The 63,964-nt window shown below is 38.2% G+C and overlaps 5 protein-coding genes across 8 annotated transcripts; 2 read left to right on the top strand and 3 right to left on the bottom strand.

The window, feature by feature from the left end:
• Positions 1-6,618: 6,618 nt before the first annotated feature.
• jam2b (junctional adhesion molecule 2b) lies at positions 6,619-17,246 on the bottom strand. Its single transcript, XM_065962494.1, has 10 exons — positions 17,090-17,246; positions 13,365-13,430; positions 12,393-12,503; positions 12,078-12,227; positions 10,740-10,921; positions 10,522-10,630; positions 10,321-10,428; positions 8,716-8,734; positions 8,586-8,628; positions 6,619-8,426 (listed from the first exon to the last, which is right to left on the bottom strand). The coding sequence occupies exons 1-10, from the start codon at positions 17,139-17,141 to the stop codon at positions 8,388-8,390; spliced, it is 879 nt and encodes a 292-aa protein (XP_065818566.1). The 5' UTR covers positions 17,142-17,246; the 3' UTR covers positions 6,619-8,387.
• A 4,734-nt stretch (positions 17,247-21,980) lies between these two features.
• Positions 21,981-25,431, top strand: LOC109995144 (uncharacterized). Its single transcript, XM_020648768.3, has 2 exons — positions 21,981-22,141; positions 23,609-25,431. Exons 1-2 carry the CDS (start codon positions 22,105-22,107, stop codon positions 24,283-24,285), a joined length of 714 nt encoding a protein of 237 aa, XP_020504424.2. The 5' UTR covers positions 21,981-22,104; the 3' UTR covers positions 24,286-25,431.
• A 4,829-nt stretch (positions 25,432-30,260) lies between these two features.
• Positions 30,261-34,839, top strand: mettl21cb (methyltransferase 21C, AARS1 lysine b). 2 transcript variants are annotated; one of them, XM_065962015.1, is made up of 5 exons: positions 30,261-30,518; positions 31,602-31,736; positions 31,867-32,024; positions 32,132-32,249; positions 33,847-34,839. In XM_065962015.1, the coding sequence occupies exons 2-5, from the start codon at positions 31,616-31,618 to the stop codon at positions 34,242-34,244; spliced, it is 795 nt and encodes a 264-aa protein (XP_065818087.1). In that variant the 5' UTR covers positions 30,261-30,518; positions 31,602-31,615; the 3' UTR covers positions 34,245-34,839. The 2 variants fall into 2 exon arrangements, with proteins under 2 accessions (XP_065818087.1, XP_065818086.1); XM_065962014.1 differs by having other exon boundaries at positions 30,262-30,518; positions 31,858-32,024.
• Positions 34,840-35,090: 251 nt separating this feature from the next.
• LOC109995138 (rhodopsin kinase GRK1-like) lies at positions 35,091-44,733 on the bottom strand. The gene is made up of 7 exons (XM_065962007.1): positions 43,753-44,733; positions 41,889-42,016; positions 40,467-40,624; positions 39,047-39,130; positions 38,819-38,943; positions 37,044-37,245; positions 35,091-35,948 (listed from the first exon to the last, which is right to left on the bottom strand). The coding sequence occupies exons 1-7, from the start codon at positions 44,449-44,451 to the stop codon at positions 35,659-35,661; spliced, it is 1,686 nt and encodes a 561-aa protein (XP_065818079.1). The 5' UTR covers positions 44,452-44,733; the 3' UTR covers positions 35,091-35,658.
• Positions 44,734-47,116: 2,383 nt separating this feature from the next.
• Positions 47,117-63,463, bottom strand: LOC109995121 (transcription factor Dp-1). Of its 3 annotated transcripts, none has more exons than XM_065962008.1 (12): positions 63,313-63,463; positions 60,929-61,013; positions 60,742-60,808; positions 60,464-60,585; positions 58,858-58,979; positions 58,601-58,766; positions 58,314-58,460; positions 58,142-58,210; positions 56,514-56,665; positions 50,639-50,805; positions 49,875-49,953; positions 47,117-48,385 (listed from the first exon to the last, which is right to left on the bottom strand). In XM_065962008.1, the coding sequence occupies exons 2-12, from the start codon at positions 60,938-60,940 to the stop codon at positions 48,247-48,249; spliced, it is 1,242 nt and encodes a 413-aa protein (XP_065818080.1). In that variant the 5' UTR covers positions 60,941-61,013; positions 63,313-63,463; the 3' UTR covers positions 47,117-48,246. The 3 variants fall into 3 exon arrangements, with proteins under 3 accessions (XP_065818080.1, XP_065818081.1, XP_065818082.1); XM_065962009.1 differs by lacking the exon at positions 63,313-63,463 and adding an exon at positions 61,749-61,820; XM_065962010.1 differs by lacking the exon at positions 63,313-63,463 and adding an exon at positions 61,307-61,703.
• Positions 63,464-63,964: the final 501 nt, after the last annotated feature.

Below are 63,964 nucleotides of genomic sequence, written 5' to 3'. Positions count from 1 at the left end.
GACAGAGAGAGACAGAGAGAGAGAGAGAGACAGAGAGAGAGAGAGAGAGAGAGAGAGAGAGAGAGAGAGAGAGAGACCCTTTTCTTGGCTCGGTGCCACTTCAGCTCGTGCAGCACGGATAAGCTCCTCCTCTAGGGCGGGTCTACCTGCTGAAGGTGTTTTTAAACTGATGTCTTTGAGTCCAAGATGATTTAAATAAGTTGGTTGTGGTTCTGACTCTTGGGCAAAGAAGTGGCTGAGGATGTTTTTTCTCACTGCAGCGTTCATGACTACAATCACGCAGACGTACGAAGCAGACGTATGAGGAAGTTGGGTGTTATAAGCTGCTGCAACTTAACACATCTCAGATGTGTGAAAATAAATACTTCAAACAGATTCAGTTAGAAGCTTCATTAGCTAATAGGTAAACAAACAGAGCCTAAAACATTTAATATTTAAGCTCATAAAGGCTCATTTTAAAACAATAAATGGATTATCTTTCATCTCAGGTTTAGTTGCAGCTGAATCAGCATTTGAGACTAACCAGCCTCAGAATAACAAAACTAAAAACACTAAAATACTCTTTACAATGTTTATGATTGAGACAAAGACCCCGTTAGTATTTTCTTAAATAGTTTAAACATTTCCCTTCATAAGACAGCTGATTACTTGAACAGTAACTGAAGTAACAGTACTTTTACTTGAGTAGAATATATTAGTACTCTTTACACCTCTGTTGATTTGATTTGTTTGACATTTTTTTCATTATTTAGCGTTTCTTATTATTATTATTATTATTATTATTATTATTATTATTATTTTTATTTTTTCTAAATCTTAATTTAATTATCTTTTTTCTCTTCGTACATTTTCTTTGTATTTTTATTTATTTTTTATTTTATTTCATGTTGTATGTCTTATATGTTTAAAAAATTATATATAAAAATGTGCCAGGATGAACAAAATATTTGATGAAATATGACAACTTGTAATGTAGTAAAACAACCTGCAATAAAGTAATTTAAAAAACAAAATTAGCGTTTCTTGAATACATTTGCTATATGAACAGTCCTGTTTGGCATTCAGGACACAGAAAGCTCTTAATGCGTTCATATACAGTCTCTCACACCCTCACACTCACACAGACAAAACCTTTTTTTTGTATAACACTTTGCCTACACTGTTCCTATCTGAGTCTAAATAAGAAGCACAGTGCTGCTGTGGGAGTATAAGTCCTGACTGATTGCTTGTGCAGGTGGAAAGGATGCTTTGTGTGTGTGTTTGTGTGTGTTTGTTTTTGTGTCAGTTTGTGTTGTGGTAAAACCCATTTCCATCCTCCATCTCTGTTGTAATTACACACAACAGTTTTGTCAGTGAGCGATGCTTAAAAACAACACATTTCAGACTGAAGACAGAAAACAGAGCGCTCCCCACCTCAGCTTCCTGCACAAACACACACACATACACAAACACACACATATACACAAACAGCGAGAGCTCTAGCATTGTAAGAGAACCTCAGCATGAAGATTTAATGAAACCGCAAGGGATGTCGTCTGGTAGGGTTTAAATGTTTAAATATTGCTATTTCTTACACGGGGAAGAGAGAGGTTCCTGTGATAATCACGTGACAGTGGTCTTCTTCTTCTCCTTCCTGCTCCCTGCAACGTAATGATTTCCCCCCATGGCTAAAAAAAAACATAAATGTCTTTATGATGCAAGATTTGCATTACCCAAAAAGATGCTAATTGTGGCAGGCCTGGAGTTTCCTTTTGGGCCGTTTTCTGGAACAAAACGTGACCATATTTGGAGGAGAGGTTTGTGCTTGAGAGGAAGGAAGGGCTTAGCAAAGTGAAACAACACCTGTGGCTATTTTGTTAGCACAGGAATGAACTAGTCAACCTCGCAGAGTGATTTTATTTGTGGTATTCTTTGACAACATCTGTTTTAGTTATTGGACTAAAGAAGCTATGAGAGCTCATGGACCAGTGACTCTCTACTCCCTCCACCGAAACGTGTTGAGAGAGCAGAGAGCGGTTGTCAAAAACAACAAAAGAAAAAATGACTGGTTCTATGCAATGGCTGGAAAATATTCAATTCAATTCAATTCAATAAAAATAGATAAATATCTGACCAACACTGAACGGGCAAGAAAGCTAGGTATGGGGAGCACAGAATACCTGCTAGTTAAAGGCTTTATATGTGATTTTTTGATCCAGCAGATGTCGCCCTTGAGCACCAGCATGAAACCAAAACAACTCGCGCTGCATTGTTGTGTTAGCATGCTAATGCTAGCGATCTTTATTATGCTGGTATCTTCACACTGCATGTAAATTTACCTGAAATGAGCGTGATCTAGAAACACAGTTAAGCAGTGAGTACAGTATGTTATTCTTCTTTTCTCTAGTCCCTCAATTAAACAACTTTTATACACGAGGGGAGGAGTCAGCCGGCCGTCCTGGCGATGTAAACAAAGTGAAGATAGGACTCTGAAAACTCTGAAAACATCACAGACAGTGGGACTCGGGTGTTACACCCATTGTAGACAGTCATGACTCACAGAGTTATTTTCAGAGGATATACTTGATTTATATTATATTTAAGTGTGAAAAATCACATTTAAAGACTTATCATTTCAGGTAAATTTACATGCAGTGTGAAGATATGAGCATAATAAAGATCGCTAGCATTAGCATGCTAACACAACAATACACCGCGGGTTGTTTTGGTTTCATGCTGGTGCTCAAGGGCGACATCTGCTGGATCAAAAAAATCACATATAAAGCCTTTGAGGTATAGACTAAAGTTGTTTTTTGTACCAGGCTTTAACCAAGTTCAATTCTGCTGTAAGCACATTTCAATATGTGGCCTACTGGGAATTTTTTGTTTTACTTTTGGAGCCAGTTTCAACTCAAGGAATTGCAACTTTTTACATTTTCACCTTGTCTCATTCTCATTTTTTGTAGCTTGGTTTGTGCGTACAACCCCCCAAAGTTTGGCCACCACAGTCAAAAAAAATCTGGACATGCCCCTGGCAAAGGGAGCTATAAGTCTGCTACAAACAACGGTGCATGAAACAAAGAACAAAACAAAAATAAAAGTGAGTCATGAAAGAAAAAAAAAAAAAGCAAGTCAACCCTCAAGGTTGTTGTGCCATGTGCTGCGAGCATCGAGCCACCTGTTCAGAGACGAACGCAGCTCCTGGAGGTTTTCAGGGGAGCTCAACTCTCAGAGTGCATTCTGGGTAAGGCACCGGTGGAGCCAATTTGGTAGCAGCCTGCAGAGGAAGGAGACGTCTTGGAGGAAACCTGGCTTGAGGCTTAATTTAACATCTAAAGAAAACAGTGGTACTGACATAGATTTCATTTGACAGCCACCGCCCACTCACACTCAGCGGCTCCCGTTGCACGCACACCCTGTTTTTTTTTTCTTCCTCAAACTCTCTCTCTCCTCTGCCGCTATCTGACATATACACATTTTACAAAATGTGATGTAACAGCCCCCTTCAGCTGTAATCCAAGGTGGGCATCTGTAAAGAAGGCCCTTTAAGATGTTCAAAGGAAACCACAAAATCTGACTGGCAGAATGGCAGTCGAGCAGAGCCATTAACCAGCCACCAGATCTGTTACCGGATGTGTGTTTATCTGTAGATGCATGACTGGTTAACACTGATACTTTCAGTTGCAAGCGTCATTTCTTACATTGAGCTCTGTTTATCTTTATGCTCATAAATCAGGAACTCACGTGGGCTGATCTGTATGCGACAGTTCCTTGTTCAAATGCAGACATTCAAATACTGATCTACGTGCATGAGCTGAGGGAAATTCCTATGACATGTTTTATGATCTGTCAATATAATCCACAATTTTATTTGTTTTATTAGCAGCTAAAACAAATAAGAAAGGAGGGAAATACATTTTCAGAGTGCAGTACAGTCAATTTGTTGTTCCTGATTATTTCCAAGTTAAGCCACTTAACTTAAAAAAACATCAAATATATTAAAGGTGTATGACTTTATACATCTTATAAACTTATATAATCCAATGCATTATTATAAATCATAGGCCTGTCAAACCAGCACCGTTGTTTTCAGTTATGAAAGTCTGAATAAACCCACTCAGGTTGCACTTTTGCAAAACTTTGCTGGGCTGTATATGAGGTCATCAAACTCTGTGTGCTAATTAGACTTGTAAAATTGTAACCTGTCCAGCATTAAAAAAAATAATAAACTAACAGTGGAGAGATAGAGAGAGAGAGGTGTCCATCAAACTGAGTCTGTACTCCCCCACAGTCCTGTTAAAGACTCTCAGCAAATTATTAGAATAATAAATGTACATGTGGGTGGACCACGTTTATGCAGTTCAGTAAGATCATCCACAGTTTACAAAATATGAATTTCAATCGGCTCAGTCTTAATTACAGGTAGCTATACATTGAATTGATGCAGCTTTAATTTGAATACATCACCAATAAAAAAATAAAAAATCACACTGGATTGTTCTCTACAAGTCTACATACATCTAAAACTACTTAAAACTTTTGAATTGGTGCAGTGCTAATGTTAAAGGTCTATTTTCCTTGAAGGTAACATCTAATCAATAACATTATTACCATTGGTGGAGATGTACCTCCTTCACCTTAAACAGTCAGGACATCACTAGTGTGTCATTTAAACTTCAACATTTTAAGATTTTTGACTCTGAAAGGAGGGATGAAGTCATGTGACCTTCACCAGGTGATCCTCATCGTCTTTTAAGTTCATTTTGACGTCATGGTAACAATAATTAAACTTGATACATGAGTCTATTTGTTTAAGTAATACTACTTGGCAAAGTCAAAGAAAACAGCAGAGTTTCAACTTAAATGAATTAACTATTTCTGTGGCTGCAAAATAAGACAGAAAACATCTGCTAATAACTGCAGTTCCTCAAATTCAATTCAATTCAATTCAATTTATTTTGTATAGCGTCAACTCATGACAAGTGTTATCTTGAGACACTTTACAAAAAGCAGGTAAAAGACCTTACTCATTGTTATGTTACAAAAAGCAGGCAAAAGACCTTACTCATTGTTATGATACAAAAAGCAGGTAAAAGACCTTACTCATTGTTATGATACAAAAAGCAGGTAAAAGACCTTACTCATTGTTATGATACAAAAAGCAGGTAAAAGACCTTACTTATTGCTCAAACGGCCACTTGAGGCTGGCTTTAAGAGTGAGTCAATCCTTATAGAGCCCCATATATAAAATGTTCAAATTGAAATGATTACCGCCTAGTGCAATAAGGATTGTGGTTTCTAACACTTGTTTTCTTTTCATCACAACTGTACATGGAGGAATTTTGATTAGACTCACCTGTTAAGGCTTAAAAAGGTGCATAGTTTGAAGCATGTTTCATAAGGGTGACAGGTGTGTGGTGCTAGCTATCGGTTTAGTTTCACTTTACTACAAACCTCTGACGGTTATGCTTTGGCGGGGATGTTTTAATAAAACAGTTGGACATATAATTAGCTGTGTGATGAACAGAACAAACATGTGGTCTAATTATGAGACAGGTTTTTTTTAATTGTTTTTTGAGTGACATTTTAGTAATAAGTGTTATATGTCATTTCAAGTAGTATTTATATCAAGGTTCAAGGTTTCTTTATTAGTACCCAAAGGTGAATTTTTTGTTCAAATATATCTGTTGAGATGTTCATATAGCCTAAATTAAGACTTGTATAACTTAATTCCCTCTAAAAGAAAAAATGTAAACCCACAATTTTTGTGAAGCACTTACACATAAAAGTGTTTGACACACAACAAACAGGATGTTAATTAACCCAACGCAAAAGTACCAAACGAACACAGCAATTGTTTATTTGTGGTAAAATGTTTTCTTATTGCTATTGTTATTGTAAAATAATTATGCTTTTTAGCACAAACCTTTTTGTCTATTTTCATTTTGACAACTACAATTATTATGGCCTTCACAGTGATTATGCTAAAAAAACAAATGCATTTCCAATTGAGGGTAGAGACAGTGTCAGACTGTGGAGCAACATTTGCATATTTTAAAGCTCAGCTGATGTCCTTTCTTCACAGCCAAACAGAGTTTGGGCAGAAAGGTTAGATCTAACAAGCAGCTATTAGCAGATCAATATGAGCCACTTACTGTAGTGTCAGGGAAGGTTACGACCATGAGAGAGAATAGATCTTTGTTAATTATAGCAGTTAAAGATTATGCACGAGACAGATATAAAGATATCCAAAATTCTAATTAATTAGAACCATTATGACTCCAGATAATTAAGTCATGCACAGACAGTAACTCTTCTCTAAATTCACACTGAAGAGGAGCTGCAGGAAATCACTGTTTCAAGACTTTTAATTTATGGGGAGCACAATAAGGACAACACCGAGAACAAACGAAGAGAACAACAGTGTGACTGTTCATTGCCTAATAATGGATAAAAGCTGACATCGGGAAGCTGAAGGCTCCTTGTTTGTGCTGGTGTGAACAGATACAGTCTGTGCTGTGGCGCCATCTGGTGGTCAAAAAAAAGAAGCTGCACGCAGCCAAGTTGGAGAGGTGGACATTGTTTACATTTTTTTAAAAATCAGCATGATAGAAAATAAATTCTTCAATTCAAGATTGGTTAAGTCAGATTCTTTCTTTTTAATCTTTATTTAAAAAAATGTTTTCTTAACAATGCAGACATCTTCTCAAAGTATGATAATCAAAGAAATAAAAGAAATCAGATAAAAATGGGTCATAGTAAGTGATCCCCAAAAATGTAACTGTTATAAAGACCTTGCTGTACAAATGGTTTTATTCATTTCAGTGTTCATGTTCAGTAATAATAGATTTAATGGAGTGAAAATGGTGAGATTTGTTTCTCTTAATTAAGTGCAATTTAACATATTGAGCCAACAAGTTTACAATGAATTCAGACACAGCAGCCATTGACGCACACACACCACACATTCCAATCTGCACATTGCACTTTGACACCCTGGACACTTTACACACTGACACTTTACGCTGTTTACATTATTCTATATTCTATATTTTCCTTTTTTAAATTTTACATTATATTCTATTTTACTGTATTTATGTGTATTAGTAATTTGAGTGTTTATTGCATGGCCTTGTGGAACAGTCTTTACATTTCACTGCACATCTGTATGAGCATGTGACAAATAAAAATCTTGAATCTTGAATCATTGTTGGGAACTTTACAGTTGGACAACATGGAGAGAGAAAAAAAAAGATTACAGTGCAGATTCTGTCAAACCAACAGAAACATGAAGAATATATTCATATTCAGAACCTGTAACAAAAATAAGCAAGACTCGTACTGCGTCATCATTGTGTATTTTTTTAATACTCTGTTGCAAGACCTAATCAGCAATGCTTTCTGCTCGGTGAGGCTAAGGCACAGGTAGCATTCAATGCTAACACATGCCTGCTAACACGCTCACAACACTGATCTGATTAGTGCGACGGAGGATTAGGGCCACATTAAAAAAATGTTTTTAACGGGGCCCTAATCCTCCGTCGTAGATTAGAGATGTGTCCACTTTATTTTTTATATATACATTTAGTTAGCGGCATACAGAATGTACTTATTACATTTTATTATCATGGACATGAAATGTGTCATCAAGATTAAATACTTTATATACACAAAAATTGTAGATTCTTGATCTCGCAGTTCAAAAGTATAACTTAAGTCATTACTTTTTTCTTTTTTTTTTGCACTGATATTTAAGCCTTGCTTTTGGCTTGAATACCAGTCAACCAATTTCATTTAATATTAATCAAAAAAGAGAAATAGACTGAGAGCTAACCAGCACCGTTCAGTGTGTGCAGACACCTGTTCATTTTGCCATTCAATTCACATTATTTGAATTTATACAGCCAAATATTAAACAAAGACAAATCATAAGATCACCACGACCACACAATGTGATTTTTTAAAAAAGTACAAAGATAATATATCGTATAAAACAACACTTATGAATCTGTATAAAAAAAAATGAAACAAAAAAGAGGAAGTATACGTTCTGTACAAACTTGTGAAATCATCAGTGAGGGTGAGTTACACTGACGTGCCTGTAGGTGGCACAAGAGAGCTGTGGTGCTGGCTTTAAAAAAGAACAGTTTGGAGTGCTGTTCTTACCGTTGTCTTATATTTGACACTAATCCAGGATAAGCACCCAGGTGGTGAGATGATCAATAATAATCAATAATTGCTGAACATTGACCCTGAAGTCAGAGAGGAGTTGGAATACGATTTTCTGACATACCTTCTGACGCGTTCAAGAAAAACACCTGTGTGAAAGATACTGTCTGTTAAAGCATTTGAACTTTTCACATCTGATTGTCTGTGGTTAGAAGTCAAAGTCGGAGAGTTCTTCCTCCTCAGATCATGAAGGACTGCGTTTGTTTGTAGTGCTTGAGCTGCAGAGAGCAGAAAGACGAGCAATGAATCATTTCCTTTAATCGGCGTGGGCGCAGACAGAGTTATCAGCATCTTATCAACTTTAATTTAATGGCAGCCTAAATTCGAGGCAGCAAACAAAACAAGTCACTGACACGATAACAACTGCGATCACTCACGTTGCGGATGGGAGGAGGAGGTGGAGGGTTGTAGGACTTTGAGCTGAAAGACAAAGGGTGGCAGGTCAGTGTGCAGCTCATTACAGTTTAATAACACACACAGCTACAGCATGAAGAGTGAAACCCTCACCTTTTTGTTTTCTTGTTCCCTGTTCAAAGAAACAACAAAGAAACAAGAAGTAAAAAGATTAAAACAGCAGTAAATATTGTCATGATCACTTTCCTACCAAAGCAGTTAGATATGTGTTTCCTATTTTGCAAGACAATAATTAATTTATTACCTCAAGTATTTATTCAACATCCTGTTTCTGCTCGACCTTTACCTTTAATAAATACTTCATTTCAGTTCTGCTAAGCGGGATATATCTGACTCTAATCAGATATATGAGCCATTATGTCCAACAGATAGTATACAAAGCCCCTTTGTCACATGAGCTGCTGAACATTTTCTGGTTGTTTGTTGTTTTTGTTGTTTGTGAACAGCAGGGGGCACCTTGCCAAGCACATGGGTTGATTAGGAACCCTTTAAATGTTCCAGGTGTGTCACAGTTTGGTGATCCACCAGGAAGGGACACAGGTTTTTATTTTACCACATGTTAATGAGACAGGTCAATGGGATGCAGTTGGAAATGTTTGTATGTCTAAATTAAATGAAGAAACATGATATTCCTGACTGGACATTGAACTTATTGCGTGCAGAAGGCCTCACTGGAACGGTGCATCAGTGGCTGTTTGTTGAGGTTTGTTTATAATTTTAAATTAAGTTGTTTTTGGACAAATAGCCACAATACTGTGTAAGACCAAGTGGCAACCTCCAGTGTTGAAAAATTAAGCCAATGGTTAAGTGCAAAAACCTGCAGTTCCTTCAGTGTCCACTTGAGGTTGGCTGCAGAAGCGAACCACAAACCGTCTAAAACGCCCATTTTAAAAGAAGCAATGACCATTTTTACAGCCTGGTTATAAAAAACTGGTCTGGTTAGATCATTTTTTGTATCTGCACTCACTGTAAAGTGGGTAATCTATTTTAAATCTTTCTTTTTTATGTTATTTAGACTAAGAGTTATTCACAATAAGCGACATGGCTGATCTGACTGATGGTCTGTTTGTCAGGAGGGATAAGACCCGCCTCAGCTTCACATCTTTGCTTGTTATTTAGTTAACTGAAAGTTAGTGCGAGTAAGCGTTTACAATACGGCGACCGCCAGCGATGGGCTTCGGTAACCAATAGCTGATATCACTGAGACTACGTCCATTTTTTTATACAGTAAAATTCTTACAACCAAAAATAATTTGAGAATATAAAGCATTGAAACTCCGCTCAGCAAGTACATTATCAACCCGCCCATTCTTTTGAGGTAATTGTTTAAGGACTTTTTAAGAGGGAGCTCGCAGGAAAAAGTCAGCTGGAAGTTGGGGGGAATTGATTCAGCCATTTTTGTTCACACATGCACCCCTCTTGGAGAGAGTCAGATCATGTTCAGGAGTGCAGTGCGTGTGTGAAAGGTGTTTAACTGACAGTCTGCTGTTTGATTCTGAGCAAGCAGATTCCAATGTATGAGTGTTTAAGTGTGCGTACACAAAAAAACAACTGCCAGTTAGAGCTGGAAATGAAGCTGGTAGAACTAGAATGCAAACAGTAACGCAAACATCTTCAATCTAAGAAAAATGACTAACTGAGGAAACTCTCACACACACATCCAAACACAAAAAAAAAAATCCAAATCCCACTACTCACTCTTGCAGCAGCCTCGGCGTCGGCAGACACACACACAGATGCAGCAGAGGAGTGTGAGTGTCACAAAACCTGCAGCTCCTGCTATCAAAACTGTCATATTCAAAGGATCTAAAGAGAGAGAAGAAGAAAGTATTTTCCTCAGGGTTTGATGGATAGAGTGAGACGTGTAAACTCCAAACAGTTGTGACAAAAAGCACTTACATTCAATGACTTTCAGCTGCTGGGCCACACAGCTCTTTGGCGCCCCCACATTGTTGGAGGACTCGCAGCGGTACATCCCTGCATCCGCTTTGGACACACTGTTAAACTTCTGCTCCACACAAAGAAAAGGCGAGATTAAGTCGAAGGAAAAGAAAATACAGCTGTTTGTGTCTATGTATCTACTGGGTTTATATTTGAGTATTTCTGTGTGTGCTGACCAGAGTGCCTTTGTTTGTATCAATGCTGTATGGAGTATCAGCGTTGGCCACCAGAGCCTTGTTGTCTTTGAACCAGCGGTAGGTGGCAGGAGGGACGCTGAGTTTATCCTTACAGAGGAGGTCGAGGCCTCCACCCACAAACACCGAGTTCGGCACCTCACAGGACGGGACATGAGGTGGCACTGAAGAGGCAAAGAGAGAGAGAGAGAAACAAAGCTGAAGCTCCAGCAAAAAGTGCAAAAGACAAGGCGACATTTAAATGCAAAACTTCTTTTTTTTTAATTTATTTTTAACAAGACAGTGGGTTAGACGTGTCCGAGCCAAAGCTAGGAGTTAAACTGATGGCTGATGTGTGACAATGGTCATAAGTTAAACTCCTGTCAACACTGCATTGTGATGTGTTGCAGCCTCAATTTTCTATATTACTGCACATGGCTACTTTTTTTTATCAATGATGACAAGCAGTCAGATAAATACAAACTCCATTTTGAATTATTTAGACAGGGCTTTAGAAGTCAATTTGACAAATGTTTTTACGTTGTAAACCAAAATAAATAAACATGTGAAGGTCCGGCTGCAGCTGTGAAAATCTACAAGCAGCTTCAGTCTGCAGTAATCCATTATGTTCTGTCACTGAACTGATGCAGAATCTTCCACGTCCACATCACGATGCATCATAGTCACAATTTATTTCATGCCGCCAACTTAAAACTGATATTTCTTGATGCATTTAATTGTGTTGATTTGGATCTCTTAACTTAATGCTTAAAGTCTTTATATGTGATTTGTCACACTTAAATGTAGAAATCAAGTATCTCCTCTGAAAATAACTCTGTGAGTCATGACTGTCTACAATGGGTGTAACACCCGAGTCCCACTGTCTGTGATGTTTTCAGAGTTTTCAGAGTCCTATCTTCACTTTGTTTACATCGCCAGGACGGCTGGCTGACTCCTCCCCTCGTGTATAAAAGTTGTTTAATTGAGGGACTAGAGAAAAGAAGAATAACATACTGTACTCACTGCTTAACTGTGTTTCTAGATCACGCTCATTTCAGGTAAATTTGCATGCAGTGTGAAGATACCAGCATAATAAAGATCGCTAGCATTAGCATGCTAACACAACAATGCAGCACCAGTTGTTTTGGTTTCATGCTGGTGCTCAAGGGCGACATCTGCTGGATCAAAAAATCACATATAAAGCCTTTAAGTGCTATTTCAATGATTCTTTAGAGGGAGCATCTGATGTTAGTTTATTGTGTTTCTCCAGTAAATCTACATTTTTCCTGATATCTGGAACATATTCATTAAAAAAGAACAAATACAGGATTGCTGTCATACCGAGCACGTTCAGGGTTACAGTGGCCTCTCCCAGGTTGACGTGGTCCTCGCTCGCAGTGACCTCACAGCGGTACTCCCCGGAGTCTTTCTGACTGACAGAGTGTATCGTCATAGTCGCTCCTTCTATCTTTGCTCGTCCTGCATAAGATGCTGAAGAGGGAGGCGAGGGAGGATAAATCAAGTTTTTTTTTTGTTTTTTTTTCATTATGTGATGTAATAATGGAGGGTGAATGGAAAGCGAAGCTGCAAAAATACGAGTATTTTCAGTTTAGAGGACACAGAGAACTCAGGTAGTTTATGTCTATTGTCACTCACCAGTAAATTTCTGATTGAAGTACACAAATGTGACTCCCTTTCCTTTCCTTTTCCACTCGATTCGAGGGCTCTGATCTTTCTCGGTCCGGAACTCGCAGGAAAGCACGGCGTCTGCAAGAAAAGATTTTTAAAATACTGATTCAAACCAACATGGACACACTTCACTTTGTGCCTTGTTTTGAATTATCATGCATTTTTCAAATCATTTCTCCACAAATCTTTTTGCTTTTGTAGTCCCAACTCGTGCTTTCAGATCAGCATTAAATAATAAAGGCAATTTGATCAGGTTGTTAAAGAAAATCCAATCTATGTTTCTCTGGGTTTTTTTTTACTAATTTCCTGTAATCTTTCTGCAGCCACAGGACCCCCGCACATTTCAGCCATTAAATTTGTTTTGGATGTTTGCATTTGCTTTTGAATGTGCAACGTTTCTGAATATGCCTCGCGTTTTTCTAAATGTGCGTCATTACAGCTCATGCCAGGCCTCTGCACCTACAGGCCACCGTACTCAAGTAATGATTGAGCTGCATTCATTTTGTTTAAGTCTATATTATTTTTAATTTTTTTTGTGAAAAAGCAATTGATTCTATCTTTAAGAAAGATTATTTCAGGCCAAACATTTCAGTCTCTTGAGACAGTACTGTTTCTTAAAGTTGTTTAACTTTTAAAGAGAAAGAAATGCTGCTTTGTGTGTATCCTGCATGGTTTATGTATTTTCTCCTGTGGCTGCTCACCTGTCTGCTTAATTACTGTCATGATATTTCTATTTTTGTAGCTTTGAGCGATGTTTGAATTTTTTTTTTTTAGGGAGCCTTTTATAAAATCTGGCCCGGGACAACAGATGAAAATTAACCTTTTAGCTAACTCTTCAGCTTTACTGAAATGATTATCAATATGCAATGTCCCTGTAAAATAAAAAATAAATAAAATAAAAATAAATAAATATGAAATGAAGTTGTTAAACAGTCTCACCTGAGTGCTCGTGGACCTCTACTTTAGGTTTATTGCTGCTGACTGTCACTGACAGACACACAGGACCTGAAGGAGAAAAAAGAGCAATATATTATTAGAAAAAAGTATAAAACACTTTATATTTCACTACTTGCTACATTACAGTTTCTTTTTATGGTATTAGTTTCAAAATGTGGGTCAGAGAGAGCAGAGCAGAAGATAATCAACATCTAGTATAGAATAAAAAGCCCAGGAACTCATTCTGCTACATTTATTTCATAAAGAATGTAGAAAATGTGCATAATACACACTCTCTCTCTCTCTCTCTCACACACACACACACACACACACAGAAAAGTATGGAGTGTGAAGTTACATCCTGGTGGTGCCAGGAGCGGTGCTGTGGAGGAATGCAGGTGATGGACGACTCTCTGACAAGCAGCTTTATCCAGAGACTGATAACGTCCTCGAGTGATCTGTCCCTTCTACCAGCTACACACACACACACACACACACACACACACACACACACAGCTTTGGGTTAAATTGGGCTTTTATTCTACTTTTTTATACAGTTAAGTGGCTGAAGTCACTTTTACTTTTTTCACAGTGGTTACATAAAATCAGATTTACCAAAATACTTCAACTTCTCACTAAAAACTCAGACGATGATGGAGACAGTGCAGTCTTGTGGAGAGGTTTCTGTAGATGTAGTGCTGATTTTATGTTTTTATAACCTTTACCGCCTAACAATTGTACATTATAACATTCATTCAAGACAACAAGGAGCTGAAGAGAAAAGCAGGTCGAATCCTCAGAGGAGCTTTTTATTTGAGAAACCGTGACACACCTGTCTTGTTTGGAGTTATTAAGAAATTATTTCGGAGCAAAAACAAAAACCCTCAAGGGGAAAGATGACCGCAATGTGTTTGTTGGGTTGGGGGGGGGGGGGCGTATGTCACACATGCCTAGAAAGTGTGTTTTTCTTATGCAGACAAAGCAACTCTGTATGACAGTAACCTTATCCTTCTCAGCTGCGGCACCACACACACACACACACACACACACACACACACACACACACACACACACACACACACACACACACACACACCACCCTCAGATATCTGCATTACACACATGAGGATCTACACTGAACCCTTAAACCCCCCCTGTGCTTTACTTTGACCCCGTGCCATGGCTGAAACCTGAATCTGATTTTAACACGAGACTTGAATCCATGCCATGAACTTAAAAAACACGCAGAAGTTAATAATTCCATGTTTTAAAAAAAACACAACTTGATAACAGTTATGAAAGTATTTCATTGAATTCATCTGAAAGTAGAGCCCGACCGATTAATCGGCCAGCCTATAATATCGGCCGATATTATCATATCCAGTGACGATCGGTATCGGTTCACCAGTAAGATATCATTTCATTTGAGTATCACTGTATTCCACTGGCAGAGTTCTCTTTCTTTCCTTCACCGGCAGAGTGTCTTTTATGGATTACAACACGCATTAGCACTCTCCAGAGTGTCAAGCTGTGATGTTATATTATGTTTATCAAACCACTTTGTGCAATAACATGTTACACTTTATGTGCATGTCTGTCTGTGTTACACTGAATATTATGACTACATTTTTGTCAAAACTGCAGCTCTCAGCTGATCTATTTTATAAAATCTATATTGTGGTTTCTATCTATTACATTTTAAATTTTTCTTTTTTTATTTAAATTGTGTACTGTGTTCACTTTTTGTTTGCAATCTTTGCTCTTTGCTGTAGTAACACTGTAAATTTCCCAGTTGTAGGATAAATAAAGGATTATATTATCTTATTTTATCTTACATACATGCACAGTTATTTCTAGTTGAGAGACCATCTTCATTATATTTATTTTCCGAAAGCGTTTGATAACTGCACTTTTTGGGATCAATAAATGTGTATATCTATATATCTATATATATATATCTCTAAAGATCAAAGATTGGTCTAAGAAAAATATTGGCATTGGATTTTTTTCTCTCCCTAATATCGATATCGGCGGCAGCCCCAAAAATTCCGTATCGGTCAGGTCATGCTTTAAAGCTGTTTTAAATTTGTTCAAATCCAGTATTAACACTCATCCTGTGATATTTTTATTATTTATTTTATTTATTTTATTTATTTTATTTATTTTATTTTATTTTTTGGGGGGCGTTTTGTGCCTTTATATGAGCGATAGGACAGTGGATAGAGTTGGAAATCAGGGAGAGAGAGTGGGGAATGACATGCGGGAAAGGATCCACAGGTCGGATTCGAACCCCCGGCCGCCCGCTTGGAGGACTATAACCTCCACACATGGGACGCGCGCTCTTACCACTGCGCCACCAGTGATATTTTTATTATTATTTATTTTTAAAAATATTCCAAACATTTCCTTGTCAGCTCTCTCCTCACAGAAGATAAGGATTTCATCTGTGAGGACATTTAGTCCTCATGAGTAAATAGAGGAAGGATCAAACACACACATGTCCGAGCTTTAATTATCAACATGAAGCAGTTTGTTTGGACAGCAGCCTCTGCTTTTAAGAAATCCAACAGAAACTTCAAATGCATTTCTTTCTCCAGATAGCGACTGGTTGTTTTCATCTCTGTCCAATTAACAACAAGGTCAGCCTGGGGGTTATCTCCAAAGTGAGAGGGCGGGATATGAGACTCCTCTGTGTGATGTGTGGGATCGCCCGGGAATCTCGGGTTCAAACAGCATCAGAGCGGGTTCAATGTAAACATGAACACCAAACCACACCCACTGCATCTCTGCACAATCTCAGTCCCTGATCCATCACACCTCCTCCCACCCTCCCCCCCCCCCCCCCCCATCCCCCTCTGCATGTGGGGTTAACATGCACCAACACTATTACCCAAATGAAGGGTCAATAACTCATGAGGATCAAATCCCCTCATGTTGAAAACAAAAAAAAGGTAAAAACAGCTCACAATGTCACAAAACATGTGTTGAATAAGAAAACATCAAAATCGTGGTAAATTCTCTCTCATCTGTTCTGAATTCACTTTTGTTTAATAAAGTAGTCAATTATTCAAAATCACGAGGATCAGGATCCTTCTGTTTGTTGAAAGAGAAACAAGTCTTTCATCTTAAATCCTTAAGAAGAAGTTTTATCTGCAAAGTTGTGAGTAAAAAGTTGTGATGTGGAGGGTTAGGGTACCATATTAAATTAATCATGCATTTCCTCTTATTAATGGAGAATTGAGTTGTACTTAAATCAAGAGTTTTTTGTTGTTGTTTTAATTAATATTAAGTGGGTTTTGTAGTCTTTAGGGTAAGGTAAAAAAAAATGCTCAGAACACTTCTAATAATTCTTGGAAGTGTAACAAATGACAGAAAACCAAAACCAGTCATTTCCCCTAATTTGACATGCTCTCTTTATCTGTAATGCACAAAACAAAACAATTTCCTATTTTTTAATAAGACTAGATGTTACTTATTGTTCTCATACTGAGCAAATTTTAAGAGAAATAAACCATGTGAGAAACAGAGTTTCCTGTGGTACTGTAGAGGGATACTAACCACAGTGTTAATAAAGTCTTTTCTGAAACATTTGTCTTTCCACCTGACGAATTAGCCCGTTTAAACTCGGACTGAAACCCAGTTTTTTTCCTGAAACTTCGAGCAATATGTTTTATAATTATTTCCATAAAGTTTTTGAAAACAAGACAACATCAAAAAAAAAAACTCACTTTGCAGTAACGTGATGAGAAGAGGCAGCGCCAACATCTTCAGGACGTCCATGTGAAGCCTCGGTGAGTTCAGGTCTGTCCTTTGTCCAGATGATAATTAGTTTGACTCCAAACTTTCTGCACGCTTCTTCAAGTTTCTTCTGCAGCGCGCGCTCTCGCGTATCCATGGACAACTGACGGGGGAGCGCGCGCAGACGGGAGCTCGGTACCAAAGGGAAATCTGATCCTCCTTTTATTTTGAAAGGAAATATGATCCTCCTTTTATTTTGACAAGGCCTAATCTGTTATGTCAAGGGTGATTAAAAGTCTCAGATTTATTTTTCTTTCTTTTATTGAAGCATCTTATAAATCATCAGGATTTCAGCGTTACAACTTTGTTTACAAATATTGAGAATAACTCTAAAAGTCTACTTGAGATGTTTGCTGTGGTGGAGACATTTTGACAATTTGAATATGTAGCTGAAGTTGCTTGTCTCTATGGCTTAAGGGAGCTTAAATTGGTTTGAGATCATTTTATAGCTGTCAGATCTTGGATTACACTTGCTTTGTTTTGCTGTTCTGACCTTGTGCAATAATAATGTTATATTAATGTTATATTATGTTTTACCAATCCACTTTGTTTATGTGCACTGTGTACATGTCTGTGTTACATGGAATATTATGGATTACATTTTTGTCAAAACTGCAGCTCAGCTGATCTATTTTTTATTTTTTTTAATCTTTTCTACATTCTTAATTTTTATTTTTTTATTTAAATTGTACTGTGTTCACTTTTTGTTTGCAATCTTTGCTCTTTGCTGCTGTAACACTGTAAATTTTGCCGTTGTGGGGTAAATAAAGGATTATCTTATCTTCTTATTTAATGTTATCTTTTTAAAGAACAGTTGTGGTTAGCTGAAGACCACAGTCTAGTTTTGGTTTTAGCCCCTAACATGAAATTAAGCGAAATGACAGAATAATGGACTTGAACTATTCGGGTTGAGAGAAACATAAATCGAACTGAATGAAAGCACTGCTGTGTGTGTTTTGTGTTTACATTTTAAACCAGCCTACTTGTTATTTTACTACATCACTTTTCCTTGTCAAATTTCTTTATTCTCTCAATTTTCCTAAAACTTTTATCTTGGGCTACTTTTGAAAAAAAAAAAAGCAACAAAACATATTTTCAGTTTAACATTCAAAATATGGCTCATTGTTCTTGTAGATGCCTTTATCCAATAAATAGTAATAAGTCAATATGTATTTAAAAGAAGACAATCGCATGGTTGGAGCTGGACGTCTTCCACGTGGGTGTAATAAGAGGTGCAGAGACAAGACAGCTGCTGGCTGAGCTACTGCGTCCTTGGCTATAAGGTTTCTCACCAGCAGTGCCCACACAACAACGCATTGTCCCCCATCCTGGTTAATGTGCACACATGCTTACACTTGTGGCCACTTGCGTACACAAAGACACACACAGAGGCCATACGCGAGGACACGTGTGCACAGACACTCAAAGGGAGAGAGAGAGAGAAATACAAGCTCAGAAAATCTCTGCTGCAGCACCTGTTCACTATCGACGACCCCAGCTGCTGTGCTTTGAGCAGGACGCGCTGCTGACATGATACACACACACACACACACACACACACACACACACACACAAACTTACTTTTAACAGCACAGCTCATGCCTTTTGCTTAGTTTACAAAAATATGTTTTACATAAACAGTCTCTCCCACATAGTGACTCTTATGAACCAATCATAAGTGATGGAGTGATATTTAATAAATTAGTTTAAAGGCTTTCTATGTGATTTTTCACACTTAAATGTAGAAATCAAGTATATCCTCTGAAAATAACTCTGTGAGTCATGACTGTCTACAATGGGTGTAACACCCGAGTCCCACTGTCTGTGATGTTTTCAGAGTTTTCAGAGTCCTATCTTCAGTTTGTTTACATCGCCCGGACGGCCGGCTGACTCCTCCCCTCGTGTATAAAAGTAGTTTAATTGAGGGACTAGAGAAAAGAAGAATAACATACTGTACTCACTGCTTAACTGTGTTTCTAGATCACGCTCATTTCAGGTAAATTTACATGCAGTGTGAAGATACCAGCATAATAAAGATCGCTAGCATTAGCATGCTAACACAACAATGCAGCGCCAGTTGTTTTGGTTTCATGCTGGTGCTCAAGATCGACATCTGCTGGATCAAAAAATCACATATAAAGCCTTTAAATGCGTTGACTAAATCAGGGCTTAATTTAGTGATCTATTGCAAGAACAGTTTAAATTGGGTTTTAAATAAATGGGATCCAATTTTAGGTTAGCTAAGTTTGAAACATTTAAACACAATTTTTCTGTGTAAAATTAAACATGTACAGCTTCATATACAAGAAACTTTTTTAGATTTGAGATTTTGTAATCACAATTTATCATGGAGTGTAAAGAAGGATCCACAGTAGCAGCAATACTCAAAGCAAAAAAAATTGAGAAAACACCCTCCCTACAACCTCGTCTTACTGCACTGTTACTTAATGTCTCCTGTTTGTTGAGGGCTCACTCCAAGATTAAAAAAATAAAACAACAACTCTAATTTCTGGTAATTAATTCAAAATATAAACTTACTTATAAACTATGCAACATCTCTATCTATAACTCTACCCAATTCTTACACACTGGTCCCTTGGTTACTTTCACATATAAGCAAATAATGCTGTGACAAAATGTGTGTTATAACATCTGATTATAGTGTATTTACACATGAAGAGTAACACCCTTTAGTGACAACCTAGTGACACAAGCTAGCCCAGACACTGATCACAGTGGCCATACATCTGTTATAAACACTGCGTCTCAAGATCACAATCAGCAAGACATTCTGTCACACCAGCAGAGATGCAGACAGGTGTCATGCATTACATTGAAATTGGCTCTGTCCCTTTTATGTGATCCAAAAAGCTTTTAAGATGGAGCACATACAAGAGCTTGGAGGGCTTTAAAGTACTCGTGTATGGCCCTCATTATTACCTGAGCCTTTCCTGCCGGGTCAAAAGGTCACTATCAGATGTGGACAAAAAGTTGATGAGCTGAAAATGTAAAAATGTCTGGTTTTAAAATTGTTCTACTGCTCGCATTTCTCTGGGCAAGAACATCTTTATCCAGAGAGATCAGAGATTAAGAACACATATTATCAAATCACAGCTCAGAACTGTAACCAGACCGTCAGAGGGACAGAGGAAACTCACCGAGGTCAAAAGGTGTTCTAGCTGCGAGAACACTGAAAAGTGGAAATCTGAAGTGAAGAAACATCCATTCCATTCCATGCACTTTCTGTTGAGAAATACCAATGTGAGGAAATATTGTGAGTCACAGCTCCCATTAATCTTTATGCTCACTGTGTCAAAGTGGGAGGTTTTCTTGACCTTTGTCTGCCCCCTCTTAATTTCTTATTGAAAGCAGCATTTTGAGTCATCCAAGAGACAGACATACAGAATATTCCACCACATAAATATGTAAAAACAATTCTGTTTTCTATCAGTTCAGAGTCCAGATCTAGATCTTTGAGTAAGTGGGAGTTTGTCATGAGAAATAAAGACATTATTTCTTAGTTATTTGACGATACAGCATCAACGTTGGGAACTGGTTTGTTTGGTAAATGGTGGACTTCTAATCATTTAATTTTTTCCAGTTACATCCTCTGATGTGGGGTTGGTAATTTTGGAAATCTAGCAGGATTTTGAAAGTAGAATTCCCCCAGTGCTCCGTCTGCACCCCCTCCCCTCTGTGCTCCCTCAAAAGCCACGCCCCCTCACTTACATGCACGAGCGCCGATGCTCCAGAATGTCGTCTCATATCAGCGGTAAGTAAACACACTTTATCATAATACATATAAAAACAAAAAATTTGTACAATTTCACTACTCACAGGCAAAAGACAAACTCACAGTACAAACTCCGTCATCTGTGATGCGCTTTAAGTATGGGCTAGAGCACCCAAGAGGTAGAGAACGAGCAGGGAGACAGGGAGGCGTCTGATTGGTCCAGATTGGTACCTCGTGGCAGATATTTTTTCATTCTCACAGATTCTCTGTCATCTGTAGCAGATGTAACAGATGACTGTTCCTTTTTCAGAGCACATGAGTTATTCATTTCTGTCCGGATTTAAAGACAATTTCAACCAAAATCTTAAAAAGTGTACCTGAGAGAAAATTACCAACCCTACCTTTAAGCAGTCAGTTAAAGGTGCACTGTGTAGATTTGGTAGTGAAATTTGAAAGTTGTAGAAGTGAAGCAATTCTATGCTATATTTTTACACTAACTAACTGAATACACAAACTTCATTCAAAGTGAATAACGGATCCCTAAAACACTGTTTAGAGCTTAAGATCTACCAGGAGAGTTACGGTTTCACTGTTGTGGGCCCACCAACATGACTTCTCGTGTAGCATTTTATCTTCCAACAGTGTTACAGGGACCAGATTTTCCTCTGAGGACAGTTTATATATGGAGGTATGAACATTTACCACATACTCTGTACATTTCTCCAACTTTCACATTTCTCTACAAAACTCCATAGTCCACCTTTAAACTCTCCAACCAGCCTTACTTTTCGACTATATTCACAAATGAATAAACATAACCTGAACTTCCTGAATTTCTAAAGAAAGGAAAAAAGAAAAGATTTTACTGTTGCGACGTCTGGATAACAGGTATAATTAATTCTTCACTGTACTTCTTATTAAGAACCTTACAACATTACCTTAGAGCCGGATTTATTTTCTGAGTTTGTGCCAACAGGAAACAAAACAAAACATAAGCTGTGGCGAGATAAGGTTTTATACCTCACTTACAGAAAGTAGCAGGATAAAGGGCAGGACTGATGCTGCTCATAAAGATTAGAAGAGTCATAACCAAACACAGAAACACAGGTACATAGCAGAGCTGCACGAGGCACACAAAGGACAGGTCACAACACAGAGGTTATACGGTGTATACATTCTGAATACAGACTGAACAGGTTTTTACAGATCAAGATGAAGTCACTGGTTTTACTCTCACTGAGCCTGGCAGGTAAGAGATTTTAGTTTGACCTTTTTTAAGTGAATCCTGCAAAGACTAATTTCTACTTCTCTTTTCATAGTTTAAGCAATCTGTAACTTTTAAATTTAGGTACTTTTTTCTGAAAGTTTCAATCACTTATTTGTTATGACTGAAGTTGAACTTTTATGCCATGTTGTTGTTTATGAACTTAGTCTGGTGCACTATGAGTTTTCTTCTTCTCTCATCTTTTAAAGTGGCTTTCATTCTTTTTTCTTCTTCTTTGTATCCATGTATTCTGTTATTGAAATGCTCCATATGGCTCATTGACTTATTCAATTTAAAATGTCTTTGAAAAAAAAAATCTAAAACTAAGAATTTTTATTTTTTGGTCTTTTGGTTCAAGAGAACGAAATGGTCTAAATGTTATATTAATGCTGTTCATCACTTCACAACAGTACCATCATGATTCTCAGATTTCTGCTTGATGAGATTATTAACACAAGATTATAGAGATGACATGATAGTGGGTGAAGAGTCCCCATTTTAAAGAGACATCTGAGATTTGGCTAAAAAAGTCAGTCGAATGAGAAAAAAAAGAGATCGACAAAGGGACAATAAATTGATGCAAAACGAACCCATATGATGAAACTGACAGCAAAGTGGAAAAAATTACCAAAGATGACCATGAGAAAATTCGCTAAACAGCATGTTCTGTACTGTATGTTTAAAATAAACAGGAATACAAGACCATAATGTAAAATTAAACCTAAAAAAATAAGTTAGAATCATTTAAAAGCAAAAAAAAAACCTCAACTTCAAAATGATTCTCAAACAACCAAAATGATATAAAAAAAAAAACAACTTCAATAATTCTGATATGGCAACAAAAATATGCAAAAGATCCACAGAGAGATATCCAACAACTACAAGATGAAGAGAAAGAAAACGCAGTCTTAAAACTAATTTATTCAGTCTGGCTTTTATATAGTGTTTTATATAAAATTCAAATCTTAACATTATTGTATTGTCTTTTTTTATCCTACTACAATTTTAAATATCAATATGTTATTGCTTTTATGTCATATTTTATTTTTTCATTTTAAAAAATATTTTTTTATTCTTATTGGTGTGCATTAGTCTCTCAATGATTTTATAAACTACTTTTTTGTCAATAACTTTTCTGTACTCTTGTAAAGCACTTTGAACTGCAATTTAATTTGTCTGAGAGGTGCTATATAAATAAAGTTTGATTGATTGAAAACAAATACAAAGAGAAAACCAATGACCACAAAGCGATATAAAACAACTGCAGATACAATACGTCAACACATGGATTCAAAACAACTATAAACAACACAGGTGTCTTGAGTTTTTTCTGTCTTTGTACCCTACTCCTCCAATCAGAGGGGGGGGGGATCTGTTATCTGTTCCTGAATGTCTAACCCATTCAAGATCGCAGATAAATAATTTGTTTTTGTTTTTGTTTTGTCTTTACAGCGGCTCTTGGGATGCCACTCTTTGCCCCTGATGTAGCACAAAGTCCTGTTCTAACTAAAGGAGATAACAACCCTGTGCTGGGAGATGTACTTCCTGTGCAGGGTCATGTAGTGGTGGAGGATCCTCTGCCACAAGTCCGACTAGGAGACATGGAGGAGCAGGAGGACAATCTGAATAAAGAGGAAGGAGCTTCCATAGAGTCAGATCCAAACCTAAATCCAGATGTTATTTTTGAACCTGAGGCAGACGTGCAGTCAAAGGAGGAGAAGGAGCAGAAGTTTAAAGATGACTCAGTCTTGATGGTGGAGTCAGACGTTGAGGTGGAGCCCGAGGTGTCAGGGGTGCAAATGGACCTCTTGCCCGAGACTGAACCAGGTCCTGAGTTTGTCAACAAGAAGGGAATACATGAAATGTTGGACGAGCCGATCATGGAGCTGGAGCCGCTGGATGAAGACAACATGTCTGATCAGAAACAGAGCGACGCAAAGCTGACAGAAGAGGAACAATATGTGAGGTCAGCATTTCAGAATCAACCTGTGCAAGAGGAGGAGGAGGAGCCCGAGGTGTCGGGGGTGCAAATGGACCTCCTGCCCGAGACCAAAACTGAGTTTGTCAACAAGAAGGGAATACATGAAATGTTGGACGAGCCAATCATGGAGCTGGAGCCTGAGATGTGATAGGTGTCATTTATTTGAAATAACTGATAAGTTGTAAATAAATTCATGGAGAAATAAATATGATTTTAGTGACATAAAACAGCGAATTCTTGTAAAAAATTGTAGAAGTTCATTTAATGTTAATAATTTGTAAAAGATATCAGTGTTAAAACAGATTCAGTCTGAAGGATTTAAAACACTTTAAAAATGAGTTTTTTGTTTCAAACCTTTGAAATATACAGATATGTCTGCAAAGATTTATTAATCTGTTTTCTACCTGTAATGTCTATCAAGAGATAATACATGTCAGGGGTGGGCAACTGGCGGCCCGGGGGCCACATGCGGCCCCCATCAACCCTCAATGTGGCCCTCAGGTCAATTTTGACATTTGAGATCATGAAAAGCAGAAATATGTCCATGATAATATTTGATCACTGGTATATGTTCAGTTAAATTTGAGACATAATGATTTTAATCATTTTTGTATTCTACAATTTGGTCCCCTGGTAGTGTGTGTGTGTGGGGGGGGGGGGGGGCCTTTGAGACAGACTCCACATTTTTTCCAGAAATGAATTCTGAATGTTTTTTTATTTATTCAGACAATTTTAGTTTTCTTATTGCGGTTATAACTTAGAGAAAGAAGCGAAATAAGAAATACATTTTTATTTCAGGCCCATGAAGGGCCCCCCTCCCCACTGGGGCCCTGGGTAGTCAGTCCCACTTTTCCCCCCCACTACGACGCCCCTGTTTACATTTTATGAAAGTTCAGTGAGACACTAGTGTTGTATGTCGTCCACACATCACCACACGAGGTCAGTGTTGGCATGAGTGTGTGTGTATGTCTGGATGTGTGTGCATATTAACATTAATATTAAGAATCTGAGAGTCATGGTTGAGAATATTCATGTTTAATCATGTCAGTGAGCACGTATATATTTTTTTGTTAGGAAGAACTTGTTCAACAGAAGAATGAGAAATATGAAGTAAAGTGATAGACAGGATATTTTTGTTTGTATTTTCAGCACTGTTGATCATTTTATTTTGTTGTACTTACCTGTTATGTTTCATATTTGCCTGTGAAAAGAAATATTAAAAGAAAGCACCATTGTGACTATGTGGATCATTTTGAAAAGATAAATTAAATCATTCTGCATGACGCTAACAGAGGCTTGAGTTGAGTCCATTTATTCATTTTACCCTTTAGCAGGGCACAACAGAGACAGGGGATGAGCAGACTTCTTATCAACGAGTTGTGCCAGAAGCTGCCATCATGGAAGAAGTCCCTGAGTTGGACTTTATGGAGGAGCTGATGCCATCTTTGGAGGAGAATTTTCCTAATGAAGAGACGAGAACGTTGATGGAGCTGAGTAAACTGGAAAGCAATTTTGAAGCAGATGGATCAGAATATTTGATGAAGGAGGAACCAGGAAGTGAGTTTGTAAAGGACAGAGGATTATGACTCACACATGACAACACAGGTAAAGGTGTAGAGTGAATATAACACACCCTCAAACACACGCACAACTGTAATTGTTTCACAGCACACTCATCAATGACGGATCCTGACCTAATGCAAAAAGATCACAGATGTTAAAATGGCTGCAAAGCAGATAAAAAACAAGATAACCATTTAAAAACATGCGAGATCTAAATTACTTCAAAGTGACTACAAAAAATGGTATACATTTTTTTTAAACTGCATTAAACTGGTTCAGATCAACCAAAAACACTTACAAAACAACTACAACAAACCTGGTAGAAACACGAAGGTGCAAACGACCAGATACATAATGACTACAAAGGGACACAAAAGACCCCAAAAGATACAAAAAAAAAACGACTACTTAACGAACAAAAAAATGTAACACAAATGGCTTCAAAAAGTTGTTTATTATTACTACATAAATACACAAAATAACTTTAAAGGGATACTGAAGGACTACAAAGTAATCAACTCAATTCCAAACAAAGTATCCAAATTTTGTACATTTTGTGTTTTTTATCTTGATTTTTTATATTTTATATTCTTATTCTGTATTATTTAAGTTGTTGTTAGTTCTGCTTTATTTCCTTGTTAATTGTTTAGCACCAATACACAAAGTCAAATTCCTTGTATGTGTAAATGTTTTAAAAAAATAATTAGCTAAAGATTACTTATAAAATAAAGGTATTTTCAAGCCTAAAAACAACTGGATATTAATGATTATTTCAAACCTGTTTCAGTGTTGATAGGTTCAAAAACAATATGAACTTACTGCATCTTTAAAAAAGAAACAAGACTGAATGTGATGTAATTTCACCTTTTAGCCACCAGGTGGAGCTACTGGCCTGGTGTTCTGCTGGAGGAGAAATGTTGCATCAGCTCCCCACCCAGAAACATCATGTGTCAACCAAAACAAAACATCAGAAATACAGACAGAGGACAGAGGACCGGGTCTCTGCAGACACAGTCACCACCACATGTATGAAGCTCAATAAGTCATGATTGATCCCCACTTGGTGCCAAGTTAAATGAAAAGAAAATGTATTTCCTAACTTATCTGTTTTGACTATATAAGTAGTTTTCATAAGGGCTGGGAATCTTTGGATGTCTCACGTTTCGATTTAGATTCTTGGGGTAACGATTCAATTGAGACTGTGTCGTCTGTGAGACTGGCTAAATGTCTTGCTACTCTATTTGGCATTTTACTGAGTTAAAGAGCTAGCATTAGCACTTAGCAGGGAGTCACTAAATAAAAAATAAAACAATTGGAAATTATTCATCTATTTAAAATCTCAGAAGATAAGAATCTCAACTTTTACATATATCGACCTTTTTTTCCCACCTCTAGTTTTCACATATTTGCATAAATGGGGGCGTGGCTGAGTTGACTGACTGGTGGGCTTGTTGTAGCTGTTTGCCAGGAGGCTAATAGCCACAGCTCAACTCCACCTCCATGTCTGTTTTTGTTTTCTTTCTGGAAGACAGTTTTCCAATATGGCAATTACCATCATTTGGCTTCAAAATGCCCCCTTAGAAACAGTTGGGTCACTGAGACTACGTCCATATTTATATAGTATAAAGAGTTTGTTCCAATATACTTTATAGATCGATTTCTTTTTTACAATTTACTTATTTCTTACCCTATATGAGTGGGTTGGAGAGATCAGAACATATCATAAATCATAAAGAGAGATATGTTTTGATTTTAAACATTTTAGTGACTATTAAAGTTGTTTTCATTACCTCACCTACCCTTTAAAATGACAACAGCTTAGCGCCCATTAACCGACACATTCACACAGTCAGGCTGCACATGATGCCACTGGAAATCCGGCAGACACTCACATGTTGCTGTGTGTGTGTGTGACTGTGACTCATTTTCCATTGGCCTACACAACCTTTCCCCTGACCTCTGGACACCGAGGTGAGGATTACCAACACTAAGAAGATGACTGTAGCTCGTTATCAGTTTTATTTGAACTGCAGACCCTTAATATCCAACTTTACTTTGCACAAATGCATCCACCAATAAAAAGATTTAAATGATCTGATCCTGGGTGAGCTATTATTTGAGATAAACAGTCTTTGGCACATATGCGCCATGCAGATTTTCAATTGTTCTCCTACCAGGAAAACAGACTTTTACTGGATTTAAGGGCTCACCGTTGAGTTTGCATCTCCAATCTATTACCGGAGGATTGCCTCTGAATGCTTTGTGACCATTACAGAATCTTATTTTTAGACTCAGTTCACATTTAGATGTGTTTAGTCATCATTAGGTGGTTAAATATGCTGTAACAGATGAATATGACGTGATTACATCAGGAGTTATGTTTGGCCAAATCACAAAGTCTGTGCAGTAAATCTTTCATCAACAGTGATTGATCAGTGGAATATGAAACTGTGGATTCATGTTGTTGAGATCCTCGCGCTGTAGAAATCCCCTAAAACCATGACTGATTATCAGAGTGGCTGTTTACATGACGGTGGCTCGGTGCTGTTTGGTGCTGTCTGTCAATTCGAGTCATTTCCAGCTTCATGCAGCAAACAGTTGTCTGCAGGCGTGTCTGTGTCCGACTTTGAGCACTAAGGCTGTGAATCCTCTCCACTGAGCCCCACAGCCTGCATGGCTTACACACACACATTTGGATGTCAATGCATCAATGCTCACTCATACACTCTGCATTACAGGCTGGACTGTGCACAGAAACAGACTATGAATGACATGTTTGAATGCTTAGGACAAAAAAAAGATAAAATTGTTATCATTAAAAAAGTTCTTACACATGTTGAGAAACAATCAGTTAAGAGATCAGATGTATCACTTTTTTCATTTTCTATTTATTATTTTTGATAAGTTAATATGCTCTGCTGTTCTTTTGCTGTCTTTCTATTTTATTCTTTTATTTATATTTTTCCCTTCCTTTTTGCTCACTTTTCTTTTCTGTCGTAGAATGAGCTAACAGAAATATTTATCCATGCCTGTATAGATGATGCACTCATATGTAGATCTTCTATACAAACCATATATGCATGTATATATGCTCATTCTGACAGTTTATGTCGTTTTTCTTCAGAACTATCAAATAAAAAGTATTTTATAAAAGATGTATCACTTTGTTCACAGAGGGAAGCTAAATCAATGCAAACAGGAAGTCCCTCACAGGAGCTTTAAAAGAACACGTCAGAGTGTTCGAGTGCAAGTTTTACCTCTAATCCATGTGTATTTAAGACTATGTGCCTTATTCAAACTTGAGACAATACTATGATTGTAAATAAAAGGAACCCAAAACCTTTTGACTTTTGTTTGCCTTCCAACCTCTGTTTGTAACTGTTTTACATAAGTGTGTTTATTTATTGCAGTTTTGTACTTGCTTAATCATCTTAGTACATTTTAGACTTTTGTAGACTGATATTAGCAGTGTTGTATCTGTCTCCTGTTTTTCTTTCTGATTTAATGTCTGTTTTCTAATTATTTCTGTAATGACTCGATGTCATTGTAAATGAGGGTTGCCCCTCAATGATCTTTTGAGTATAAATAAAGGTTGAATGAATGTTTGTGTACACGTGTGCTCATACACATCAATCACACCTCGGTCTCAGCTCATCCTAAACACATTCCTCTGTATGCTTTTGAGCTTAAATTTAGTAGTGTTACTTCTGGTGACTCAATCTGTGGCTGCTGTTCCTTTTTATGGACGCAGGTGGTTTTTTTATTTTTCTATCTTGTTGCATTGAGGAATCTTGTTGAGAGTTAACGGGGGAAAGTGAAGAAGATTGTATTTTTTTATGGGTTAAATGGATGGTGTGTTTTTAGGGGGCAGCAGGTGAGGGTCTTTCATATTATACTTTAAGCATGTCGTAATGCTTTTATGTTCATATGTGATGTCTCTATGTCAGTGTTTTATTAATGTGCATTTGGGGTTTTGCACATTAGGATGTCTGTGGTTTGAACTTTAGCTGGCTCCTTCATTCCAGTCATCTCTGCATTAACCCTTTGTTATAAAGACATAAACTGATAATTAAACCATACACAATTAAAACAGAAAGAAGTGACATTTTGTAGCAAAGAATGAACATTTTAATGATCCTAGCTAGGACTAGTAGGAGTTATGTCTCCAAAATAGTTTCCAATGCACACATAGAGGACGCCATAGCAGCAACTCACCTCATTGATGATGTGTTTTTGTTGTTGATTTACTGACTTATATCCAGTGCACTTATGTATGTTCCACACACAGAATAGGACCTATACAGAAGGAGATAGACATATCAGGAAAACTGGTAGCATCACATCTTGCCAAAGGTATTAATGTGTTGGTGAACTTTACCTTCATTGTGTTAAGTTCTTGTTTGGTTTGAAGAATGCCCGATCGCAAACATCCATCTCACATATCAAATATCTGCTTCCCACCCTCCCAGGTTTAAACATTAATGTGCAGATATATCGGCACAGAGCACAGTATAAATACATGTTGTTTCATAATGTTTACATGTCCCTCTGTTATGAGACAGATGTGTGGTTCATTCAGGAAGGGAGGAAGAGAAGATCTTTAAAAAAAAAAGAAAAAAAGAAAAAGGCTTTGTTGTCTGTCAGACATTATAAATCTGTGTCTCTGCTTCTGTCTCCCAAACCTCACAGAGACCACGGACATCCCTGCCTCACCCAGGGGTGTGTCAAAGAGGATACTGCTCTTATAAACACAAGAACACAACAGAGAGACCTGCAGACAGAACGACATCAAGAGGAAAACACTGCAGCATCATACAGGTGAGTTATACACAATCTGCAGTGCAACACATTTAAAGGCTTTATGAGAAGAGAAAAAAATGTACATCACATTTAAATTCTTCAAATTCTAAAATTCTAATAGAATATTTATTTGTATTTTATTATATCAAACTTTGAATTTTTATTAATGCATGTGGATCCAGCTGAAAGTGATGCATGCCACTCTCTGCAGTGCATCCCTGTGTGTAGCATGTTGCCCTGAGGATCTAACCAGCTGTGTTTCTGGGCTCCAGTCTGGAGCACAGTGGCAGCCAAACAGACTAGGAGACTAAATCTCATCCATTCCAAACCCACTCCAATTTTCTCTGAGCTTACTAATGCACCACAAACACACAAATCACATGACAACCTCAATAAATATGACACAGGATACTCAGCATGACAGCTGGCAACAATATAAATGTTTGTTATAATTAAAATAATTAAAGTTTGAGATGATATTGCAGATAAATAAACGTAAGTTTCCAGGGACATTTTTGCATTTTGAAGTGTTTTCATAACTTAATAATGTGCATTTTTATATATGTGCTTATCTTAAGAGTTACAGTTCAAAAGTGAGCTGTGTCCCTATGGACCAACTCATGACTCTTATCTGTTTACTGATCTTGTCCTGTACATGTGTGATTTTTTTTTTTTTAAAATCACCCTGCTGTCTTTTAACTGTTGAAGATGTCACTTACAGTGAACCTTTGCTGTAGAAGACGTAAACATGGCTGTCCGAAGGGAGGGGGGTGGGGGGGTTCAACTCACTTTGTCTGACACCGACCGAGTTGAAGTGATTGAAAGCGTTAAACATTACTCCAGAGAAATAATCAAACTTTCCCTTTGGGAGCTTTAAACATAAACAAAGCTAATTCAGTCTGTTCAAAGAATTACAGCTTTTGGTTTCCTTTCCTGGAAGGGAGATTTTGAAAGCAGCTATTGGGTTGCATTATGGGAAATGTAGGCTCCAATAGGAACTTTCAAACATTCCTGAAACAGCCTTTTGCTGAATTACATTTTTTATGGTATCAGTATCAAAGAAGAATATCATCAAACTACTTTACTTCTTTTTTTTTTTAGTATACTTAAAAAGTATGCAGAGTTTGTCGACGGTCAGTCAATCAGTCCAGCAGAAAAGACAGGAAACATGGACAGAATCCCAAAGATGTGATCACACAGAGGTGATGTCACAGCAGAAGAAGAACACAGATGAAGGTAACTTGTGCATGTATAAAAGTTCAAACTTCATACGTAGTTTCCTGCACTAGTCTGATTTCTGTACTGCTTTAAATCTTCAGAATTGCATTTTACATAAATCCTCTCCTCTGCTTTTCAGCACTAACAGACCACAAAGTGATGGAAGGAGAAGCTCGGGGGAAGAAGAACATCATGGAGCCGAGTGTTACCAACTACGCTCAGGGAAAGGAGTCGTTTTATTTTGCTGGTCATGACATCAGCATCCGCGAGTCCATAGATACTTATGGTGCTCTGATCTGGCCTGGGGTATGTCCTGCCACCACATACGTGTGTCTGTGCAGTCTCTGAATCTGGTTGTTCATACAATAATGACATTGTATTATATGATACAGTATATATTCTGTATTGTGCAGGCGATAGCTCTGTGCCAGTTTTTGGAGAACAACCAGCAACAAGTGAACCTGATGGACAAGGCGGTGCTGGAGATTGGAGCTGGGACTGGTTTGCTCTCTATAGTGGCCAGTCTGCTGGGTGAGTCTGTGATCATTTAGCTTTTAGCCATCTTGCACATGACATTATCTTGCTGCATTAGAATTTCACAAAAGGTCTTAACACTTCAGTCCTTGTTAACTGCATAACTCATATCAGGCATTTAGCACGCTTAAATGCCTTTGAATACAAAAATGATACGTTGTTTATAAGTTAGAATTCATCATCACATATTAATATAAGAATTAATTTGCTTGGATGCGTAACTATACCTTGATTGTACATCTGTCCATCCATCTATGCTCTTCTCCTGGACAAAATACATTTTGTCCCACTGCTGGAACTCAGTGGAAATATCAGAGCGTTACTGAAACACTTCGATTCATTGTCAGAGAACCATGACTTCCCACCCACACCAACATTTTTTGCATTGCAAGTAAGTCAGTAGTTGTAAAACTGAAGTATCTGATTTTTGAGGGATAATGACATTCATGAATTCTTTTATTTAAGATAACAGGGACACATTGTCATATTGTCAGAGTCATTTATTATTCTCCTTAAAGGCTTTATATGCGATTTTTTGATCCAGTAGATGTCGCCCTTGAGCACCAGCATGAAACCAAAACAACTCTCACTGCATTGTTGTGTTAGCATGCTAATGCTAGCGATCTTTATTATGCTGGTATCTTCACACTGCATGTAAATTTACCTGAAATGAGCGTGATCTAGAAACACAGTTAAGCAGTGAGTACAGTATGTTATTCTTCTTTTCTCTAGTCCCTCAATTAAACAACTTTTATACGTGAGGGGAGGAGTCAGCCGGCCGTCCTGGCGATGTAAACAAAGTGAAGATAGGACTCTGAAAACTCTGAAAACATCACAGACAGTGGGACTCGGGTGTTACACCCATTGTAGACAGTCATGACTCACAGAGTTATTTTCAGAGGATATACTTGATTTCTACATTTAAGTGTGAAAGATCACATATTAAGCATTTAATATCGAACTGATCCTATTAAAAACACCTTTCCAGTTTTTTGAAAGAATCAAGGTGAAGTGAAGTGAAAATATTTTTCAAAGTTTAAACATAAACCTTAAAGCAACTGAAATTATTTTTTTTATTCCGTCAGTTTCAAGACTACATCAACAACCCCAAACCAACAGAATAGTTATTTCTATACCTTGGATCCTGTAGAATTGATCTTGTAAATAATGGGTTTTTGCATGTTTGTGCATTAGTGAGAATTCAATTTTAGGCTGTGAAAATGTTTATGGTATTGAAAAAAAAAAATCTAATTCTAATTGATTAAAGTTCAGATTCTCTTCAGTTTGTACAAATCCCCCTATAGGCTAAAGGACTGTATGAAAAACATTTCACCTAAACCCACTAACGCCTTATGAGGGTGCTAGAGGTGACATACAGTCATAGTGTTTATCTTCAGAGGAACATAAATTGGCTCTCCTAAACTTCAGCTAAATTATTAAGACAATTGTAGAAACATTTCAGCTGTGAATCATGGAGCAAATACTTGACCAATCAGCATCGTCAACAGCACACTCTGCAAAAAAATTAATAAATGAAATTGATGTTTCTGTCTATGTGAACTTAAAATTAAGTTATATCTCTTATCTCTTCCAGGTGCTATGGTAACAGCTACAGACCTGCCTGACATCTTGTCTAACCTGACCTTTAACCTCCAGCGGAACACCAAGGGTCGGTCCTGCTACACCCCTCAGGTAGCCAGACTTACCTGGGGCCAGGACCTGGAGAGAGACTTTCCCCACCCGTCCCACCAGTATGACTACGTCCTGGCAGCCGATGTGGTCTATCCCCATGACTGCCTAGAAGAACTGTTGGAAACCATGCGCCACTTCTGCAGACCAGGAAGTAGAACCACGCTGCTGTGGGCCAACAAGATCCGGTTTCAGTCAGACTTGAGGTTCGCAGAGAGGTTTATGAGCAGCTTTCACACGTCCATGCTCACTGAGCTCCCACAGCAGGAGATAAGGATATACAAGGCCACAGCAAAGGAGTAACAGAAGAGCACCTTTAACCGTTTTGTTTTAAATACTGAGAAAAGAGAGAATTTGATTTCTGCTGTTTTAAAACACTATGAAGAATAATCTGCTTTAAAGGCTTTATGTGATTTTTTGATCCAGCAGATGTCGCCCTTGAGCACCAGCATGAAGTGAGTACAGTATGTTATTCTTCTTTTCTCTAGTCCCTCAATTAAACAACTTTTATAAGCGAGGGGAGGAGTCAGCCGGACGTCCCGACGATGTAAACAAACTGAAGATAGGACTCTGAAAGCATCACAGACAGTGGGACTCGGGTGTTACACCCATTGTATGATTGATTTCTATTATATTTAAGTGTGAAAAATCACATATAAAGTCTTTAATGTGTCTTTATACAAAATTCCTCTACAAAAGTGGAAATGTTATAACAATTAATGCAACAAAAAAACCCTCTAAGTCAGATTTTCATTCTTAAAAGCTGTTAATTTCCACTATGTTTTTGTACTGTTGTGGTTGGTCTCTTTTTCAAGTTTTGCATTTGTGTGTTCAATGTTTCTTGCAAATTATATTTGCACAAATAATTGTATTGTTGAAATTAAAATACATTAACTTTCAACAAGCGTGCTTTTGTTCTTTCTGTGTGCAAAGAGTCAAAAGTAAAACGTCCAACTTTAACTACAAAATCTCTAGAAGAAAAAAAAATTTAGGGTGGCCGGTGATGCTGAAGGTGGGAGTTTTTACGGATTTATAAAAGGTGGATGATGGGGGGGGAGGTCTCTGAGGTCTATTTGAGAAACCAGCCAACCTAAGAAGAAATAAAGAAAATGTTTTCCAAAGAATACAAATGTATTTATTTTTGTTTCTGCTTTTTTTTTTTTTTTTTTTTTTTGCTTCTGTTAAACAGAAAGCAGCATTTATTTATCTGTACTCAAAAACAAACACTTTCCACTGAATGATATACACCCTACAGGGGCATATAAGGAAAAATCTACATTTTACATGTTCAACACATGGACTGGCCATTAGCACCAGAGATGCCCAGGTAACAAAAATCCTGCCTACATTTTAAAATACAGTTTAAGTCTGGAAGCAATACATACATAACTACAGAGTCAACAAACACAAAGCGGAAATTGAACAAATTAGAAGAGGAATGGATGGAAGTGAGGGAGGGCGGGGATTCAGGATATCACTTTTTTCCATTACCACTAAATCATTAGGTCCATTCTTGAAAATCCAGCTCCTGTCTGGTCTTATTGTTTCCTGCGCTCAATTATCAAAAGTTTAGAGTCTTAAACTGACTCTGCTATCCAAAAGTTCAGAAGAGACTGTCCTGAGTGTTTGACTCTTCATGCTGCGTCTTCTAAAGAACTACAAGTTTGCAGACTGTATATGTGATGTATTCACGAGTTGGTATTTTATGAGTATAATATTATAATAAGCAGCAGGTCGATGACTTTGGCTTCTCTAGAATGGACTCCCTGCGGAGGTCGTTGGGGATTGTTCCTTCGGGACCCCAAATGTTTAGCTCTCCATAAATTCCCATATCGATCATCTCCTCCTGCCAGGGGATGGAAATGTTTCCTGAGGAGAACTCGTCAAAAAAGGTCTTGTCGGTATCCTCCATGGTAACTCCCTTCACAGAGGAGAACGCCCCGACGTCATCCAGACTTTTAGCGTACACCACTTTCGGGTCGGGGACAAAAGGAGGAGGGAGAATACCTTGAAAGTAGGAGAACATTTTGCAGGTGAGCATCTGGAGTCTGGAGCCTCTCTATGTATTTTGCTACTTCTAATTGGCATTATTAAAAAGGTCTCGACCAAAATATAATATATGGATGCTGCAACCAATAAGAGCTTACAAACGTGTGACATAGCAGTACTCGGCTAAGAAGCAGTATTATGTCAGCTGGACGTTTGGTTGGCAATGCCTTTATAGCTAACAAGTAGCATTTGAATGTGACATGAGTTACTATAAACCCTTTTCACACATACGGAAATCTCCTGAAAAACTCCAGAGATTAGTCTACCTGGAGGTTCTTTAAGCTGTGTGAACGCAAACAGACACATTTTTCACACAGACTTTACCCAGAGTTTCTCCTCCAGACCTCTAGTACTTTATCTGCAGAATATCAGAGTGAGCTGATGTCTGAACGCGGCAGCATATACTCCAGAGATTTCAATTTGAGCCAATGAAAAGAGAATGACGTTTATATAGTGACTGTTTAAAGTGTCTGCACGCGACCTCTACGATCTCCGTGCTCTAATTAAACGTCTGCATTCTGTTTTCTGTTGGTCAGTTTGTTGTTCTCCTCTCTTTTGTGGATGTTGTCATTCCATTGGATTACACATAGCATTGATATAAAGACAAATATTCTCATTATAACGTCGTGTAGCGGACTCTGTTGCTTCAGCCGCTACTTCCACGTTGTTTATTTACGTCACGTCTTGACGTCAGGAAATCCCCCCCCCCCCCCCCCTCTGACAGAGATAGTCTCCAGCTGTGAGGAGCACATGTGAACGACTAGGTCAAGAGAATCTCCGGAGAAGTCCTCCTGTAAATATCTAGATATTATCCGGAGTGCAGGTGTGAAAACGGCTATACAGTTCTTTTATCAAGCAATGGCAGCCATCTTGGTTTTTTAGAAAAATATTTCAACTGTGCTAAAACCTGATAGTCTTAGATAAAGTAATTTATTCTGAATGGGAGGAGGACGAGACCCATCACCCGGAGTAAAATCATTTGTGTTTTTGGCATATTGGTTTAGTACCCACAAACCATGAACCAGATGAGAGAGTCATTGAAACAGATGATACCTGCGTTCAGTTTCCTCCAGTTGATGTCCTTAAAAAACGGGTGAGCTCTGATGTCATCGCAGCTTCCGTTCTTAAAGCCCATCCTCTTATCGACCTCTCTGGCCATCAGCCCCTCACAGAGAGACTTGGCGTGCTCGCTGAAAGTGTCCGCGTAGCTCACCTCCCGCGTCAGCATACGTTCTTTCATCTCCTCACGTTCAACCTTTAAACACAAGAAAAGATTGATTTTCCATCCTCTCGTTTAGGGCGCGGTCACACTGGTCATCTGTACCGTGCTGTACTCAAGCACGATTGTGGGCCAGCGGTCAAATTGGCCAGGACTAACCGTGAGAGAGAGAGAGACAGAGAGAGACAGAGAGAGACAGAGAGAGAGAGAGAGAGAGAGAGAGAGAGACAGACAGAGAGAGAGAGAGAGAGAGACAGAGAGACAGAGAAAAAGAGAGAGAGAGAGACAGAGAAAAAGAGAGACAGAGAAAAAGAGAGAGAGAGAGAGAGAGACAGAGAAAAAGAGAGACAGAGAAAAAGAGAGAGACAGAGAGACAGAGAAAAAGAGAGAGAGAGACAGAGAGACAGAGAAAAAGAGAGAGAGACAGAGAAAAAGAGAGAGAGAGAGAGAAAAAGAGAGAGAGAGAGACAGAGAAAAAGAGAGAGAGAGAGAGAGAGACAGAGAAAAAGAGAGAGAGAGAGAGAAAAAGAGACAGAGAGAGAGAAAAAGAGAGAGAGAGAGAGCGAGACAGAGAAAAAGAGAGAGAGAGAGACAGAGAAAAAGAGAGACAGAGAAAAAGAGAGAGAGAGAGAGAGACAGAGAAAAAGAGAGAGAGAGAGAGAGACAGAGAAAAAGAGAGAGAGAGAGAGAAAAAGAGAGAGAGAGAGAGAAAAAGAGAGAGAGAGAGACAGAGAAAAAGAGAGAGAGACAGAGAAAAAGAGAGAGAGAGAGAGACAGAGAGAGAGAGAGAGCGAGACAGAGAAAAAGAGAGAGAGAGAGACAGAGAAAAAGAGAGACAGAGAAAAAGAGAGAGAGAGAGAGAGACAGAGAAAAAGAGAGACAGAGAAAAAGAGAGAGAGAGAGCGAGAGACAGAGAAAAAGAGAGACAGAGAAAAAGAGAGAGAGAGAGAGAGACAGAGAAAAAGAGAGAGAGACAGAGAGACAGAGAGAGAGAGAGAGAGAAAGAGAGAGAGAGAGAGAGAAAAAGAGAGAGAGAGACAGAGAAAAAGAGAGAGAGACAGAGAAAAAGAGAGAGAGAGAGAAAAAGAGAGCGAGAGAAAAAGAGACAGAGAGAGAGAGAGAGAAAAAGAGAGAGAGAGAGACAGAAAAAGAGAGAGAGAGAGAGAGAGAGAGAGAGAGAGAGAAAAAGAGAGAGAGAGAGAGACAGAAAAAGAGAGAGAGAGAGAGAAAAAGACGCACAGTCGAGTCCGCGTCTGCACATAGAGCAACACAGAGATCATGACAGCTACTTTGTGTCTTATATTGAGTCTTGTTATTCAGATACAGACATGAAACTCTGGATTTCTCCTGAATGAAGGCTGTCAGCGTTGTTTACCTGCGTGCTTGTGCTCATGCTGAAGCACACCTCTCTGAAGTGTGCCAAAGACAAGGAAGTGCACCGTGCCTGAGCACGATACAGAGCGGTCACATTGGCCAAACAAACTGGACTTTAGCGTTGAAGCGTGCTTGGGCACGGTACGGATGGCCAGTGAGACCGCACCCTTACTGGCCATTAGTGAGAAAGTTAAGACACTCTAGGTTTCAATTTAATTAAAAAAACAATCCTCACCTTCTCCCCTCTGTTTCTAAACGGGTTCTTAGCAGCCATGAACTCAAACAGCGTCACTCCAAGAGTGAAGTAATCGACCGAGGAGTCGTATTTCTCTCCTTTGAGCATCTCTGGAGCCATGTACCCTGCAGGAATCAAAGTCAAACACTGAGTAAATATCTGATTAAACTGACATTACACTTTTCAATGTGAAACAAAAGCCTTTTTGATGACGCAGATGGGACCCACCTGGTGTCCCGGCGTATCCTTTAGTCAAGGTTTTGCCTTCTTTTAGCTCCACAGCAAGACCCAGGTCAGATATACGCACATTCCCTAGGCACCAACAGAAAAGATTTATCTTCATCTGCTCATGTTTTATTTATTTAAAGGACAGTGCATTAATCAACATTTCTGTAAATGTGCCAGTGTTAGCCAGCAGGCTAATTTTCAACTGTAGTCCTTTGGCAAGATGTTAAGCTAGGCACAGGGTGGCTGACAAATAAAAACATGTTAAAGAATACACACAGCAACAAATAACAACAGTATAACATGATGCCAATATACTGACTCCATTAAAACATATAACCATACAACCATTCATACAAACCACCATGGGTTAGACAGCACAGCTACCACAATACATAACAACAGACAAACATGCACTCAGATTAAATACTATCACAGGTGTTCACATTTTTGATTGCTTAAAAGCCAGTCGTTAAGACGGTGGGTGAATGTATGGTGGGAGGTGCATTTTCTAATCTCCACTGGTAATTGGTTCCATAATTTAGATCAGTGGTGTCCAAACTTTTTTTCTTGCGGGCCAAAATTGTCGTGTTAGAATCGCTCGCGGGCCACAGGTTTTGTTTTTTAAAATATAGATGAAAAAATAGTAAAGCTTTGTAGATGAGAATCAAAAGGCTCGCTAAAGAAACCCTTTAATAAAAGGAAATCGAATATTTTGATTTCTTCGTTCTACTTTATTTGTTTTTTTCACAGAATCAAACCTGTAACGTGGTTCATTTTATTGGAAAAGCTTTCTGCATTTAGCTCAGGTCAGTAAACTACTTTTCTTAGTTTACCAAAAAATGTGGAAAATAGTAAAAGCTGTAGATTAAAAAAAAAAAAACAACATACATGTTACTGAACATTTTCTATTTTAGGAATATTATTCAGCCCTTGTTAACATGAAAAAGAAAAATAAGATAATGTGCCAATCTTAATCAAGGCCTAGGGCAAAAATCTTCTGATTCTTCATTTGAAGTCACGGGCCGCAAAAAATCCCACCAAGGGCCGCAAATGGCCCTCGGGCCGCACTTTGGACACCCATGATTTAGAGGCTCTCACAGAGAAACATAATTGACCAAAGGAGCTGGACCTAAGAGGGACAACACAGCCCCCTCTTAGGGCAGACCTTGTGGTTCTGCTGTTGAAAAGTGCAGAGTTGTGGGGGAGCCTCGCCATTGATAATCTGAAAAATGAGGCATGCGTCAGTGTGTTTTAAAATATTTTCCCAGCTGAGCAAGTTATATTTGTCAAGAATGTAACAGTGGTGGTAAAGCTTGGGTTTTCTGTCCAAAACGTAAAGCGCTTGTTTGTGAAGTGATAAACATATCAAATATAGACCTTGTTTTTCGTACTACTTTTTTTCTTTTTAAATGATCGTTACCATCATTATCCAGCAGCACATTTTCTGGTTTGAGATCTCGGTAGACGATTCTTTTCTGGTGGAGGTGCTCCATGCCTTGGATGATCTGAGCGATGTAGAAACAAGCTCTGGGCTCTTCAAACCCAGGGTTGTTCTCATCCACCAGGTAGATGTGGTACCTTCAGGGAGCAGAGAAGAGCTGAGCCTTTTGATCTCGCAGCATGCATATATATGTAGTCTGCATTTAATCTCACAATTATAACTTCAAAATATGTTACATCGGCTTAGATATGTTTCTCAGACTACACTACCTGTTATTGTCATTAGGCAGTCATTTGAATGGAAGTCTTCAATAAAGCTGAAGTTTTCACAATGCAACAGTTTTAACCGCTGTTTTTTTGATTGTAACTAATTTGTATTCCTGTCTTTTAAGAATAAACACTGAAATCATCAAACACCTCATTGCCATTATCATCTTTACTTATTTGTATACTTTCTGTGCTGTGGTAATCCAGGGGAGAGAGATGATTCAATCTTTGTTTGCCCCTTTTGTCTTTTTCATCGTTTTCATCCCTTCTTTTGAAATGTATTGTGTAAGGAATTATGTATATGATTCACCTCTGCTGTATATTTGTGGGCTGTTGTTAAAACCACAACATATTGTTTTTCCTTTATTGTAAGTGACAATGTTTAAAGTCTTTATATGTGATTTTTCACACTTAAATATAGAAATCAAGTATATCCTCTGAAAATAACTCTGTGAGTCATGACTGTCTACAATGGGTGTAACACCCGAGTCCCACTGTCTGTGATGTTTTCAGAGTTTTCAGAGTCCTATCTTCACTTTGTTTACATCGCCAGGACAGCCGGCTGACTCCTCCCCTCATGTATAAAAGTTGTTTAATTGAGGGACTAGAGAAAAGAAGAATAACATACTGTACTCACTGCTTAACTGTGTTTCTAGATCACGCTCATTTCAGGTAAATTTACATGCAGTGTGAAGATACCAGCATAATAAAGATCGCTAGCATTAGCATGCTAACACAACAATGCAGCGCGAGTTGTTTTGATTTCATGCTGGTGCTCAAGGGCGACATCTGCTGGATCAAGAAATCACATATAAAGCCTTTAAACATAAATAATAAAAAAAAGAATAAACACTGAACACTATAGTTCAGTTATGACAAGAAACCAACTGTGCTTATAATTTATCCAACTGTGAGAACTCCATATTAGGAACAACTGAGGGAAAATTTGTGACATATTATAGAAAGGATAAATGAATCAAAGGTGGAGTCATAGTTGACTTTGGATTCAGATTTTGAGAGTAAAATTATTCAGTCCCTCAAATGAGACACACTGCAATCAGCAATGTATCAGTAAGCTGTATAGAAGTGACTGTTCATGGTATTGCACTGGATGTTTTCAGAGTGTAAAGGTTACTTGAGGTCTCCTCCATTCATGATGGTCATGACCAGACAAAGTTCATCTTTTGTCTGGAAGGCGTAGGCCAATGACACAATGAAGCGACTGTGAACCTTCTCAAGAATCCTCTTCTCCACCATCGCCCCCTACAGGAGGAAATGAAGAAAGACAGAAAAGGCAGCTTATAACAAGATGTAAAAACTATGGATACTTTTTTCTTCTGTGTGTTTGAAGAAAATATGCAGATGCACATTCCAGATGGAGAAAAAAAAAAAAGCACATTTCAAAGAATGACCTCAGACAATTCAAGGGCAAGATGTAGCTGTGCCAAGAAGTTCAATTCAGCAGAGCTTTCCCTCTAAAGCTCCCTGTAATCACTCTATCCCCCGTCTCAGTGTTTAATACTGCAGGCTAAAGCCAAACGAGACAGAGGCAGGGATAAAGATGATTAGCACCATCGCAGGCAGGGCACTCACTGTGGAACATAAAGCCAGCAGAACACCTTTTTATTAATCATGTTGTGCATGTGTAGCGTTTAAAAGAGCTTTGTGTTTCCCTGAAGTCTCCTGCAAGGAAACGAGACAATAGCGTTTACTACTACTTCCTGTTGTAGAGAAAGGGCCATCCAAATTATCTTACAGAAGAGTTCTGGTTTGCATTGATTCAATTGTATTTGTCTGTTCAGATTAGATTCACTGAACGTTTGTCAATCAAGGTGCTAATATAATAATTTAATATAATATAATACACTTTAAACTGGCATATTCAGCATGATCATTCTCCACCTGGTCTCATAACTCCTTTACATCCTGTACGTTTGTGTTTTTTTATGTTTTTAATGTTAGTTTTATGGTTGTGTTGTTACTTTGTTGTTTTTATCTCTGCTCTGTAAGGTGACCTTGAGAGTTCTGAAAGGCGCCTTTAAATAAAATGTATTTTTATTGTTATTATTCAATATGTCAGAAACTTAAAACATAGTATTTTCGTATGAAGGAGGCCCGAGCTTGCAGCCTTTTTATCCATTTTGTCCCTTAACGGGTTCTCAAAATTCAAACTTGATATGTTTGGTCACATATTCTCATAGTCCACTGCACAGCTCCTACATGGCACCTTTTGTACATTTTGTGGGTTTTTTTTATATTTTACATTTTTAAATTCTATTTTATATATTGTAATATCTTCTTCCACTGTTTTATTTAAGTTGTTTCTAGTTCTGCTTTATTTCCTTGTTAATTGTTTAGCACCAATACACCAAGTCACATTCCTTGTATGTGTAAATTCTGATTCTGATTTCTAATAAGACATTTCTATTTTAAAAAAGGACGGTATAGACGTAAAAACCATGCTGGCCTCTCATCGAAGAACAGCACGGTTATAGAAGATTGAAAAATTGTTCTCTCGTAAATAGAATGGGGCATTCCTTCACTACTCTCTTAATTTAATATAATTCAATTTACATACCTCTTATTATTCCACTTTATCTGTTTCCTTTATCCATTTACTCCAGTAACACATGAATTCATCTTCTGTTTCTTAGCCTATATGTAATTCTTTCCATTTTTTGAATATCTTCCACTGTTAACTTCCATGCATTAATAGACGGGGGTTTCTATTTACAGTTTTATTTAATTGTATTATTTTTTTTATTTATTAGTATTATTTTTTCGTTCTAAATCTTAATTTAATTATCTTTTCTCTCTTTGAAGCTTTTCTTTGGATTTTTATTTATTTTTATTTTATTTCATGTTGTATGTATTCTTGTATGTTTAAAAAATTACATATAAAAATGTGCCAGGATGAACAAAATATGTGATGAAATAAGACAACTTGTAATGAAGTAAAACAACCTGCAATAGTGAAAAAAAACCCAAAGCTCTCTCACCTCATAGCCTTTCCTCTTCTTCAGCCTCTTCTTGTTGAGTTTCTTACACGCGTACAGTTTCCCCGTGGCTTTCATCTGACAGGCAGAAACCTCCCCGAACCCACCTTTCCCCAGAACGCGGAAGTCCTGGAACCAGTCCGCGTCCATGGGCTGCATCTCCAGCCACTTCCACTGCAGGAACCTCTTCACATACATGCTCTCCAGGAAGAACGTGTAGGGGGCTTCTCGTAGGAAATCCAAAGTGGTGGCCAACGCTGCGGCGAACAAATCGTCCCCTACGGTCTCCTGGCCTTCCTTCACCTTAGCTACGATGTCCTCGGACAGGAAGGGGCAGTAGTGTTTGGCGGCGGCGTCCATGTACCGCTGGATGATCTTCGAGGCCTTCTTCGCCCGCTCAGAATCCTCGGCCATGTCGTAGTCTTCGATGTCTCTCCATAAGCGACTAGCTCCATTATACTCTTTATTGGCGTTTAAGAATTCTCTAAAGAGGCGTTTGCCGATGGGTTGATCCACGCAGACCGACTCAAAGGACAAATCCACGGTCTCTGCCAGGCCCTCGCACACGGTGATGTGGGGCAGTTTGAGGCGAGAATGGTACTTCTTATCTCGAGCCGCTGCAGGGTTAGACCCATCGATGCTGCCCCGGGCGTTGATGTAAGCAGAGTTTGCTACCACCGTGGTCAGACCTCCTATGTCCATGTCGAAAGTGTGCGACTGTTAGGCAACGCAAAGAGGGGACATTGCAACAAAAAAAAAAAAGACAAAAAGAGCAAAAGGTAAATCCTTAATGCAAAATTCTCATTGGTCGAGGATGATTGAGGTGGGAAGCAGAGGTGAGAAAACAGGGGATAGATCACAGGGAGCATGAAAGACAAGAGACCTCGAGTCTGTTGTTTGAGTCAGATCCAAGGACTCCGTACCAACCCCTCATACCACTCACACCTGAGTCGACACCTTTTGATAATCCATTAACACCCTAATGCCCTGGACAAAGTGTGCGAGCCCAGCACAGGCAGCTGGAGCCGCTCAATCAAGTCGGACATCACAATAAGAGACTTTGATGTGGAAGAAAACTTTGCTGAAAGATTTTTTTTTCAGAATTGGAGAATATCGGGGGGGTTTGGTTTCCCCAGAACTTGTTGCACCAGTAGCTAAAAAATACTAAAATATTGCCTAACCCAGCCTTTCCCAAACTTAAGACTGCCGCGGCCCCCTTTGAAATACAAAATTAGGCCGGGGCCCATTATGAAGAAAATAAAATAAAAAATGACTACATGTAAAACTTTCAGTAAGGGTAAAATGATTGGACATTACAACATGACATTATGGCAAGAGAGACACAAGTTTACTAAACATTATGTCCATGAATAGTCATGACAGACCTTCTTAATCACTTAAAGGGTTGACTCGTGGTAAATCACCATTATTGGGATATTTATTTTATTTTTAAAATTGGTAGAGGGCTTTTCGCGGCCCACCTGCAGTACCCACACGGCCCACCAGGGGAAGCACTGGCCTAACCTAACTCTTCATCAGGGTAAATGCAAATACATATTCTAATCTTGGTAACCCTGCATAGACAGCAGCAATGGCTACAACCAAATGACATTGTTGTGCACCACAAGTGTTTATACATTTGCAAAAATGTTTTAGCTTAAACACCGAATTTACTTCACACCATTATACTGTCGTCCATATTTCTGAAAATGTGACCTGAAAGCCACAACTCCTGTATCAGTTTCTGACTTTCAAATGAGGGATCAAGTGAATTTCCTCAGTGGGGTTTTCAATATTTGGATTATTCAGACACTACATGATTGTTTGGATGATTAAGAAGTTAGTGGATATTAAAAGCTAAGTGCAGGTTTTTGAAAGGAATCCTGTTTGTGATCCACAATGATGCCCCATAGATAATCTAAATACTTGTTTGTTTTTTAAGCTACATGTGATTATATTACAATATATTATAATCTTAAGCATACAAAACTGTATGTCATATTTCAAAATAATACTGACATACCAAGTGATTCATCATGTCCAGCCCGTATTCTGTTTAAAATGAGAAACTTGGGCTGATTCACACTGCATGGAAGAGTTACCCGGAACAGTTTTTCAGTCCTGTGACTCAGTTCAGATTTTTTTTTAATGACAATGTGAACAGCAAAAATCTGATTTTTATTTTCAAATCAGATTTTGGCCACTTTCATTTGTGGATTTCCAGAGGAGTCGGATACAGACCACATTTAAAAAGTAAACAGCCAGACAAAAAATAAATAAAATCTAAGTAGAAATTAAGGCTTGCTGTGCGAAGGCAGCCGAATATCCAGCTTCTTTTTCAGGAAAAGAATACAGTGATTATCTTCCAATGTTAGTCTTAATAACCATATTAATGATTTGTTTTTTTTATTTCAGTGCTTAGACATGAAATCAGCAATGATTCATTAAGTGGGTACTTAATTTAGCTTTGAAAGACCCCCTCTTTATGTGGACTACATTGGATCTGTGGACAGAAAGCAGTAATCCTTTAGCACATGCCAGACATCATTTAAATCCTGCTTCCATCCACTTGAATTGACTCAGACCGCTAAAGTCTCTGCTATTAGATTTAGCTTAAGATTTAAAATAATTGACTCAAAAATAAGAGTGTGTATTTGGGCTTACACTTCCATGAGAATCTCTCTTTTCAAAAATAACAAAGAAAAACCTTTCACCTTTTGCTTAAGGATTGTGAAGCATTCCTTTTTAATTGGAGATTTTGAGAGGGGGAAAGTGGGCTTAATGCCACACTGGAACATGTTTTGGCTGCTGAAGATCAGACTTGTTAGGTAGAAACTAAAAAAAAAAAAAAAACTTCCAAGTGTTGCAGTGCCTACAGCATGTGCTTCATTCAGGCTCTTATCGGTTCTCCATGTCAAAAACATTTGGTCACGCAAACCTCATCAAAGAAAGAGCCGCAGTCTGAATATCAACGGCTGCTTTTGTAAACCCTTTTCTAAGATAAGTTTCTCTTTAAATGATATTAGACATATGAAAAAAGAGCAATATAAGACAAATGATGTAGTAAGGAAAAGAGTTAAAAATGTTGAACTCACCTCATCTCTCTCTCCTCTGCGTTGAGCATCGACTTTGTCGTGGCTCTACTCCGACAACCACTGATTCAGAGCACTCACAGGTCTGACTGGAGACAGACTCGATCCCTGAGCTCTTTCAAAAATTTCAGTTTTGAGGACCCCGAACTCTTTGAGACTTGTGGTTCCTTTTTTTTTTAAACCTGGTCTCTTGCATAATAAAATCCGTTTTGTGACTGACAAAAGTAAGTCAATTGTTTTTTTCAGCTTGAAAACCCATCAATTATAGAATCAAGTTATTAAAACAATCTATATTTATTTTTGCAAACTTATATTAGATTACAGAAAAAGGTATTTGGAAGAGTCAGTACATGTGTTGCTGAGTTTTTAAAAGGGAGATCTTTAAAGGGAGTACATAAAGACCTATGCAACCACACATTTATTTTTTACATCGATAAATTTTGAAGGTCTATCTTTTACCACTGGCCTCTAAAAGGATACTATAAGCTACAATCGTCGTAGGGTTCATATACGTAATTCACAAACAAAGCTTATTTACCTAGAAGGAGCCTGGGTTATAAAAGTCTTTACCTTGCTGGTGCCATTATTCTGTAAACACTAACCAAGGCGTTATCAGGGTGGTGATGGAGAAGTCCTTTTAAATCCAGAATACAAAAAAAAAAAAAGAAAAACTCTAGCAAAAAAAATAAATCAGGAAAACATGGCTGCCTACAGAACAGAAGGAAGCCAGCCCAACACAATAGAGGATAAGAAACTATTTCAAATTATTGCCCAGAACACAAAACAAAAAAATTCATCAACACACCTGATGGAGCCCCATCCTGTGTTGCCATGACAACTGTATCAGGCATTTCAGAAACCATGGTAAATGCACTAACAGGGCATGTTAAAGCAGACACTTTTGGCCATCTTTGAACATTTTGATCCTCGTCATGTCTGCCGCTTTGTCATCGCAAAGTAATAGGAAATAACTATTCAAACAGGTACATAATACATTCTCCAACAGCAGTACGTTTTACTGAGGTTTGTTTTTCTTTTTCTTTAGAGTGGGATGGCTTATTGAGACGTGGATTAGACATACAAAGACTTGAGCGTGGTGCGCCGGGCCGACAGATTACAGTTCCCTTGGACGACGCCTCCCCCAGAGCGGTGGTGGTGGTGCAGGTGCACGTGATTCAGGAGCAGAAAAAAGATGGGTGCCATGCACACCTCTGTTCTTTCAACATCATCTACACCCCTGAGAAAGCCGGACAGAAATACAGGCATGGGGAGGGGGGACGGGGGGGGAACGGGGGGAAAGGTTTGAGAAGCACACACACAAAAAAAGGGGGACCTAAATTCCCACAATAAAGGTGGGGGGAGGGGGGGGGGCTGTGCTTGTTGGAGTGGCGTGGCATAGACGATTTTAGTCCTCGTCCTCGTTCTCGTCGTACTCTTCGTCGTCGTCATCATCACCCATATAAGACACTGGAGTCTCCACACGAGAGCCGCTGTAGTGAGAGTCATTTGAGCTGGAGGCCATGGTGCCGTCAGTGCAACCATCACTGAGAGGAGAGGAAGAAAAACATTCATATAAATTCAGCATAGAGATAAACCAGTTGCAATTTCTTCAAGGTCTGACCTGCTGGTAGCAATGATGCCTGATTCTAATTTTCTTTGACAGCAACAACAAATGTTTTTTGGGAACTTTTCTTTAATCACAATTTATTTTGTGTTTCAAAATAAAACAGTCTGTTAAAGTCTTTCTATGTGATTTTTCACACTTAAATATAATATAAATCAAGTATATCCTCTGAAAATAACTCTGTGAGTCATGACTGTCTACAATGGGTGTAACACCCGAGTCCCACTGTCTGTGATGCTTTCAGAGTTCTATCTTCAGTTTGTTTACATCGCCAGGACGGCCGGCTGACTCCTCCCCTCGTGTATAAAAGTTGTTTAATTGAGGGACTAGAGAAAAGAAGAATAACATACTGTACTCACTGCTTAACTGTGTTTCTAGATCACGCTCATTTCAGGTAAATTTACATGCAGTGTGAAAATACGAGCATAATAAAGATCACTAGCATTAGCATGCTAACACAACAATGCAGCGTGAGTTGTTTTGGTTTCATGCTGGTGCTCAAGGGCGACATCTGCTGGATCAAAAAAAAAAAAAAAAACGCATGTAAAGCCTTTAACTGTTTATTACAAAAAATCTTCAAAACTTCACCAGGTAACATGACCATCACTCTTTCTTACTCAGACAAATCTCCCTAAAAGATCTGGAGTGTGAAACCCTTCATTCCCTGTATTTCTACATATTTTATGCCATAAAATGTACAGTGGAAGTACAACAAACAACCAGAGTTAGTAGGTTCACATTCCAAAGATTAATTATTGGTAGTCTCTGTATCCCTAGTTGCTGTTACTTAATATAACTCAATAAATCAGAGAGAAGTTTACTCGGCTGCACTCTCCAGACTTCTGAAAAAAATAGATTTGCTGTTTATCCTGCTATATATCTGTTGTATATTAATAAGCATTAATCTCTTACATATCCAGCAAAGTAATCTGTCTCACAGCAGGTCAAACTTTAATCACAAACTGAGGTTTTATCCTTTAAATGTTTTCACCATATATTAGCAATAATTATTTAATTATATTTTAACGTACTGTACCCCAGTTCAGGGGAGCCAACGAGAGAGACAGTGAGAGCATCTACATACATATTGACAGCACCTTGGGCGGTGAGTGGGGGGGAGGAAGTCCTGGGAACAGCCAACATGTTTGGTTGTGTGAGTGTGGCTGTCTTGTTTTTGTGTGTCATAGTCCACATGGTATAAAACGAGCAGCTTGTGTGTGTGTAACACTGAGATCAGCTCAGAATCAGCTCACAAATGTGAGAACCTGCCAGTCAGCGATCACAGCTGAACAGGCTGAAAAGTGCTCAGTTCTGGTCATCAATCCCTGAATTGGTGCATTTCTAGTGAAGTGGTGTGAAAAAAAGTCTTGGGTCGTATTACAGGCTTTATTACAGAAATGACCGCTCACCTGCTCGCAGGGTAACGTGTTCCATTGGCGGAGGACCCTCCAGTGATGTAGACGTTACTGATAGGACCCTTGGCCATTTCTAGGAAAAAGAAGATGATATCAACATGCAGAAATACAACTCCACTACAGTCACTGGTGGTGTAACAGATCACAAATATCACAGTTCAAATCAGCAAAAAATAGGGAATTTACAATAACCTTTTCAAATTCTCAAGTAGCCATGGCTTAAACTGTGCTTTGTAACAGCAATGTATCAGATTCTCCGTTTTATTCACTTTATACGTATTTCTATAGCTCCAATAAGAGTAATACAAGCAGTCAAATAAACCTGAAGTCCCTTTTATTAGGAAGTGTTTTGCCCAAATTGGCTTTTTATGAATTTCTCTGAATAGAGATCCTAGAATAAAGCAAAAATAATAATAGATATTTATCACCTGCTGGTAGAGACTACACCCCCCAACCAAGTCACCTCGGCACAGCTATTTCACTGAGGGCTTGGAGAGCAAATTGGAGCGTTGTTCCAGCATCAGAAATGCCCCCAATACCACTTCAATGCAAAAACTTGCTAATTCTTATTCAATGCACCAATCTCATCCTACAATTTAAAAGGCAGCCCAAGTAAATGTGTTTTTCTCTTCCTCTACTGGTACCATTTAGTTTACATCAGAAGAAGAAGAATAGTGTGCACATAAGAGAAAGGAGTTTTAAAAAGTTGTGTGAGTAAACCTGAGTAAATCAGTATATTCAGGGCTGTGTGCACTGACCTATAACATAGGGCTCCAGAGCTTTGGGCACCAGGCTGCGTGCGACCTTCAGATCTTCTGGAGAACATTTCCCAACCTCCAGACCACACGCCATGCCCATCCGCTTCAGCACCTCGATGTCATCGTGGATCTCAAACATGCTGTCAAAATTGAACAAATACTCGAACCTGCAGGAGAGAAAGAGCGAGAACAGAAAACTTAAGGCAGGTTGTGACATCAAGTTTTCTACAAAAAAACATATTCAACAACATATATACTAAATGTCACTCAATCCTTAAGGTTCAGGAAATGTACACTGATACAAGTATACACATTGTACATTCACTATATATATGTATTAGGGGTGCAAACGAGTACTCGGGTACTCGTTCATTAAATAATAATCGGTTACAAATTTTTTTTAATCGATAATCGTTTTGTAGTCTACATTTTTGTAAATGTTTCTTGTTGCATTGTGGGTTATAGGATCGGCCTAATTCAAAACAGAAAAAAAAGGAGCATGAGCGCAAAAAGAAAATAGATGACCAAGTGCTGATAAAAGCTCTGTGCTGAAACGCGTCCGTTGTTGATCCATACGCTGCTACCCTAACAAAAATATCCCTTTAATTAACCCCCCCATTAATTCACAATGAACAAAAAGTCCCAAACAAACAAAATATGCAATATGCTCTACGAAAGTTCAGTTCAAATTGTCTTTTTAGTCCACAGAAGGACTTTCACTTTGCGATTACCGCTTTACTCCGCTAAACCAAAGACGTTTGATCATCCAGGACAGAGCAGCATAACACGATGTTTTCCTATATTTTGGAATTTTAGATGATTATTCTTTTAATAACTACAAAACGGAACGACCTTATAGGGAGAAATAGCTCATAGCGGACGGACGAACGAGATTGAGCGAGTGTGTCATTACGCACAGAGGAGAAAGATGAAACAGTTCACCTGTTCTATTGTAACTTCATTAACCAGAGTAAAGTGTGCTCTACACTGCAGACTGTAGTCATTGTTAACACAATGTTTCTCTCAAAACAGCTTCAACGTGCGATGAGTGCATTGATGTCTGCACGTCCGCTCGCCACACTCACTGCTCTTAATTATAAGAAAGTGTTAAAACGGTCATAAGATACGTCTGTGTGAATTTTTATTTGAGGTTTGCTGTCTGTTGATGTAAGAAATGTCATATTTGAATGTTAATACAAAGGCATCTTAGGCGCGGTCACACTGGTCATCTGTACCGTGCTGTACTCAAGCACGATTGCCCCCCCGCTGTGCCATTCCCAGGCTGCCACTACACAGGACTATCCGTGCCTAAAAGCACGATTACCTCTTGTACATAACGTCGTAATACAACACATGCACGCTTTGTTATTATGAAGTGTGCTCAGTTTACAAACAGGAGAGAGAGAGAGAGAGAGAGGGCATTGCGTCATAGTTGGGGGCGGGGCCTCCCGTGGGGGAAAAGAATCACAGAAAAAAAAAGAACTACAAAAGGATTACTCGAGTACTCGCTTTAACAATGGGAAGAGTAATCGATTAGAGAAAATTTTGCATTTCTGCACCCCTAATATGTATCATAGGACAGTGGATGTAGAAGAAAAATGACTATTGGGCCTTTGAATACACTTCACATTACATAACCTAAAATATATAATCAAAGCTCAGCCAGGGGCCTGAAGAGTAAGACACACAGTGCATGTGTTGGTTACAAGGGGCATTTATCTCTCCTTTACAGGATGATGTGATTCAAAGCTAGATTCAAGGATCTAAAAAAAACAATTGGGTCTGAGATTTGATATGTTGCCCTTTGATTTGATTCAATGCAAACTGATAATGGAATTTTTACTATTTATTTTATGTCACTGAGAAAAAAGGATGCAAATAAAAATCATTTCAAATGTTGACTGTAGTCTTTAGCACACAACCATGCCAAGGTGAAGCCCCTCACAGTTCTTGTTTGTCATTGTTCTTAAATTGACATCCAGCTCGGTGAAATGCTGTCGGTTTGATATCATGTTACGTGGATGAGATGTGTTAACCATTTCACGAAAGCAACACGGTTCAGTTGTAAGCCCCATAAAAACAGGCCACAGACGTTGTGATACCTGAAGACTTCAACAAAGACTTCAACGAGTTGTGACTGAGGATTCTTTTCCACCTTTATAAATGAGCATTCATTATTGTTTCATTAAGATGCCAGGGGGAAAGGTTCACATTTTAGACCTTAGAGTCAGCTGCTCAACAGATACATACTGAACTGCTGGTTCATCTTCTAGACTGTCTGTGTGTGTATGAAGCGCACCCTGCAGCACAACCTTGATAGCAACCAGCTGTCAACATATCCAAACCTGTTCACTTACTTTCTAAGAGCTGAACATCTATTTACCTGTATATGGCGGGTTTGCTATCATTAATGGGCTGGTGATTCATTTCCTCAACCAGTAGAAATCCTCTCTGATCATTTTTACAATAATAATCCTGGAATCCAAACTTTTTCTTGAGGAAAAAAAACAATATCTACAATATAGATGTTCTTTATTTGGCTGTTTCAAATGTTTCAATCAAAACAGGCCAAAGATGTTGTGAACATTTAAGACCATATGATTGTACAATACCTCACTGTTATAGCAGTGGGGGGGGGGAGCACACAGGGGCTCTTGGACTACAGCTGCACAGATGTCTAAAGGAGACAGCCTCTGGTTAGACACTTTAATGTCTGTTTATTTTAACAAATAAAATATGAGCAAGACTACAAAAAAGAATGCACAGACTCATTTAAAAAGTGCACTAGGGTGCTGACTCTGCTGTGCAGCTGTAGGTCCACTCAGGTCTGATTTAACAGCTGTTTTGTTGAATTGTTTATATGTTGCTATTCTAATTCCTGCACATGGTTTAATTCCAGTGAGCTTCTTTTGGTTGGTGATTTAAATCTTGACTGGTTGACTGCCTCGTCTGATAATCTAAAAGTTATCTGTGACTCACTAAATTTAACTCAATTGATCAGTTCCTCAACTCGGCCAAATACTAAAAACCCATCAAAATCTTCCTTACTTGACCTTATCTTAACAAACGCTCCCCACAAGTACACGGATACAGGTGTGTTTGCAAATGACCTGAGTGATCATTGTACCATTGCAGCTACAAGAAACTCCAAGCTTCCCAAGTCAAAGCCCAACATTATATGCAAAAGAGATGTTTTTGCATATATAAGACTTTTGCATTTCAGCTTTTATGCACGATTTAGCTGCCTTTGAGTGGAGTAGAGTTGCTCTATTTGATGATGTAGAGCTGGCTCTGGAATACTTTTATGATGAATTCCGACATATTGTCAATAAACATGCTCCTTTTCGAAAATTTAGGGTAAAGGGCCGAAAAAACCCTTGGTTTTCCTCTGAAATTGGAAACCTCCTCAAAGAGAGAGACATTGCTTGGGCCAGGGCTCAGAAAACAAAGACAGAGGTAGACTGGCTCAGCTTTCGCCAGCTTAGAAATAAATGTACTTCCCTTATTAAGAGTGCTAAGTCTGAAATGAATCCATAAAAAATATAAATGACCCTAAAAAAATTTGGTAAGTCATAAAATCTTCAAATCATGTGACAACTAATGACATACCAAGTTATTTAATTACTCAAACTGATACACTGTCTGATAAGACAGACATACTAAATTGTTTTAATGATCATTTTATTTCCGCTGGATCCTTGTTTGAGTCACTAAACCCTGAACTGACAACCACTGGTCTGGCTAGTTTTAACACACCCTTGACTCCACAGGCTGTGAGTGGACCCATCACTTGCCCGTTTGAGTTTACGTCTGTATCTGTCACTGAGGTAAACAATGCACTAAAGAAGCTGGACACAAGTAAAGCAGCAGGGCCTGATAAAATTGAGCCATTTTTCTTGAAGTTGGCTGCTGATTTTATTGCTGAGCCTCTCTCACATATTTTTAACCTGAGTCTTACCAGCAACAAAATTCCTAAAATCTGGAAGTCTGCCTTTGGAACCCACACATGTAAATAACTATAGACCAATTTCTAAATTGTGTATTTTAGCTAAATTGTTTGAGAGGATCATCAGTGACCAACTAAAGGAATTTTTAGAATCAAATAATATTTTATCCCCTCTCCAATCTGGCTTTAGAAAACAGCAAAGCACTGTTACAGCTGGGCTGAAGGTCCTAAACGGTTTAATTGAAGCTCTGAACAGCAAAATATATTGTGCCGCTCTTTTTATTGATCTGTCAAAAGCATTTGACACAGTAGACCACAACCTGCTGATACAAGCCTTACATCACACTGGCTTGTCTAAACATGCAGCTGCCTGGTTTGCCAATTATCTATCCAACAGAACACAATGTGTTCAGGTGGCTGGAACTACCTCTTCCTTCCTGGACATTACTAAAGGGGTGCCCCAAAGTTCAGTGCTGGGACCCATTTTATTTTCAATCTATATAAACAATCTCTGTAATAACTTGTCAAATGCAATGTTTCATTTTTATGCAGACGACACCATTATTTATTGCTGTTCAACCTCACTCATCCAGGCTTTTGAGTTTTTACAAGCTGCTTTTAATGTGGTCCAGTCTCGTTTATATGATCTTAAGTTGGTTTTAAACACAGATAAAACCAAGCTCATGGTTTTCCCTCATACAAAAGGTGCTACCCCAGAACATTACAAATATTCTAACATCTAAAGGAAAACCTATAGAGCCAGTTTTAAACTACAAGTACTTGGGTTTTATCCTAGATCAGGAGCTTTCATTTAAAGCTCATATCAATAATCTGGTAACTAAACTTCGTATGAAGCTTGGGTTCTTTTTAAGAAATAGAACCTGCTTCTCTCTCAGGGTCAGAAAGAAATTAGTAACAGCGAACTTCTTGCCCATTCTTGATTATGGGGACGTGCTTTATTTGAGTGCGTCATCCAAATGTCTCAAGTCCTTGGACACGACTTTTCATTGGGCACTGAGATTTGTCACTGGCTGTAGTCGTCTCACCCACCATTGTGAATTGTATTTGAAATCGAACTTGCCTTCCTTGAGTGCACGCAGATACGCACATTGGCTGACCCTAATTGATAAGGCTCTTCTAGGCTTGATTCCTTTATATTTGTGTGCTTTATTGCGGAGAACAAGCAGTCGCTATGCCTTGCGTTCTTGTACCACACTTGTTCTATCTGTTCCTCGGGTAAGGACTGAATTAGGAAAAAGAGCTTTCAACTTTGCTGCCCCCTCGGCATGGAATACTCTACAGACTGAACTAAAACTCCCTGAACTTATTCCACTTGGAGCTTTCCGTTCTATCTTGAGGGACAAACAGCGTGAGACCATTGAACAGTGCCTGTGTTTTTAAAATCTTAAATTGTTGTTTTATTGTTGTGTCACAGCTCCCACACTTTCTTTTTATTGAAAACACTATGTTGTTAATCTGTACTGTCACTTAATTGTAACTGTTCTTTTGACATGTGCTGCTGACCTCTTGGCCAGGTCACCCTTGTGAAAGAGAACCTGATCTCAATAGGTTCTTATCTGGTTAAATAAAGGTTAATAAAAAAAAGAAAAATAAAGGTTGTTTACATTTTCCTGGTATGCATCTAAGTTTTAATTGTACAGTTTGAATGGCCTATGTCTAATGCCTAGGCATTTCTTTAAATCTTTGTTCGGGTTAACATATACTTATTGGGGGGGCAGTGTAACAAATGTTTTTTGTCGTGTGTTTTTGTATGCCACTACTGGATGCTTTAAATTTCCCTCAGGATCAATAAAGTATCTATCCATCTATCTAATATCATGCTTTTTGTTCCAAGTGCATCATGAGCCTTAAATATAAACATCATTTTCACACAAAGGTGCTGCACATTGGGCAAGGGAAGTCACGTACTTGTCATTAGAGATGCTGCAGTCGATGACCGTTTTCTTGCTGGTGTTGACGATGATGAACGGAAGGTGGATGATGGAGTTGGGAGGTGGAGGTCTGATTGCTTGCTGCTCCGTCTGTCTGTTCCTCTGAACAAGGTTCTTAAAAGCTATTTGCTGCAAAGACAAGATCAAAGAGGGCTGAAACCTTTGCAGCTGCAGAGAGCTTTCGGTTTGGATTAAGAGAACAACAATTCAAAAGAATCATTCTTCGGTAGCTCTGAACATGTCAGTTGTTAGAGCAGATGTGCTCTAAATGTCTCCCACTAAACATTTCAACATATCGTCTACCCCACTACAAAGCACTGAACGCACTTGACATTTATTACATCTCCAAATTCATCATAGATTTACACTCACTGTCCAGTTCACTGATTAAATCTGTTAACTGAATAGCAGCTCTGCCATAAACTTCCTTTACTAAGTTGATAATTATCAGGTTTAGTTTACATTATCAGTGATGTATTCAAATAACCACAAGTGAAAGTGATGTCTCGATGCACTTTACTTCTTTAATATTTGTCCTCCCATTTTGCATAAATGATAGGGTCAGGGATCCAGAGGAGCAAACTGATAAGAGACCATCACAATATAACGTTACTGGGTTATAAACACGTTACTGGGTTATAAACATGTACACATGTACTTTGTCCAGAGACAGGTTTTTTTTTCTTCTTTTGCGCTGTCAGCACCCACAACTTCCATTTCTTAGCGCTTCTCACCAGCTCTCATTGTTGCTGGGTAACCAATGTTAAGTTCCACTTCCCTCGGTAATGTCCGTTAGGTGTGCTGAAAACGCTGAACTACATCGGTTTTGTTTTTGAAAACGGGCGCTGCCAGCACATTAAAGACACTCTGTGGACACAAGTCCCTAATTACAAATCAATACCGCTGAAAATAATGTAGCTAAGAGAAAGTATTTTCATTTTTAAATGATAAAATAGTCAATTTATTTGACTTCAGTAATTTTATTGCAGCTATTTGATTGTGAAGCAAACCAACAACACTTTGTCAAGTTCATGCAGCCTTAATGGCAGGTGTTCAAACATAAATTTGTTTAAATCGATATAGGATAAGATAAGAGAATCCTTTATTCATCTCACAATGGAGAAATTTACATATATAGTGCAACACAACTCAATATTTTAACAAAATTAAACTCATGCAAAAAGTTAGACAGCATCTTCAGCAGCTGGGGTGTTTTAAAATTAATATCTTTTAAATTTGAAATACCTCAACAGAAGTCCTTTGTTTTAACAAACTTTATAACCATCCAACTGAACTTAAATTCAACTCACTGAATTTATCACAAATAATTCTCCCTAAAGAGGAGATTGGAAAGCGCTATACTCCCATGATCATTTACATAATTAAAGATCAATATTTGGCATCCTTGTAGCCATATAGTATTGCTGCATAGAATATTTGCATATATTTTTCCTCCAATCCCTAATACAGGAGAGGGGAGGAATGCTGGACGCATCTCTCAAAGGTTCAACAGCAGTGAAAACTACAGCCTTATAACTAAACATGTGATTTAATTAGAGCCTCTCTCCAGATAAAAACACAAGTATAAGGAATCTGTTCACCCACCTGTAGTATGAGCTCCTGAAGCTGTGATTGTTTTTGCTTAATCCTCTCCAGCCGTCTTTGTCTCTCCACCTACAAGTAAAAAAGGACAGGAATGATGACATAGAATTCTAACAAAAGAAAATTACAATGTGAAAAATACAAAAGATTTAGTAATAAATCTAAGTTTATTTACCTCTAGGTTTTGGCACTCCTGCGCTGAGTTTGTGGGAAGGCCTATCCACTTTATTTCTTTCTTCTCTTTCGAGATAATGTTCATGGCCATGAGCACATTGAGTGCATCGTACACACGCCGCCGAATGTTCTTCTGGTCATACACATGCTAAAATAGAGGAAAAAACATGAATATGTTCAGGAAAATGTATACAGCACGATATTCCCTTTTTCCTATTTTCCATTTTTCTGTAAGGTCCTACATAAGCTCTCATCTCTGAGAAAATGTTGTGCAGTTGTGGCACTCACCGAGTCATTGGGTGACATGTGGTTGTCTGCAGAGCTGAATTCTGCAACCAGCTCATCTGCCACTTCATTGTAGGTGGTTACTCCCTTCTTCTGCACCTTCTCACACACTTTCATGGAGAAATGCCTTAAGCCCTTTCCATTCTTCTCTCCTTTTTTACCTCGTTTCCTGTGAACAGACACCCTCAATATCACTCACTATGACTGATGTGTCAAACATTAAGAATCATCTTCTTTGAATGAATGTGTTTAAGACTCACCCTGATGACCAGGGAGAGGCATCAGAAGGTTGACTCTGAGCAAGGAACTGAGAACTGGGAGTATGGGGACTGTTTACCAAAATGGCATTGGGTATCGTAGGCCTCTGTGGTGTTCCGATCACCTTCGAAGGAAAGAGCAAAAGAAAGGAATGAAAACATTGAAGAGTTATAGTGAGTGTTTTTTAAATCTGCAGTCAATGAACTTCAAAACAGAGTTTGCTGGTTAGGATCTTTCCTGCTGTTCACATTTTATTGTAGTCACCTGACCAGAAAGCAAACATCATAACGAAACCAAAACTAGTAGATTAAAGTTGCGTTTATATGTTTTGTTGTTTATTATGGAGTGTATGAAATGGTGGACAATGCGTTTCACCAGTTTTAGGAAAAAATTAGTTTTTTTTCTCCACATAAGCTGTGGACCACTTACTGCAGTCTGCCCGTCTTCAATTCAGACAACCATTCAAGTCCTCTTACTGAGAAAGGAAGGCTAGGATCTTTCCTGCTGTTCACTGAGCATGTGAAAGATCCCTCCTATGGAACTTTTTATCCTGTTTTAGCATGAAATTAGATTTTTAACTTCTTGTTATTTTTGATAATTATATTCCTGTTTCTTGAGCTGTTGTAACGGGAAAAAAATCCCCCATAGGGATCAATAAAGTTTATCTTTATCTTTAACACAATCCGTCATTGTTTGCTCCGTGTTGAAAAATAGTGTTTAGTTAAATTGTAATTTATATGGCAAACTCAAAAAAATGAGTCCTTGAAGCACCATATTACCACTTTTTTAACCTCAGACAAATCTTGCACATAATGACTGACTTTTTGTCCTGTACAGTCCCCATTATGTTAACAAAGGGCAATTTTGGGGATTAGGACACAGTGGAGCTCTGCTGCAGGAGGAGAGCTTAATTTCTCAAAATAAAAATGCAATTAAAAGTCTTTGGCGTGTTTACACACATTTCTGTTGCAGGCTGCAGACTGACTGGTTGATACATAACAGGAACCCTACATTTTAATATGGACAACATAAACTCAGATCTTTAACTGCTACAAGGCTGCATGACAGATACAGTTTAATGACTGATTGTTTCTAATTCAAAAACCTCCTTATAACACATTATTCAGGTTATTAATACCACATTAATTTGGAAAAAGATACCAGTAAGTGTTTTTGACATTTTTTAAATTAATATTTATTTTTAAAACAAAATAAAATGTTGTCCCTAATAATAAAAATAATACTAGTAATTATTGTAGAAGATATGTGATATATTCCTCCTCTAAGGTGATATCTAAGCTGATTTGCGTTATGTATACATTTCTATGTATATAATGGGATGATGGATGTAATCCTGCTGACTGTAGAGTCGATAAGCTTAGGCTCAACGGCCTCCACCCGGTCACCTCACAATGATAATGGAGGGGCTTACACAACAGTAAGACAGCTGCAAAAACTTGCAAGCAGATAAAGAAATAAATACATCTTTCAGTCGGTCACAATTTAGAAAGCGGGAACTTTTAATTTCTAGGTTCTGAGTTAAGGAGCGCATAAAGGCTTGATATTTTAAGCCCAAAAAGGATGATAGTTGTGTGGAGCACCACTCACCATGTGTGGCACATGTTGCATGTGTGCAGCAATATTCACATTGGATGGCCCAAGAGTTTTGGGTAGTAACTGTTTGGCCACGGGAGCTGCTGTAGGCTGGACAGTAACCAAAGATAGGACACCTGACAGGAGACATGAGAACATCAGTAATAAGTCCAGCTCTTCATTGATACTCTGTTGCCCCCTATTGTCCAACTACACACACAATGACCTATACATGAAGAACATTGTTTCCATTAAGATGAATGTGGCACCAAAACAATTGTAGATACTTGTACCTTTGCTGGGGCTCAGATTCTGATCGATGAAAACCTTCAGCTCTCCATTTGTTTCTATCAGACCAGCCTACAAAGGATTTAAAAAAAAATACATTTTATACCTCAAAAATCACAACACTTAAGTCAAAATCTAAATAATATTAAAAACTTGATTCGTTTTTTAAAATATTGTTTTTAAATTACTCACATCTTTAGCCATGATCCCAAAGGACCGGAGGAGTTGAGCTTCAGGCTAAAAGGAAAATGATCTTTTTTTTGTCACTTTTCCGACCCTGGACGACAGAAAGAGAAGTGCTAAGTTTATAATTACATTCAAACCTCACAATTAAGCCCAAAGTACACCCCATTCTATAAAACCATTTTTGCAGAGGCCCATCTGAAATGTCAGCTGCAAGCACATTGCACAAAGCTACATCTCGGTTCTTCTTCTTGAAGAAAATTAGATTATTTTACTTCCATGAGCCTCTGAGGGCGATTTATAAATGCACAGTGCATGAAGACCAGTGTATAAAACCTCCCCCTTGATGCTCACAACTTTTCCTAGAACAAGTGTGCAAAGGCCTACTTCAGGTACCGAGCACGTCCGGAGGAAAGGCATCGTCGAACTTCTGCTACAGGTCACGCAAACATGCTAACTTTTAACCACACAAGCGCAAAACTCTTAATGTGAGCAGGGTGGAAGCACCGCATGGTAACACACACACTCCGGTTGCAGGCGGTAGCAACAGCATTAATTTCCCACGACGATACCAGTTCATCTTTTGTTGAATGCAGCTAGCTCTCAGTCCCTGCTAACAGTTAGCTCTGCACTGAGCTTGCTTTGCGTTAGCTAGCAAGTTAGCGTCTGCACGTTTTCAAAAAAAATGTTTCACATTCAAATTGAGCGATTATTTGGTTCCGTGCTGGAGATCCCTGACACAGTTCAGCATGGTCGGACGTAAAAAAAGAAGTGCATTTGCATTTCGCATGGGTGAATTAAGTTGAAATAGTGATTCTGGTGCACTTACGAGTGCACTCTCCTGTTTCTTCGACGGCTGTTGTTGTTGGCATTTGAGAATGGAGGAAGAGGAGGTCTAAATCCCTACCAAACAGGAAACATACTGAGCACTGTTGAGCTACTTTTTTATACATTTTAAGTTAGTTTCCAAACACAAATTATAATGCAAGTGTTAAATGTGTAACTCATGTTTGTGTTTTGTACTTTTGTTTCTATGTTTTAGGTGTTACACTGTCCTCTAAATGTTTGTTTGTATTGTGTTTTTTTTATCTCTCTGTGCATGCAAGGCAAATTCCACCCTATGGGCAATAAAGGTTTCATTCATTCATTATACTGTGAGCAGTGCATGCTGTTTGAAACTGCAAACAAATAGGTCGTTTTTTTAATTAAAAACCACTCAGAGTAAACAACTTTAACTGTGAAATAAAAGCGAGGTTTACTTTATTCAGATTGTAAATAAAATATTTCTCCAACTCTTTGACTCACTTGGTAATGAGATTGTTGTTGTTGTTGTTGAATTGTTTATTGACAGTTATTGATCTTTACTTGTCAGATGTCTATCCATCAGAACAATGAAACCATCATCACAAAGTTTTTATAAAGACAACATAATTATTATTATTATTTTTTTAAATATCATGTTTAAATTTGCTAACATTGTGTTTTTTTTTTACTCATATTGTGTGTTTGGACAACCTGCTGCTGTAACGCCACAATTTCCCAGTTTGGGATCAATAAAGTAATTCTATTATATTATATTTTATTATTAATCTCTGTACTGTATGGAAATCTAATTGCAGACTTTGTGAGATGTTTAATCCTTAAAGCACATTTTTGGTTTTGCATTCATGCAAAATATACTTCAAAGTTTTGATTTTATCATGCATTAATGTCTACTTTAAAATGTATATTTTCTTCTGATCTGACATATAATGTGTGATTAACTGTTTAATTCATTATAGAACATCCTTTTGAAAAAAAAAGCATTATAAGTCTATATTATATTATATTTAACTACACATCTTATCTGTCTGATTATAATAAATTAGAACAAATGTTGAATGCATGGTGAATAATTTTATCTAATTAAAGTGATTTATTCAAACTGTCATGCAAACACATTTTGAATTGTTGTTGTTTTTTTGTTTTTTTACATTTTGCAGAAAAACTCCTGAAAACATTTAATATTTCAGTGCAGAGAAACTGAGCAGGTCCAGATTGAATCAGCAGATAAAGTGCTAACGACAGGTTTGATAGTTACACTCGGTAGGTTGACACATACTGAACAGATTATTACAAAGTTGAAGAAGTGAAACACGAACAACTAGTTAGCACATCGCTAGTTAGCATCGTCTTTAGCGAGTACGCTTTGTTAGCCGTCGTTAGCGGTGGAGCTAACCCACAGCTGTCATACACAACACCCGATAATCAGATAAAATGTGACTATTCGAAAGCTTTCTGTCTATTTCTGTGTTATTTAAACACATTAAAAACACAATAACGTGTGATAAATGTATGTAACATCCAGAACTTTCTTTGTTGACAGCTGGGTTTAGTGGATAAATGTTGCTTACCGGTGCGCCTCACAAAGTTAGCAAACTGTTTGTTAGCTCTTTCTATCCACTCTCCGCTAGCAGTGCTAACAGCAGCGCGTCTCACAATCTGATCTTGGCGGTGTCTCGCTTTGGCGGGATCTGATTGGACGGCATCGGTGAGACGAAAGCAAAGCAAGGGGGCAAAGTTAGTTCATGCCCACAATCTGGAGCTTCCGGGATAAAGTCGATTACAAACCAACCAGCTGCAAAGATTGCAGACATCGTCCCCTGCTGTTCGGGAGGCAATTTACTCCCATCACTTATCACGAACTCAATCAATTACTCTTAGAAGTTGCCTGAAAAGATGATATGTATATAATATGGTTACCATTTTTACCCTTCTTAAATGTTTAAATCTTAGTAGAGGTAGTGAACCACACTGAACCTGGACATGCGTTGACCGTCCCACCCTCACCACACATACTGTGCAATATTTATTTTATATTTCTGCAATATTTTACATTTTATATGTGCAATATTTATTTTATATTTCTGCAATATTTTACATTTCACACTGTGCAATATTTATTTCATATTTCTGCAATATTTTACATTTCACACTGTGCAATATTTATTTCATATTTCTGCAATATTTTACATTTCAAACTGTGCAATATTTATTTTATTTTAT

This window comes from Labrus bergylta, chromosome 13 (genome assembly GCF_963930695.1).
Source record: "Labrus bergylta chromosome 13, fLabBer1.1, whole genome shotgun sequence".
In the NCBI taxonomy this organism is placed as follows: domain Eukaryota; kingdom Metazoa; phylum Chordata; class Actinopteri; order Labriformes; family Labridae; genus Labrus; species Labrus bergylta.
This window is presented reverse-complemented; position numbering and strand designations above follow the sequence as displayed.

Excerpts from the sequence above, each read along its gene's own strand:
- LOC109995144 (XM_020648768.3), top strand. The coding sequence starts at position 22,105 with ATGAAGTCACTGGTTTTACTCTCACTGAGCCTGGCAG. Across the intron at positions 22,142-23,608 it reads ACTCTCACTGAGCCTGGCAG|CGGCTCTTGGGATGCCACTC; the intron begins GTAAGAGATTTT and ends TTGTCTTTACAG.
- mettl21cb (XM_065962014.1), top strand. The coding sequence starts at position 31,616 with ATGCAGAGTTTGTCGACGGTCAGTCAATCAGTCCAGCAGAAAAGACAG. Across the intron at positions 31,737-31,857 it reads GAAGAAGAACACAGATGAAG|CACTAACAGACCACAAAGTG; the intron begins GTAACTTGTGCA and ends TCTGCTTTTCAG. Across the intron at positions 32,025-32,131 it reads GTGCTCTGATCTGGCCTGGG|GCGATAGCTCTGTGCCAGTT; the intron begins GTATGTCCTGCC and ends TGTATTGTGCAG.
- LOC109995121 (XM_065962008.1), bottom strand. Across the intron at positions 58,980-60,463 it reads TGCAACATGTGCCACACATG|GTGATCGGAACACCACAGAG; the intron begins GTGAGTGGTGCT and ends TTTCCTTCGAAG. Across the intron at positions 58,767-58,857 it reads GCCTCTCCCTGGTCATCAGG|GAAACGAGGTAAAAAAGGAG; the intron begins GTGAGTCTTAAA and ends GTCTGTTCACAG.
- LOC109995138 (XM_065962007.1), bottom strand. The coding sequence starts at position 44,451 with ATGGACATAGGAGGTCTGACCACGGTGGTAGCAAACTCTGCTTACATC. Across the intron at positions 37,246-38,818 it reads TTAGAAACAGAGGGGAGAAG|GTTGAACGTGAGGAGATGAA; the intron begins GTGAGGATTGTT and ends TTGTGTTTAAAG. Across the intron at positions 35,949-37,043 it reads CTGGAGGAAACTGAACGCAG|GTATTCTCCCTCCTCCTTTT; the intron begins GTATCATCTGTT and ends CCTACTTTCAAG.
- jam2b (XM_065962494.1), bottom strand. The coding sequence starts at position 17,141 with ATGGACGTCCTGAAGATGTTGGCGCTGCCTCTTCTCATCACGTTACTG. Across the intron at positions 12,228-12,392 it reads CTTCAATCAGAAATTTACTG|CATCTTATGCAGGACGAGCA; the intron begins GTGAGTGACAAT and ends CTCCCTCTTCAG. Across the intron at positions 10,429-10,521 it reads GCAGCTGAAAGTCATTGAAT|ATCCTTTGAATATGACAGTT; the intron begins GTAAGTGCTTTT and ends CTCTCTCTTTAG.